Below are 60985 nucleotides of genomic sequence, written 5' to 3'. Positions count from 1 at the left end.
TTTGTTTTTTGGTTTGTCCCTTTTTTGAAGTACCACAGTTACGGCTGTGCTCTTGTGAAATCCTTACGTGTTTCCAAAGTACGTACAGACATATGATCAGCCGCTGAATATGTCAAATGTGTAGAAGCACAGCGTTAGCGTGTTAATAAGTAACTTGATTGATTAAAGACTAAGATGTTTCCTCTTCTCCTATGTGCTACCCCTCTTGGAATGTCACCCCCCCCCACTAAGCTACCTGAATGCTTGTCAGTGTGCTGGTAATATTCAGCTCTATAATGTGTCACTTGGCTTAGCCCTGGTGTAACCCTAGCTTTGCCCCCCTCATCCCCCACCCCCCACCTCTACCCCCCCCCCCCCCCCCCGAGTACCCCTTTTACCTCATGTTTGCCCTTGAACCCCATATTGCTACACTCCTCTGTACGTTTGCTTATATGATTTTCCCTCCAAAAAGTTCCCATGATGCACGGTGCTACGCCAGCCACTGTGTCCGCAGCAACCTCGTCTGCCACAAGTGTTCCCTTCGCAACCGCCACAGCCAATCAGGTTTGCTCCTTCACTGCTTTGACTATTCGTAGCAACCTTTGGGCCAATCGGTGCTGCTTTCTTACTGCTGGTGGGCGGGGCCAAGCGGGGCAGGGTAGGGTTGGGTGGGAGGAGAACTCCCTCTTGTCGGCCTACTCTGATATCATTGTATGACAGCGTTAGCATGGAAACCAGCACATCAAAGTCAGGTGCGGGAAGCGATTGGTTACCTGAGGACAGGTGTCCATTGTCCTCACATACAGTAATGTGGGCAGGGATGGAACCAACCCCCCTAGTCAGGAAACCCCCAATCAGTGATCTGGTCATTCGTAGGTGCTTCACTTTTTAAATATTTAACATGGTCTTCTTACCACTGTTAGAAGTGACATAGAAAGAGTACATTTCGCGCTCTGCTTTTTCTGGTCATGTGAAACTGCCGGATAGGTAATATGGACTTAAAAACAGTTTTTAAGAATCCGTTCAAATCTTTAAACTGTAAGGCATAACTGCTGTGTGCAATTCATTATATTAATCTTGATTTTTTTGTCCTTTCTCATTTTGAGGACTCTCCCTTATCAAAGTTGGCTACCCACGAATACATGCACTTGGTATGTATGCGGTAGCTGTGTTTTTTTTCCCGTTTGAAAGCGATAATGTATGTGCTAAACCTGTCCAGTTCCTCCGCACGGCTTTCCCTTTTCCTTCGTCCGCTGTGAGTGAGACTTACGAGCGTTACTTTGGGCCCTAACACCCCCCAGTCCCCTCCCCCCCCCCATCCATTGGTCCACTGCTTTTGGTTGAAAGGGGGGTCGTGCGAAACACCCTTTCACCAAGCTGCGAAGTCTCAAGCGTGCCTTCGTTCCTGCTCTGATTTCGGGCAGTCGATGGCAGTTTTGTTCTGTGTCTTCAGTAGAGAGATGAGGCGGTAATTTCCGGAGGCTTGTATAATCCACTCTGCAAGGTGACCGTGCTGACTTTTTTTTTTTTATTTTTTTTTTAAATGACCACGCCTGAAAAACACTTCGCACAAGCTGAGGAAATGGCGGCCTTAGGCGGCCATTTTCTGTGCGTTGCTCACGATCGCTGCGAGTTTGTTCCAGACGTACGTGTCTGCGTAGCTTGTGAGGCTCCAAGCGCTTGCGAGCGGGTCAACGAGGAGGACCGGGGCGAGCATGGCGCTCTGCCAGTCTTCATCCTTCCTCTTCCTCGCACAGTCAGATTTTTAGGGTTATTCGCCATTAAGCTTACTGGCACTGTGGCTTTAACCTCTCCTGTACATTTTGAGTTCTCATTTACTGTATACGTTTACATATACAGTATAAATCTACTATTCGCGGAAATTCAGCAGTTTGCAGATATGCTTTCTGAAGTGCCGCAACTGTTTTCCCTTCAATCAGTACCCCCCCCCCCCCCACCACCCTGCAAAAAATAACATAAAAATACTTGAAGATGTCTTTCTAAACTGTATAATCTCATTATCTTATTTATGTTTATTTTCAAATTTCAGATTCCAATAATATCTGCCGATCATCTGAATAGTCATAAGTACCTGACTCAGATGTAGGAGTTCTGTCAGAACAGTAAGTTTCTCCTGACGTCCGTCCGCCTTTCAGTTTTTCTCTCTTGAACTTTTCGAAACATGTTTGTGACCACATTCTCTTTCTCCTCCAAATTTGGAACGTCCAATCCTATTGCTGCAATATCCTCCATAGGTTCTGTGTTGGAAAACCTAGTGCTTGATCACTTTCTGTTAAACTGAATACTTACTGAATATTTTTGATTTACTTAAAGCATACATAGGCCTGCTTATACAACATATTTGTGTGCACGTGGACCTTGATACCAATATATGGTATAAATTATTATTATTATTATTATTATTATTATTAATAATAGTACTTTTCTCTGACAGATCACTTGACAATGTATGGTTGCCTGATGGGGAAGATGGATTGAACGTGGAGAACATTGTGGGATTGGACACGAATAAAGTAAAAAAAGAAAAAAGCAAGTCGAACCCCCCCCCCCAACTCCCCGCACCTCGTCAGCTGGTGTCCCATCCCACCTCATACATGCAAACACATGCAAACATCGGGGGGGGGGGGTGGATGGCAGGCGGAGGGAGTTTGTAGGCCACACACGCCACCTTTACATGATCTGTACAAGCCACCCATACACGTGTCGTCTCCAGGCCAACCCTATGGCTGAAAAAAAGCATGTTGTTTACATGGTGGTCAGCCTTTCTGTTAGCTGTGGGTGGCACACGTGCACACACACACACACACATGCACACACATGTGCTCACACATACACACGTGCACACACACACATGTGCGCACACACACACACACACACACAGGCACACACACACACACACACACATGTGCACACACACACACACACACACACATACGTACACACGTGCACACACACTCACACACACACACAGGCACACACATGTGCACACACACACACACACAAGAAAAATGTACTTAAAAGTCCTCTGCCGTGCCGTATGCAGCGTGCCAGGCTTGGCTGTGGTGTTGCTGCACCTACATGTACACAGTGTTGGTACGTCATTAGACTGAGAGCTACTTCTCTCTCTCTCTCTTTTCTTTTTTTTCGTTTTAATTTGTTGAGTTTTAATGGTTTACAAAATAACACAGATGCACCTTGTGTTTAGATTAAAAAAAATAAAAAAAAAACCTGACAAAGTATAAAAAAAATAAAATAAAGAAAAAATAATACAAAAAAAAAACAAAAAAAAAACCTAGAGCCATATTAGATAAAAACCATCACACAGGCACAGTATTCTAAACTAGATCTGGTGTGCTAGATTGTAAACAGAGGCAAAAAGACAGATGAATGTTCTTTTTTTAATTTTTTTTTTTAACTTTTTTGGTCACACACACACACACACACACGATTTTTAAAAAGCACATCTGAGTTTTTACTGACCACGCTGTTGGCTTCACACATCGAAGTGCCATAGACTATACATCCAAGAGAAATATATCGTGATATGTATCGTGATAAGTCAGAGAGTGTTATTCCTGCAGTGTTATTTCGTTTACCCTCAACCGACAGGTTTCTCACTTTTTGTTTTGTCATTTTTGTACATTTCTCTCTCTCTCTCTCTCTCTATTTTGTGTTAGTTCCATTATGATTATTATTATTATTTTTATTATCATTTTTCTCTTTCCGCGCCTGTGATTTTTTTTTGGCGGGATCCCTGTCACGTTGTCACACAGAATTTTCTCTTCAGTTTGAGGTCAGAAAAGCAGCACGTCCTTTTTTCCCGCCTTTTTTCCCCCACTGTTCTTTCGGTTTTCCCTCACCCCCATACACCCCCCACCCATTTTTTCTTTTTTTTTTTGGCGTGCTGGGCGTGGCTTTGCCCTTTTGTCAGTCCTGTGCGAAGGAGAAGTCCCCGGACTCTAAACGTTGTGCTTGAAAAACTCCCTGGAGCTCGAAGCTCCACTTCATTGCAGTCCTGCTGCAGCCAGTGGGACTCTAAAAAGCTAAAAAACAGAAATAAATAAATAAAAAAAGACGCTCTTTCCAAAAAAATTAATAAATAAAAACCATAAACCAAAACAGAGTCAGGGGCAAGGTGCAAAGGATGGGATGTGTATCTCTTTAAAAAAAAAATTTAATATGTGATTTTATTTTGGTGATTATATTAGTATTGTTTTATTGTTGTTATTTTTTAAGGAGTACATGTGTAAAAAAAGGCCTGAGACGGCCTTTTCAAAATGAATACAGGAAAAAAAAAAAAAAAAAAAAGTATACTTTTTTAAAAATAGATGTGTGTTCTGTAATTATAAGTTCTGCCAAAGGTGTTTTTTTTTTTGTCTTTTTTTGTAAGGATTGTTTGATTGACAGGCTGGGGTTGGATAGCGGAGCTGTTGTTGGTTGGTCTGCTGATGAATGGCCAAATTCCAGAGGGTTTCGTGTAAGGAAGTGGGAGAGATTCTGTTCTAGAACCCTCTGCACTTCCCCAAATGCACTATGGGTAGCTCAGTTTGACTCTGATGCTTGCCCTACAAAAGAAGTCATATAGGTTCAAATATAAAATCCAAAATGTAACTCGCCTTTTTAATTGTGTCAAAATAGACAGCACATATTTAGTGATATGTTATTGCCACAAGCCTACATTTATACATATATATATTTTTTATTTTATGCATGTATTGCACAAATATAGAATAAAATCAAATATACGGTGATTGCACAGTGTATGCATACGATTGTGAATATCAAAGTGGCAAATCGTTTTGCGTGCCATGTTTTGACACGCATTAAAAAAAAGATATTCCTTATATTTTGGATTTCATGTTTTGTTATCTATTGCCATATTTTACTTTTTTCTTAGGGTGTTTGTGGTGCAGGGATGAGGTGTACATTTACAGATTTTGTTCTGTACCACTGTTAAAGCCTTAGATTTCAACATGGGTTCAGTCCATGTCATTTCAATCATGACGTGAGTGTGGGTGACAAAATGTCTGAACGTTTTATCACAGGTCTTACTCAGAAATGTGTCTTTTATTTTCCTTGTCATCGCATTTATTGTTTTTTTTTCTGTTTTACCTGTCTCTCTCATTTCATTTGAAAATATTTTATGTATCGCCATGGTTGGTTGTAATATCTAGTGGTTTTTAGTCTTACTGTGTTTTACTTAATATGATCGTATGACATTTATAGATTACAAAGTATATAGACCCCCCCCCCCCATATTCATAGTTCTGGATTTATTTCTAGTGTGGGTTTAAGTATTCCTCTTGTTACTGTTCATTAAGGGTTTTATTTGTAGTGAAATGTATGTTTGTCTCACATTGTTCCTGTCTGTTGAAATTCTTAGAACAAAAGCTCATTTATATTGATATATCTTACAACTAGGAAAGAGAGAGGTCTAATTGTTGCTGTAGCAACAAGTCTGGCTGACAATTGAATATTTCAACTTTTTTTAAAAACTTGTCACTATTATGGGATAAAATATAGATAACACTGTTAAAAAAATCAAAGTTATCAGAGTATAAAAGTTATTTTCTACTGTATCCATTAAAGAAATAATCTATTGCTTACATATTTCTGAAATCCCTGGATGCAGGCTTGTTAAAAAGAAAATTTAAAAACGGCGTCATCGGCGACTCTGGGGCTTTTAAAGTAAACCTACGCTGAACGGAGGCGACCGAGCGCCGGTTGTGCTGCGAACGAGTCAGACGAAGGGACGAAGGTTGACTTTTTGCACTTCTGTATATAGTGAAAAAGAGAGATTAAAAGTGTATAATATTGAGATCTTATTTTGAATAAAAAAAAGTCTATATATGGAATTTTGCTAGGTTAATTTAAAAATAAATTAAAATTAAAAGTCCTGCTCAAACAGAATTGCTTGCAGACGCGTCGCAGGGTTGATCTGCTCCTTTCAGAAAAGGCGAACACGTTCCTCTTGCTTTTGTGACAGTGGCTTATTATTCGCCAGGAATCCTCCAGCATATTAGAAACTGCACTCGTAAATTTTGACCCAACAGGGTTCCCTTACCTGGAGTAGCCAGAACGCCGCAAACGTTTCGCGAATTGGCTGGTGGGAGACTGAGTCCGGTACTGGTCGAACGCTTTTTTAATGTTTCACGCCGTTGACTTGACCTCCCTTTATGCGCTCCGTCACCCACTTTGTGATGTTGTTTCATTTGAATGCATCCCTGCTATAGCACAGCTGTTGCGGTGCTACACTCTGATGGGCCCAGCCGTAGCATACAAGTTTTTTTTCTCTCCATCATTTATTGCATAGCCTGCATACAGACATTTATTTGCATGTTATAAAACAAAAAACAACACATTAAATGAAATACCACGTGTTATACCACAGTAAATATTTAAGGTAAACATCATAATATCAGTATAATGGGCTTAGAAATAGGTTTAAAATAAAATAAACATTGGTTTTTTATCATCCCTTAGGGGAAATGAAGTCTATTTTTCGTGTTTCAAGGCACTCTCAATGCGATCGACTCTGATTTGCCAAACACCTGCATGTGACGCGTCAGAGCCGATCCGATTAAACTGTGTTGGTGTCGCTTTAAAACCACGACCACAACGAAAAACAACAGAAAATCCCGAACGCTCCATTACCCGTAGACTAATAGGCTAGTAAAGACAGATATAGGTGCATTATAGGTGCCGAAGTAAAGTAACAATGTGCCCGTTATCTGGCTACTGTACTTTCAGCAGATGAGATTAGAAAAAAAATAACAGTGCGTAGTTTCTGCGAAGAATACATTACTTGTATCCTAACGTGTTTCTCGAAATCCGACATGCCAAAGCATCGTTCCCCTCCCCCGACAGAATCGGCAAAATTTTTCGGTGGTTTGCTCGGGCCGAAAAAGTTTTCTAGACAAAACCCGAATTATCTCCTTTCATCTGCTGGAAGTACACAACGCCAAGGGGTTTTAATTCTGTGCAATCAGAGACTTACATTTTCGCTTGTAGTTGCTATAAAATAATGTATTCTGTCTTCAGCTGCAATTTGTTTTGTGCTAATTTTATGATTACTGCTATATTTGATTCTTGCTGTTATAAAAAAAACCAAATAAAACAAAATAAAAGCGGATCTGCTCAAAAAATGTTTAATTTATTTCTCTGCTGTGTAATTATTTGCTTTATTCATGTAAAATATGAATGTGAAGGTGAGTCTCAACAGATTTCATTTTGGTTCATGTTTGTCATTAAATTGTTAGCTGAGAAAAATATTCATGGTGGTGAATATACTGTGAATAGGATGAATATGTATCTCAAGCGACTGTTTGGTCTTTGCCATGGAAGATTTATTTGACAATTAAATACTCAGTTCAGGCTTCTACCCTACACTTCTATTGAGAGGCAGGTGTTAACAATAGTATTTCCATTACTTGTACTTTTATAATTTTTTTTACACCTCCAACAACACAAGTAAACTATAGAACAATATTCACTTCTCTCAATAAAACTTGGAACAAATTTTGCGCCCTGTATGAATCATCCAACTGGTCATATACTACCATCTAGTGGACAACTATGGTAAGACAGAGTTTCGCCGTTTGTTTTTTTTTTTTTCTTGATTCCGACTTTTTCTTGGGGGTGTGTTAAAAGATCCAGAGAAGGATCGCTCACCCAATAACCTTTTTTTTTTTTTTTTGCAGTTTCGTACCAACAGGAAGATGACAAATTGGACTATCTGTGGACCAGTCACATGCACTATTAATTTCAATTTTGGACAAACCTATCCAGAGAAAATTACAATTATAGCTGAATATTTACTGAAGGTTAGAAATCGAACTAATACCATCGCCCATCGTGATAATCAGATTGGCTGCTGAACAACAAGGACTCCTCATTCCGGTTTTTTTTTTCACTTTGATTGCTTCACTGTCCTCTGCAAATGTGATAACATGTCTAACTCCCAGATACAATTTGTCCTGGTTGTGAAGTTTTACTTACTGACATTTTTTTAAATGTGATCTTATTTAAATGCTGCTCCAAGGCCTTAAGTACATATGACAATGTTTGAGTCTTCTAGCTTACCATTTTTAATATGCTCATTTATCCACAGCTTCAAGGGAAGAAGATTATAAGAATTATTCACATGTAGTTAATATTTCTTTAATAAGGTGGCCTTATTTCCATCGCCATTTACTTTTACACTCTTGTACTGTACGACAGTTCCCTCTAGTGGCTAACGGGGAAACAAGCATTCGATCCTAGTGGATATTTTTGTGGGCTGTAAATTATCCTGCAGCTGTTGCTTTTGCCGATACAAACAGCGTCCATGACGCTAATGTGAACAAACAGCACAGATACTGGCTTGTTAAAAAAAAAAAAAAGTAGAACAATGCTAATAAAAAGTGTGATAAAACTTGGATAACATAATTTTGCCCCCCCCATTGGCTTTTGAGAAGAAGAGGAAGTTTTGTAGGATCTCTCGTGAGCAGAGCAGGAAGCTGTATGCTCTGTTGATTCATGGCCCGCTGAACCGCCAGAGCCCAGGGCCCCTCTGCCTTCTCCTGGGGCCAGTGAGTTACGTTCTAAATCCTGGTAATGCAGGGCGCTTGTGAATGCCCTCGTGTGCTCGCGGTGTTGTGTGCTCCTAACTGCAAGGAACCACCGGCCAACCGGAAAGCCTCCATTTTACTGTGGAAAGGAGCACAGAAAAAAAAAACTGCCTAAGAGCAGCACTAGCCCCCCGCAGTGCTAAGATACAGTAAAAAAGCGAAACGAAACAAAACAAAAAAATAACCGTGCACACAACCGTATAAACACACACACACACAAAAACCCACGTGTGTATGCGTGTATGAGTGCATGTGTATGTGCATGAATGTGTGTGCATGTGTGTGTGTGTGCGTTTGTGTGTGCGTGTATGTGTGCGTGTGTGTGCAAGTGTGAGTGTGTATGTGTGTTTTTGTGTGCGTGCGTGTATGTGCATGTATATGTGAGTGTGTGTGTGTGTATGTGTGCATGTGTATGTGAGTGTGTGTGTGTGTGTGCATGTGTGCATGTGTGCATGTGTATGTGAGTGTGTGTGTGTGTGTGTATCATCAGTATTCCCACACAGCTAACTGATAAAGGCCACAGCAGTGAAAGCCTGCAGCAGTGGGGTTAGACATATGCTACCGCGGGGGTGCAAAACCCCTCCCTGTGGCATTAAAGCGAGGCTCGGGGGGTCGGGGGGGGGCGGGGGGGGGGAGGGGTGCTTTCGTGTGAAAACACACACAGGAGGCGACAGGTCAGAAGGGGCTGGACTTCGCTCACGAAGGTGTGACATTCCTTTTGCAATAAAACACCCAGAGTTGTCCTTGATTGCCCTCCTGACTGACCAATCAACAGCTGCTAATTCAATTTGTGTGTGTGTGTGTGTGTGTGTGTGTGTGTACTGGAAGATGTCAAAGCAAAATTTGCACAGATACTGCTTTGTCTGCACATATGGTCATGAATGATTGCTTGACCATGTCTGTTATCACCCAGCATCCACTTCAGTTTCATTGATTTTTTTACACTCAGACATTCTGTTTAAAAAACCAGCTGAGAACATACAGTATACTATTTTATCCACTGTGGGGCTGATTTCCTTTTTCGTCAGACTTCCAGTTCCATTTGCTTGTTTACATACCAGGGGTGTCCAATTTTATCCAAAAAAGGGCATGTGTGTGCAGGTTTTTGTTTTAGTCCAGCACTACGACACCTTATTCAGCTAATTAACTAATCGTGGTCTTCAACCAAGATTTCATAAGTCGAATCAGGTGTCTTCGTGCTGGACTAAAACAAAAGCCTGCACCAACGTACTGGCATTTTCTAATAAGATTGGACACCACTGTTATAGACCGTAAGTGTTGACTGTTTATTCCCACGTATCAGTGATCAATTGGCATAAATGTCAATACTATGTTTTGACATGTTTTGTCATTTCACTATTTTGTGGCGGAAGTAATACTCTTTTTTATAAAAAATGGTCATAAATCAAATAGGTCAATCTCAAGGAACGTTCACAAATGAGCTCGTTGAATTTCCTCTAGCACGATTCGTGATGATCGACTCCCACGTAGTCCCCAGTGAAGCCTCATTAAACAACACTAGGATACTTCAGTTAAAATATGTTTCACTGGAGAAGGAATACCACCATGAACACTTTCTTGTACTAATGCGATTGGCCCACAATGACAAACACACCTTAAATCTGCTATGTACGCTATTCGTATTTAACGTGAACTTCGATGAAACCCTGCTACAACCAGAACACGATAACAGGAGATTTTACAACTGTCAGATGCGCTCGTGACTGCTCCTTTAAGAAACGGAACTGAGCCGTCGCTCCGTGACGTGAAGACGCAGCTTGCGCCGTGGATCTGTGGGCAGGAAGCGCGTGCGAGAGAGCGAGCGCATTGATCAGGCTCCCTGCGTGTGGAACGGCAGGGCTGAAACATGTCACATTTCTGATGCCTGGGCACGCTGGAGAACCCCCAAATTCTTGCCCAAAACACAGGTCCTGCGAACACGCCCCGCTGAACCCGGAAAGGGGGGCCCGAGAACGGAGTTCCGAGCGGCTGAGCGGCTTGGCATTTGAAAACATCGGGGCGGCCACGGGGCTGGGAAGCGCAATCCAGAAAACGACAAGGGGGAACAGTGACTGTTTTCCGAAGCCATGAGAGAATACAAAGTAGTCGTGCTGGGATCCGGCGGAGTCGGGAAATCGGCTTTGACCGTACAGTTCGTAACCGGATCATTCATAGAAAAATATGACCCCACTATCGAAGATTTCTACAGAAAAGAGATCGAGGTGGATTCGTCGCCCTCGGTGCTGGAGATCTTGGACACGGCGGGGACCGAGCAGTTCGCTTCCATGAGGGATTTGTATATCAAAAACGGGCAGGGCTTTATATTAGTCTATAGTCTGGTGAACCAACAGAGCTTCCAGGACATAAAACCAATGAGAGATCAAATCATCCGAGTGAAAAGGTACGAGCGGGTACCCATGATTTTGGTGGGGAACAAGGTGGACTTGGAAGGCGAGAGAGAGGTCTCCTCCGTGGAAGGCAAAGCGCTGGCGGAAGAGTGGAACTGTCCGTTTATGGAAACTTCAGCCAAAAATAAAAGCTCCGTGGACGAACTGTTTGCAGAAATTGTTAGGCAAATGAACTATGCTTCGGCGCCGAATGGGGAAGACCAATGCTGTTCCTGTGCTATTCTTTGAAAACAGGTTTTATTTTCTGTAGGCTACGGGTGGGTGACAAACGCGTCAGGATCGGAAACGAAAAGTTTGCTTGAAAACCAACAAAACTTTGTAGTGTAAAAAGGTTGACTGTCATCAGTATTTGAAAGTGTCCTGCTGTCTTGCACACTCCTATTACAAAAAAGACAATTCTATAAAAAAATAAGTGTTTACATAGCAGAATACTTGAATGTCCTGGGGAGTTTACATATATACAACTTTATGGCGAATATTTTACTATTTTATGTGAGGTGCCTATTTGGGGATATTTAATTTAAAGCGTAAACACGTTTTAGTCCTTTTTGTTGTGGAAATGAGGCGCGGATTATCCGCTCGTGTTGGATACGGGGCGTCTACTTGAGAGAGTACGGAGCGCTGTTGTGATGGAGCCTTCCTTTGGAAAACCCCGGATATGGATTGCTCCTCGGGAATTCGGCGTGGTTGGAGTTTTTTTGTTGCGGCACTTAAACTGTGGGCCTACCCCCCCCCCCCCCAACTGCCGTCAGGAAGTCCGGAGGGGCGGACCGTGAACTTCAGGCTCGTCGTGCACTCTCAACCCCGAAACTAGCCCAACTGCGGAGGTCGACGTGAACGCGGAGAGGAAACGCGATTAAAGCATTTAAGGAAATATATATTTCTACCTATGGCATTCGTTTAGGACACGAGTCAATCCATGACACTTTTGGATCGTAATAATTTTGTTGTCGTTTGAGTTTGTACCGCTGAAGTTATAACTTCCGCTACCAGCGCCACCATCCCCCTCCAGCGAGGACCTTGCTTTCCTATGAAGACCTGGGGCTTCGACAACCCCAACACCCCACCCCCTCCCCATGTCAAGTGCCTTCCCTCAGTGACCTTTTAAACTTTAGTGCCAACCCGAGAGAGTATCCGTATTAATCACATTAAATGACAATCACAGTACAGTGAACTGACTCACTTTGGGGCGGGAGCAGGGGGTAATGTTTTTGGATTTTTTTTTTCCTTCATTGTTGAAATATCTACCTTTCAGTTTGGCCATTGCAATGTAAGCTGTGTGCCTGGTCAAAGTTAAAGTTTGGTCTTTATTCAGTTGAAATTCCCGGGTTCTGTACTGCCCTGGACTTACCAGTATACCAAACCAGTTTTCTTGCTCGACCAGCTGGGATTTTTATTTTAAACCTTTTGTTTTTTTTTAGTTCTGTTTTAACTAAATGTGTTGTATCATAGAAATTCTAACCTGATTGTAATTTTGATTTCCGGACCAGCTTTTTAAACAGCTGTCTTGTCTCTCTGGTTTAAAAGGACTTTTAATACAAATTGCATTTTTTTTATAAATATAAAAAAAGAGAGAAAAAAAAAAAGCAGATTTTGTGTTTTGTCTTGGTATGGGGTCCGTTGTCCGTGTTGTGGATGCTATGCTATGTGCGCTGAAGGAGGACGATGGGTATTCCAGGCCATTCCTTCAGAAAGCGGTAGGGGGCGCTCTTCTGTTTTGGCCCTGGTAAGACTGAGCTGCTGCAGCCTTGGGAGCGTGTTCCAGGGTGTTGGTGAGGGCTGCGTTCCGTCCTCGAGCCGGAACGGAACGCTCAGCCCCGCAGCCGGAATGTTCCGGAAGCCTCCGTTTGTCTGTCTGTACCCCTGTGCCAGTTTCAGTCGGCGTGGAACGCCCCCCTTCAGGGTGTGCTGGTCAGATGCATCCTGGTGTCTCTGTGTAATGTTGCTGTCTGTGTGTGTGTGTGTGTATGTGTGTGTGTGTTTGCGTGTGTGTGTGGCTCCATTTCCACGGAATGTGCACCTCAACGGCAGTTGTTGATGACTCTTGGTACTGAATTGCTTGTGGATAAGATGTCTCAGCATGTTGAAGCACATTGCTTGGCTGCTGCGAATTGTTATAATCAAACTGAGGTATTTTGCACCCCCCCTGGGGGGGGGGGGTGAAATGGAGCAAATGTGAGAGGGAGGCAGTTTATCGGGCTTCAGTGTTGGGCACACAGACCATTGCATGTTCTGTGGAAGGGTTAGGTGTGCATTTAAAGTGTTCCTGCGGTGTGTGTGTGTGGAGGAAGTAGAACTGTTGTTGTTTTCGTATGGTGAACCACACCACTGCAGAGTCCTGTCACCTGCTGCCTGAGTCACTGAAGATGGCTGCACAACCTAGTGACTGCTCTTTTGGAAAGGAAAGAGTTAAAGTCAGCAAAGCTGGCAGGTTCTCCCTCTTTCTTAATTTGCAAGAAAAAAAACTGTCGACAGTGATACAGGAAGTATGGCTCTGTTGCCCAAGCTAACGTGGGTGTTTTTTTTTTCTTTCTTTTTTTTCTGCAATCATTGTAACTACCAGTTAGGTGCTTGGTGGAATTAAAGGGCTCACTCTCTCTCTCTCTCTCTCTCTCTCTCTCTCTCGATCTCTCTCAGGAACGGGTTCGAGTCATTTTCTTAGAGCTGTTTTCCCTGAGGAGTGTCTCCTTGCTCACGCGACTGGTTATGCTGTCTTTAACCAATCCGGTGTCATTTTGACATGGAGCTGTTTGTCTCTTTTCAGTTTGGCCCGTAGTTCAGTCGTTTTGCTTTCTCTCTCTCTCTCTCTCTCTCTCTCTCCCTCTCTCTCTCTCTCTCTCTCTCTCTCTCTCTCTCTCTCCCTCTCTCCCCTCTCTCTCTCTCTCTCCCCCTCTCTCTCTCTCTCTCTCTCTGCTTGTCTCTCGCTCTTGTGCACTTCCTGCTGCCCAGGTGGTGTTATCAGCCTCAGTGCCCGCAGGCATTTCAGGGGGGAAAAAAAAAGTTCTGTTGTCATCCGGGTGGATTCTGTAACGGGGCTTCTGTCAACATAACTGGTTTCAAGAAAAGTGGAGGGGGGAGGGGGGAGGGTGGAGGGGGGGTGTGGTAAGGGCAACATCTTGTGATGTCACTAATTATGACAGTTTTTTTTTTTTTTTTTTTTTGGGCGGGAAGCGGGAAGGTGGGTCTGGCAACCGTTTGGCCGTAGGGTGCCAGACAAAGCCTTAAACCCCCCTACTTTGTGGCTCTCATTTGTTACACTGAGAAAAGGGGGCACTCGAGATGGCCTGAGAGAGAGGGAGGGAGAATGAGGGAAATTGTGGGGGGGGGGGCAGGGGGGGTGCTCCAGGCCCAGATCAGAGTGCAGCCTCAGGCCTGTGACTGTGCTTTCTGGTTATGTCCCAGAGTTCCTCTCATTTTTGTGATTCCTGGCGCTTCGGCGTGGCCCCGTCCAGACGGAGGCTGGGACTCGGGGGGGGGGGGGGAGGCGGAGGAGAACGCCTCGGGCCCAGCGCCGTACGCTGTTGCGCGGGGCAACCGCACCGCCAATGCCGCTTTGCGCGTAATCGCACGGCGCACTTCGACAAGCTGTCACCCACCGAAACGATTTCAACTGACATTTCAGCTGACTTGTATTTTCAACTGGGGAACAAAAAAGGATCGGGCACCTCTCGAATTTTGTCACGCCGCGGACTCCGTACGCTTGTGTCGCGCGGCGTGATTGGACGGTTTACAGATGTAAACAAATGGCCGGGACTCTGACAACTCGTTACCATAGAGACGACGGAACCCTCCCCGCGGGCCTTTGTCGGAAGTAGAAATGCCAAACGTCGTGCGGCGCTTCTGTTCTCGCCGTGTGGCGCTTGTCGGACGTGTCGTGCAACACAGTGTAAGTTAGGCTTGGGCCTCCAATCTGCTGTCCTCGTAGGCATTGAGCAGAGCTGACGTCGCTAGTGTCCCGATCAAATGTGGGTGCTTAGCAACTTAACCCTTCAAGCTGTGAGATCACATGTGATTTAGAATGTCCTTGACTGAACATTCCAATGCTGATGTCACAATCGCTGCTGGTAATGGAAAGAGATGGAGTTCTACAACACTGACATAGACAGAACATTCCAAATAGCCCACTCCTAAGAGGGTTAAACAGGCGTGCGTCCAGTCGGCAGTCTAATGGCGCCTCAGGGCTGCGTAGAGGCCATCCTTTTCGGGGTGCCTGACGGCACCGTGCCGGCCACGACCTCAGTTTGAGACCCAGGGCTCCTCTCCTCAGCTCCTCCATGTTGGCTGGATCGGCAGGTCACACATCGGCCATGTGTGTGCGTTTGAGTGTGTGGTGTGTCTGTTAATGGCAGTGAGTGCTATGTGTGTGAAAGGTACGATGTGGGGGCCTTCGCTGGCAGGGTAAGAGGTATGTGTGTGTGTAAATGTGTGGGAGTGTGTGCGTGCATTTGTGGTGTGTGTGTGTGTGTGTGTGAGAGTGAGTGTGTGTGTGTGTGTGTGCTTGTGGTGAACACGTGGGGGTGCGCAGTACAGACACAGTACAGACGAAGTACAGGCGCAGTACAGACGCAGTACGGGCGCAGTACGGGCGCAGTACAGACGCAGTACAGACGCAGTACAGACGCAGTACAGACGCAGTACAGGCGCAGTACAGGCGCAGTACAGACGCAGAGTGGAATGAGCTGAACTCTGGAGGTGCGGAGCGGTGGCCGTTTGGGACCCCTGCTGCTTCCTGTGGGCCCCGGGAGGACCGGGGGCCCGATGGCGGTGGCCTTGGAGGCGTTTATGAAACCGCACAAGAGCAGCAGCTCTGTGTGTGCGTGTGTGTGCGTGTGTGTGCGTGTGTGTGCGTGTGTGTGGTGTGTGTGTGTGTGTGTGTGTGGTGAGTGTGTTTATATGTGTGCATATTTGTGTGTGTTTGTGTATATGTGTGTATGTATGTGGTGTGTGTGTGTGGTTTGTGATTGTGTATGTGTGTATATTTTGTGTGTGTGTGTGTTTGTGTATATGTGTGTATGTATGTGGTGTGTGGTGTGTATGCATGGGGTTTGTGTGTGTATGTGGTGTGTGTTTGTGTATATGTGTGTATGTATGTGGTGTGTGTGTTTGTGTATATTTGGTGTGTGTGTGTTTGTGTATGTATGTGGTGTGTGTGTGTGTGTGTGTGGTTTGTGATTGTGTATGTGTGTATATTTTGTGTGCGTGCGCTTGTGAGAGAGAGAGAGAGTGAAGCGGTGGAGTGCAGCAGCAGTAGAGGGGAGATGAGGTGCAGGAGAGCAGGAGAGAAACAGGAAGCGGTGTAACAATGTGGCCTCGATCTGGCATCAGGAGCGGTCGTCACCCTCGCAGCCAGGGTCATGTGACTTCCTCCACACGCATCATGCCGTGCAGGTGACACCTCTCTCTGATACACTGAACACTGCCTGCACGCTTTCACTTTGCTGAATGTTGCATTGGTCGACAGGACACACACGTGCATACACACATACATACACACATACACACAAACATACATGCACGCGTGCACACACATGCATACACACATACACACAAACATACATGCACGCGTGCACACACATGCATACACACATACACACAAACATACATGTACGCGTACACACACATGCATACACACATACACACAAACATACATGCACGCGTGCAGACATGCATACATGAACATACACGTTTGCACACACATGCACACACACACAAACCCAAACATGCACGTGTGCACAAACACGCATACACACACACACACCCAAACATGCGCATTTGCACACATGCATACATGAACACACACATATGCACACAAGTACACGTTTAAGTACACCTCTGCTCTGTATAATAGAGTTGTATGTGAGTTTGAATGGCATATTTGAACAGGGCGAGCATTAAATGAGAAGTGAAACATTAAATTAGACGAGCGGGTAAGGCTTGCACTGACTTGCTACCTGATGACATCACGGCAGGGTGAGGGAAGGCCGGTTTCCTGATGTAAACAGATGCACAAACTAGCCAGTGACCTTCAGGTTGAAGAAGGACGCTGCAGCCCGTGTGTGTCAGTTTCATTCCTCCAAAAACGCATCAGGACGTAGATTCTTATCCTTCCGTTCCGCGCCGGATCTGGCCCAGCCCGTCAGTATCTCCCCGTTTAGTCATTTCCTGTGTTGCACGCGTGAGTGAATCTGTGCTTCCTGGCCTTCGGTGACTAGTGCAGCTGATATTTGCTCCCGTTAACTCTGTTTGATTTCTGATCTCATCTTGATCAACAAAAGCACCCTTTGAGTCAGCCTCCCACGTCAGGAGGAAAAAAAAAGAGGAGAAAGATCCGGGGATTTATTTGTCCCCCCCCTGCCACAGATGCTCTGTGTGCTATAATAAGCTGCTTGATCTATGTATGCTCTGGGTGTGTTTAATTGGGTCTAATCCATGTGATTTATGGATAATTTAGCTGCGCTTAATTGGGTCTGACGTTTCAAACTTAAGCCGCATGCATAATGGATGGCTCTGGCTGAGACGGACCCTGTAAGGTTTAAATAGATCTGCGTTGTATTAATAGAGCTAAACTGAAACTACACTGGTTTTTGCGCACATTTAAATATAACCTGCCCTACATCCGAGCCATCAATGTGCGTCAGAGAGTGGTGTGCAGTGGCAGAGGTTACCTGAGAGACAATGCAACTGAGGGGGGCCATTCGACTGTAGAGGGTGAATAGTTCACCAGCAGGAGAGGGAGTCCTCTTTTGTCAAAATGTTTGTGAAATTTTTCTAATTTCCATAAAAAATAAAACACATTTGCAATGTATTACAGTATTTTAAACGTACCTAAGAGGATGGGAGTTGTTACTGTGGGGTGCCTAACGTGTGGGTGTAGGGATTGAAAATTTCAAAGATCTTTGACTCCAGATCTTGGGGAATCAGGAAGTTCCCTGATCGGTTGCCCACGTTGCCCCCGATCCTGCTTTGGAATTCCAAACGGAAAGTTCACCGCTTCCCGGACGCGCGGCGGGCTTCGCGGCTCTGAGGGGAAGCGGCGAACGCGGCGGTGGGCGGCGAGCGGATCGCGGCCTCACCCAGCGCCGGCGGTTTTGTCACTCGAACCGTGCGACAGGAAGCGGAGATGAGCGCCGGGGCCCGGTCGGCTGGCTGCGTAACTGTCACGACGGGCCCCGGGGCGGAGACGGCCAGGTGCGATCTGCGATCTCACCCCCCACCCCCCACTCACACTCACACTTTCCGCAGTCTTTTAAAAAAATTTGTCTTCTTCTTCTTCCTCTTCCTCTTCTCCGGTCTACAGCGGAAACCAGTAACTCACTCCTTCACAACGTCAAACTACACTCACTTCTTTCTGAAAGTGAAAGTGTGGCTGGGTTTTTGTGTGTGTGTGTGTGTGTGTGTGTGTGTGTGTGTTTTTGTCATCGGGGTGCTCAGAAGCATGCATGGACACAGACTGTCCGTTGTAAAGATTTAGAATCTCAGCCCAGCTGGAGGCATGTTATATTAGGTTTGTTCTTTCACACTTTTACAGTGCTAAATTTAAGAGGAGTCGACTTGATCCTGAGCTCTGTGTGACCACCTGTGTTCCCTGTGCATTTTCCTGTGCCACCTTCTGCATGCTCCCTGTGCCTGTGCCTGTGCTGGACCCTGTGCAGTTCTATGTGTGCTCTTCCTATTCTCTATCTCACTCTATCACTATCTCTATCTCCCGTGATGTCTCTCTCACTTGCTCTCTCACACTCACTCACTTTCTCTCTTTCTCTCTCACGTTCTCTCATTCTCTCTCACATTCACTCACTCTCACTCATTCTGTCTCTCTTTTTCTCTCACCCACTCTTGCTCATTGTCTCTCACTCTCATTCAGTCTCACTCATTCTGTCTCTCTTTTTCTCTCACCCACTCTTGCTTATTGTCTCTCACTCTCATTCAGTCTCACTCATTCCATCTCTCTCTCTCACACGCACTCTTGTTCATTGCCTCTCACTCACACCTGTTCCAGGGGAACCCTAGCCATGTGACAGGAAGGAAGGGCGGATCAGTGATGAGGACTTCCTGTCCCCTCTGCGGGTTTGGCACATCGAGGAACATCTCCTCTCTCTGCGTGTGGGTCGGCTGCGGGGCCTGGTAACCGTTGGGCAAGTGCAGGTGGGGGTGGGGGTTTGGGGGGGAGGAGGGGGCTTTGACTGTGTGTAGATATAATTGCATAGATGTGGAATTAAAAACAGCAGAACCAACACCCCCTCCTCCCCACTCAGATTCTTCAGGGTTAATACGGTTTTTTTTTTTTTTGGGGGGGGGGGGGGGTCGGGGAGTACAGTGGAGGTTATTTTCCCAGACAAACACATTCCGTACCGTCACTTATCTCTGAACACAGGGACCGAATGGCATTTTAAATGAGTAAGTGTTATTTGATTGGACGGGAGGGGGGGAAGTGGGGGATGGGGAGATGATGTGAAGTGATTTCATGCAGTCTGAGAAAAGGGTTATCCTTGTAACATCTTATCTTTTGCTTCTTAACATTCGTGTTTTCAGGTTTAAAGAACAGTTTGAAAGAAGGGTATTTATAATCTGGACTAACAGGGTGCAATTGAGAATCAGAGGGGAGTGGTAGAAAAAAGAAGAAAGAGGGAGAGAAAGAGAGGAGGAACTCTCCGGTGTTTGGTTAGGGGCGGGGAGGGCAGGCAGACCATGTGACTCTAACTTCGTTGTCACGGTTATTTATTCATGTGGCACTTAAACCACCAGCCCTGAATGGGTTCTGTTGATTCTCTTTCTGCATGATAACACTGTTCTCTTGTTTCTTTCCCCTCATGATGATAACACTGTTCTCTTGTTTTTCCCCCACAAGATAACACTGTTTTCTTGTTTCTTTTCCCATATGATAACACTTATCTTTTTTCTTTTCACAGATGATAACACTGTTCTCTTGTTTCCCTCCCAGATGATAGCACTTTTCTCTTGTTTTTTCTCCACAAGATAATGCTGTTCTCGTTTCTTTTCCCATATGATAACACTGTTCTGTTTCCTTCCCAGATGATAGCACTGTTCTCTTGTTTCTTTTCCCATATGATGAAACGTATGTTATCCTGGACACTGTGTGTTTGGCCCCAACTCAAAGGCTGGATTCTTCTTATGGACATGGTGGCTTAGCACCCCCCCCCCCCTCTCCAGAGAATGCCAAACTGTCCTCTGGCTTTATGTTGTCAATGTTGATCCTTGAATTTCAGCACGAATAACTGCAGGCGGAGATTAGATCACTCAGATGTGTGATTGGAGTGAGAGTACATACACACACCCACACACACATACCCCCCCCCACACATGCACAAGCACACGCCCACACAAACATGCACACACACGCACACACCCACCCACACACACACACGCACATGCACATGCACACGCACACGCACATGCACACACCCACACACACACACACCCCCACATACCCCCCCACACACCCACACCCACACACACACACAGACACACACAGCCCTTGTTCTGGTCTGTGTTATGCTTGAACAGACACATGTGCAGGGCAGAACTCTGGTCTCTGGTCTCAACAGCCTCTGGCTAAAATAAAAAAAGTAAATAACTGGATGCACATTTCAGCATTCCTGATTGAACCACTTCAGTTCCTTCACATATCTGAGACCATTTACTGATTACAGTCGTTCTAGTACTTCTGTTTCTGTGGCAACAACTGGCACATGTTCACTGCTTCTACCTTGCTGTCAGCCCCCCCCCCCCTTACCTGGATTTCAATGGTTGTTTGATAAGAAATGTATCTCAGTCTGAATCTATACTTTCCTTTAGCTCCTGTTAATCTATGACCTTTACCAGGCATTAATAAAGTGCCACATGAGGTACTGGGCACTGTATGAGGTGTACGGCAGGACAGGGAGGAGAAGAGCGAGAGAGCGGATGAAAACGGGTAGAGAAGGAGAGCGAGGGAAGGATGTGAGTGAGAGAGAGAGAGAGAGAGGGAGGAAGGCAGGTAGGGGAAGAGGAGAGGGAAGGTGTGAGGGAAGGAAGGAAAGAGGAGAGTGAGGGAAAAGGGGATGAGGAAAGAGGGAGAGGGAAGAAAGGAGGAAAGGGAAAAGAAGGGTGAGAGAAAAAAACAGGGAGGAAGAAAGGAGGAAAGGGAAAAGAAGGGTGAGAGAAAAAAACAGGGAGGAAGAGGAAAAAAGAGGCGTTCCGAAAGAGAGCAGGGCTGTGAGCAGAGCAGCAGAGCAGCAGAGCAGCAGCGAGCAGCTCAGGAGCAGTGTTAAACTGTGTGCATCATGAGGTTCATCATGTGGTGCATGCCACTCCCAGTGAATGGAGATCACACCCAGCCAGAGCAACAGGGGTTAACTGGAAGGGGGGGGGGGGGGGGTTAGTGACTCTAACACTGCTCCTACGCAGGGTTACCCCCAATCTAGCTTCAGCCCTGTGTCACTTGAATCTTGATCTAGCACTTTCATGTGGCGTTTGTATCTTCATCTTGATGTTGCAGCTCTTTGCCATCTTTGCCGGTAATCGTGCCTCACTTCCAGTTCATGGCTTGCCATGACTCTACTGTCGTAGCCTGTGCTTACCTTGTGAACTAGACTTGATGTTCATGGCTATGAATAACTGATATTTTATGAGAATTGTACCTCATCAGGCCTGTGTTCCGTGATTGGTCCAATGAACGGTATGCACTTGTTGGAAGTCGCTTTGCATTAAAGTGACTGCCAAGTAAAATGTCATTTTATTTAGCTGTGGGTATCATGATGGGCCTTCTAATAATCCTCAGAGAGACTTTGACCTGAAGTCTTGCCAAATACCTTCAAAACCTGATTAACCACAGGGGGCAGTTTGTCACCACAACGATATCCCTGGGACTGAAGCCAGCTGGTATATTTCCGTTAACCCTTTGAAGAGTAGGTTTTTTTTTTTTTTTTTTTCAAAATTCCAAGTACGTGTTCTAGAACTCTTTTCAGCAGCGATTGTGACATCAGCATTAGAACGTTCACAATTAAGAACATTCCAATCACACGTATGTCACACCTTAAAGGGCCAGTACTCTTTACAGGGCAGTATTGTGCTAAGTTATGGTCTGACCCATGTGACCCCCCTCGGAAGGGAAATAAAATGGTTGTCAGTCATCCCACAACCGTAAAGAATGAAAGCTTTTGCCTGAAGGCCAGTTCTGCTAAGATCTTAACATATACGGAGATGACAGAAAGCAGTGAGACATTCAGTTACTGTTTCCCCAGATGACAGCAAGTGCATCTTACCTCAATACTATGCTTGCAGTGCTTAAAAGCTGAAAGTGTATCCACGTTCTATTAATATGTAACATAGAAAAGAAGGACTTGGTGTCAGTCAGATGAGTAATATACTGAGATATTGCCATGGAGACAGGGTCTCGCTGTAGGAAGCACAACCCCCCCCCCCCAACACACTTCCTGTTTGCACTTTCACAAGCAGGAAGTGGGTAGAAATTGTGCAGTGAAGATCAATTTATTTTTATGTCATTTCAGGCTCATTTTTACTTGGTATGTATGGCAATTAAAGACCAGTCAAGTCGAGGTAAGGCATGCACTATAGAATTGTTAAATCCGAGCGCAAATGCTTGCTTGTCCTCTGCTACAGCTTAATGCACACATGCATACACATGGTGGGTCTGTGTGTAAATCTGTATGTCTGTGTGTGAATGTGTGTTAGGAAGACAGAATATCTCACACATACCGTTATGGCATTCTGTCCAGGTGAATGAAAAGTCCACCCCCTGTTCTGATAGTAGAGGTGTTCTGTTCCCCCTGCACTGATAGTAGAGGTGTTCTGTTCCCCGTGGCCCGGTGCTCTGAAGATCAGCAGCCTTCTGAAATCATTACAGTGGGGTCTCCATCAGGGACACTCAAATCTGCTGGTATTCAGTTCTCCCCTCTAATCTGATTTAAGCCTGATGCACCGGGTTAGCGTAATCTCTGGCCAATCAGTGACGTTATTGGACTGTGGAGTATCGGGCAGAAGAGAACGCCAGCCGCACCGCTCACCCCGGGGGGCAGATTTGAGAATCCCTGCTGTCATCCTGTCCCAGAGCAGTCCTGATAACAGACAACGGATGACACAGAGGAGCGATGCTTAAAATAATCCCATTTAAAAACTGAACGAATGACCCGCCCCCATGTCAGATTCAGCGTTATCAGCACAAATCTGCCCCACCAAATTCCCGGCGGGACACTCTCTGTCCCCCGTGGTCACGCGGGGGTTGGGGGGGTGGGGGGCTTCTTCTACTTTTAAATGTTTCATTTCATTAGTTCCCCCCCCCCTCGATTTTGAGTTCTCCAGTCTTTTTTTTTACGGGCCTCTGCCTCTCCTGCGTCTCTCTCTCTCCGTCGGTTTAGGAAGGTGTGACGCCGGCCTGTTTCCGTCCCATCTGCAGTCCCCCCTGGCCGTCCCGCCGCAGCCGCACCCGCCCCACCCCGTCAGGGGCGTACGGCGGGTTCGCGGGCCGCGCCGGCACCCGCCGAAACCCGCCCCGATCAACCGGGGGGAGCCGCCCGCGCCTGATTGGTCGAGGACAGTCCCGCCAACCGAAACCTCGGCAACGTTTCGGCTGAACGCCTGCGCGGTCAGTGCCTCAGCACAGGGTTGGGGGGCCACCCAGGTTTCCGGATTACCAAAAAAATGTTTTGACAACCCCCCTAACCGCACAAGCTTGACTGATTATCAGGGTTAACAGATGCAGATCTCTGTAGGCTGGGAGGCGCTGAGCATTTCTCCAGGCGGATGCTCTCAATCATCAATCAGCTCAGTCGCGCTGAGATGAGCACAAAAAAAACCCAAAATCTGCCGCTGGCCCCTCAGGATACGCATGAGCCCCTCTCAGTGCAGAGGGCTCTGCCTCGCTGGGCCGGGGCACTATAGCAAGGCGCACATGTGATTGATAAAAGCAGGTCTTGTGAGACGGACGGAGGTTGCGGGTTTGAATCGACTCAGTGCCATGAAATACGACGGGCACGTAAACCCAACCTGAGAGACAGCGCCTCTGCATTGTGGTCTGGGTTGTAAAAGATTCCCGACGCGCTCGATGCATACCTGGTGTTCTCTGGGTTTCTCAGTGCTGCCTTTATCCCCGCACTGAGGAAGAGGAGGAGGAGGAGGAGGAGGAGGGCTAAGAGAGAACCACCTTCTCACTTCATTCAAACACAATTCTTAGACCAGTGTTAGCAAAGCAGAGCTTCAGTCCGGGAGCTTCGTGTTCTTTCAAGGCTTTTGATCGCATTTGGGTTTTTTACTTCCATACAGCAAGAGTTCACTTGCTTCCTTTTTTTTAAAGGAGAGAGAGACTGAGAGAGAGAGTTAAAAACATAAATAAAATAAAATAAAAAAACCACCATGCCTTCCAGCCTGCAGGATTAGTACTGCGTCGAGTCCTCGAGTCACTCCGACGCCGGCCAATCAAAGCCTTCGGTTGGGAAACTGAAATAGATTTGTGCTCGTTGTCTGTGGCGGATAGAACAGTGAGGGGGTGGCAGAGAGGCAGGCGGGCAAAGCTGCCATCAGCCCCCACACGGGAACAACACAGCAGGGTAAATAAGCTGTGCAGAGCGTCAAATGCGTGTATGTTCGTGAGTGTGTGTGTGTGTGTGTGTGTGTGTGTGTGTGCGCGCGTTTGTAAGTGTGTGTGCATGCGTGTGTACGTGTGTGTGTGTGTGTGTGTGTGTGAGAGTGTGTGCATGTGTGTGCATGTGTGTGTATGTGAGTGTGCATGCATGTGTGTGTGTACATGTATGTGTGTGCATGCATGTGTGTGTGTGTGTATGTGTATGTGGTGTGTGCGCACGTGCTTGCATGCATGTGTGTGTGTGTGTGTGTGAGAGAGAGAGAGAGAGTGAGAGAGAGAATGTGCCTGCTGAGGGAGAATTAATTGTGGCCCCAGCGTGGGTGTAGAACTGCGGAGAAGAGACGGTGTGTTCTGGAGCTCAGCGTGAACATCACAACCGACTCTGAAGGACAAATTAATGGCAATCAACAGCTCTCTCTCTCTCTCCCTCTCTCTCTCCATCTAAGATACAATTACTCAGAAATCTCTACACATGAAATCCGTTACTCAGATCACACTTGGGCTCCTCGACTCCTTCTTCCAGTTCCGTGTTCCTGCCAGTTGCACATACACACTGTCATGGTTCTGACGGTCTTTGGTGGTTTATGGAAAATTATGCCGTTCGCATCGTGAAAAGAACACAGGTTTTTTATGTATCCATGCAAACGTGTAACAGTTGCAGTATCATATTTGTTTGCTGGTTCTTGTTGTATGTTGGCGAGCTGAGTTCCCCTTGCATGACCTCTCGCGAAGAGCCTAAAGCCGATTGGCTGGCAGTGGTCACAGTGGAAGTGATGTCACAGAGAAAGACGTCAGTGCCCAGTGTGTTCTATTCTCTCTCCCCTGATTAGCCAGTCTTGAGAGTTAAAAATAAAAAACCTTTTTAAGACTTTTATTACACACACACACACTCACACAGGGCTTGGGCGTGTGATGGCGGTAAAGCAGATGGTGGGTGCTGTGCTTGCCCCCCCCCCCTTTCCCTCTGCGGGAGTCTCTGCCCCCCCCCCCCCCTTGTTTCCCTGACGATCTTGCAGCTGTGCTCATTGCAAAGCAGAGTGGATTGGTTCTCGGTGTGACCGAAGCTCCACAAAGATGGTGGGAACAGTTTGAAGAAATGGGTCTTAAAAAATGAATGTAAGTTACCCTTTTAACACCACAGATTCATGTCCCCAGACAGCTGCCTATCCTGATTGGGTGCCCTGCCCTGCTGACATCATCTGGATCTTTACTCACAGATGGTTTGCATACCTCTGGCTGTAGGTGCCATCACCTTCATACAGGTAAGCTGCTGGAAACTGGCCTGTGTGTGTGTGTGTGTGTGTGTGTGTGTGTGTGTGTGTGTGTGTGTGTGTGTGTGTGTGTGTGTGTGTGTGTGTGTGTGTGTGTGCGCGTGCGCGTGTGCTTGTGCCTTGGCCATGCACATTTGAAATATTGGTCAAAAACAACGGCTCACACAGCCACTGTTGACAGAAGAGGGATGTTAATACAGGAAGTTGGAAATTCCTGAGGTGACTAAGCAAAGAGAGATGAGATCGGAATTCTCACACGGTGGGTTTCCTACCAAAACATCACATGCTGCTCCACTCGCATGGGTCAGAAATACCACAGAATAAGAACTCTGGGAGGAGTATAACGGAGTATAACGCAACTCCATCAGAATTAGGCCTGGTGAAAAGCGAGGGGGTGAAAGAAAATCTGGTTAGCTGGTTTAACGAATGTGAGGCGCCTTCTGCCACGTTCACTGCCTACGAACAGAAACCGATTGGCCTGCTTTCAAGACATGGCGATTCTCAAATTATCAATAGCAAGAATAAGCACAGTTAAACTAAGAACATCAGAAACGCGTTGAAGGGCTGAAAATGGAATTTCTGGCCTACATAGGAAGTTATAGAGTAACTTTCCTAACCTAATCTGACATAGAACAATGTCAATAACTGCTGGTGCACACAAACACAAAAGCAGAAGAAGAAGAAATTCTGAAAACAATCACTGACTGAGTGCACAGACCAGTCACCGAGAGTCTCTGAACCGTATAAAGCAAAAAACTTCACAAGTAAATGTAAAAGGTCTGTCGTAACAAGTGTTTTAGTCTTGTAATGAGACTTAAAGTCATGTTTTTTTTTTCCCTCATGTAGAAGACATTAGCTTGTTTTAAGTAACGTTTCATTTAAGTTTAAGTTACTTTTTTATTTTAAGTGAAATTGTCTCACACCACTGGGAAATCTGAAATTGGGTCAGATTGCCTCACCTCATTGGCAATCTGGCATTGGCAAATTTATATTTTTTGATTTTTGCACATGACAAGTTTTACTGTTTTCACATTCTGACTTCTGCTTGGTATAAAATTACTGACCAGCATTAAGCAGCATAAATGTACGCTTGCAAATTTTCCCGAATAATTTCCCAGACAAAACCGGTTCGGTAGAACTCCCAGGTTGTATTAAAGAGCAGGTTCAGTCAGAGCGAACATCCCAATTTCCTCTCTAATTTGCCTGCTCACTTTGCAAACTCCTTTCTGCATGACGCGTAAAGTCCCGTTTTGACTTTTCAGGGTTTCCTCGCTGGACCCGCTCTGCCCTCGCCGTCCCCCCCCTCAAGCACTGGAACTTCGTTTTTTAACAAGACTCCATTCTCTTACTTTTCTTCTTCCTCTCCCGATTGGCTGTCTTGGTGGACTTAGCCAATGACCGGCCAATGACTGCTTCCCCGTACAAAGCCGAAGAACAGAGGTTAGTTGTCTGAGGGGATAATGGAGGCCGAATGATAAAGTGATTGGATACCTTAGAGTGAATAAGACGAGCCGTGATGGTCATGCAATCACACTGACCCTGTGTCCTCAAACATGAGCTGCCCCCTGGGCTTAAGCCCCGCCCTCTTAATGCCGACAGTGTCCTATTGGCTAAACCCTCAGCCAATAGGAAGTTCCTGATCGGAGCTCAGGCTCCGGGGATACTGAATCAGAGATACGTAGGACCGTTTGGTGGTGTCAAGTCGGAGAGGAGCTTTCCACCAATAACTGCCAACAGTAATGGATGGATAACCTTTGGCTACACTCCCTTCAGCAATACAGGGCTCCTGGCCAAGTATGGCCAGAAAGTATCCACCAATCAATGATGGAATTGTTCTGTTTCTTCTCACCAACACATTCTGTGATTGGTTGGAGAGCTCTTCTCTGGTTTCTGACTGAAAAGTGACATCACCGCCCTCCCGCCCCTATTCCATTGTCCCTGGGCCTGCAAGGTCGAGTCATCAGAAGGTCTTATGTCATGAACCTCTCCCCGTATGAGATTGGACTCAATGACAATGATGTGCTTGTTGCCTTCCTGCTTGCACTGAATCATAAAACTCTTGCCGTCTCCAGCTCAAAAAAAAAAAAAAAAGTCTGTGAAACTCAATGACTAACCGGATTGCGGAAATCCACTATCTGAACTTGGGAACAGTGTTTCTAGAACGTTTGAATAGCGTTCACAGGACATTGTTAGAACAACCGCCAACCCCCCCCACCCCTTTTGCTAGCTCAATTGTTCAATCAACTCAGGCCCAGTCAACTCAATGCTTTCATGATCCGACGCAGTGGAGCAAGCGCGTTTTATATATGCCGGTCACGCTGATTGCTGATCTGATAAGTGAAACCGACGGGCTTTCGCTTCTTTGGCGGAAATGCTTGCTGTGTGGGATGTGAAGACAACAGCAGGCAACGTGTTCCCCTGTCAGGAAGAAAAAAATCAGCTTCTGTCCCAGGAGATAAATCGCTGTTTAAATTAATGAGGAAACTTTGCCTCTCTCTCGCTCTCTCTTTCTCCCTCTCTCTCTTTTTCTCTTGCTCTCTCAAATTCAAATTCAAATTCAAAATGCTTTATTGGCATGAAATCATTGTACTATGCAAGCTACACACACAAACAGAATGTAATACAACGTGAAATCAACTCTCTCTCTCTCTCTCCCCCCCACCCCTCTCTCTCTCTCTTACTCTCTCTCTATCTCTCCCACCCCTCTCTCTCTCCTTCTCCCCCCCCCCCCTCTCTCTCTCTCAAGCGTGCAAGCGTAAAATGTCACAGCTCTTCAACCCCCAACTTTCTGGAAATTGACGCTGCATCGGTCTGCCGATAAACATTGGTGAGGTGAGATAAAAGGAGATAACGATCAGCCGTTCAGACAAGTGCGATGTAGACGGTGGATAATTCTTGTCGCTGGCAAGTCGCGGTAGTCCTGACTTGTTAAACGCTGGTGCACCAATCGGCGATCCAATAGGCGCTTCCCTGCTGGGCTGTACTGCTCTCCCTCTCTCACCTCTGTACATTCCATACAAGGGGCCAGAAAGTGAAAGGACGGGCATGTGTTATTCTACCCATAAACTCAACCAGGCTGATTTCACTAATTAGAGTCCAACCTCCTGGTGAAATTATTTATGCTACTTAGCCAGTCCAGGTGATAGGAACGGGAAATACCGTGGTTGGAAATACTAGGGGGGGGGGGAATTCGTACTTTCTGAACCTGGATTTTTCCCACCTCTGGTGTTGGGTCACGACCCCAGGTCATCGCCAGGCAGGAGTTCTGAACCCGAAATTCTGCAGGATTCCGCGGTGAGTTCTGAATTCCGCAGGAGAAAACCAGTGTCTCCACTTCCCTGGGACCGCTGGTCTGGTAATGTGCACATATCTGATGCCTTACAAAATCAATAACTCTGCCGGATTTGCATAGCAACACACTTAAAATTAGTTTCTCCATTCGTCGTTATAATTAATGTGCTATCAAAATACATTCTGCTGGAGATGCATTGAAGCGTACTGAGGATATGTTACCTGCAACCATTTGCAAGTGAACGCATTTCATTAATATATAGTGTGCTTTTTACTTGGCTTCCTAGTGTGTTCATACATTAGTGAATGACTTTCTACTGTACTGGTGATCCATATGTGATGCATTTTCCTTAGAAATGTGCTTGCAAATGTCCTGGCAAAGCATTGGCAACTTGCGTTAGCGACAGTCTGGCTGTGCATAGCACATTCACAAGGAATGCATTCGGCAGTCTGTTGGAAATGCATTATCAAGCGCATTAGTATGTCTTAAATTGACCTGTAGAAGCTGAATGAACCTGTGAATCTGTGTGTCTGACGCAGGTCGGTTTCACGCCTCTCAGACAGATGAAATGAAACATCTCTCTTGCACAACTTCCTCTGTTCTTTCATTTTTTTTTTGGTTTTGATTTGAGATAAACAGGAAGGGGGTGTGAAGAGAGAGAGAGAGCGAGAGACCTCGTTGTGAAACGAAAGCAGGGGGAAGACGGCATCTGAAAAACTTCACAAAACAAAGGTATGAACGGCAATCGTGTTCCCTTTAATCACCCCGGCACAGAGAAACCCCCAATCACCCCCCCCCCCCCGCATAATGACTGCCATTTCATCCAGGACTGAGAAAGACCTGGTAAATTCACTGAGGCTGAATTCCCAGGCCCGTGACAGTTTGAGATGCCAATGCCTCGCTTGTACTCTCTGATGACGGGACACAGGTGTGGGTCAGATCAATGTGACCACACAGGAAAGGCCTCTCTGAGCTCCTCATCAGGGTAACTAGGGGTGGCTGTGCAGCAGAATGGTTAAGGGCAGATTCCCAGGTAGGACATGCCTGTTGTTCGATTCCCTGGTAGGACATGGCTGTTGTTCGATTCCCTGGTAGGACATGGCTGTTGTTCGATTCCCAGGTAGGACCTGACTGTTGTTCGATTCCCTGGTAGGACATGGCTGTTGTTCGATTCCCAGGTAGGACATGGCTGTTGTTCGATTCCCTGGTAGGACATGGCTGTTGTTCGATTCCCAGGTAGGACATGGCTGTTGTTCGATTCCCAGGTAGGACATGGCTGTTGTTCGATTCCCTGGTAGGACATGGCTGTTGTTCGATTCCCAGGTAGGACATGGCTGTTGTTCGATTCCCAGGTAGGACATGGCTGTTGTTCGATTCCCTGGTAGGACATGGCTGTTGTTCGATTCCCTGGTAGGACATGGCTGTTGCTTGATTCCCTGGTAGGACATGGCTGTTGTTGTGCAAGGAACTTAACCTGAATTGCTGCAATACATATGCAGCTGTATAAATGCATGCTAAAAAGTTGAGGAAATTGATGTGGACAAGAGCATCTGCTAAATGCCCATAGTGTGATGTAACTTCCCTTGAAAGGAATAACCGTAATTGAGCCCCATCTACCCAATACAAGAGGCAGGACCTGCGATTGCAAAGCCACCTTTTGAACCGCAGTTTTGTCTGTGGCCCTCTGTTGCAGAGCACCTCCCTTCTTTGTTTTGTGTTTTGTGTTTCATTTCAGTATCGTAGAACAGTTCAGATATATTGCGATGCGGATCGAGAACTGTAAAACTATGAAAAATTGTGAAACACTTGTTATTACCTTCTTCAATGAACTGCAGTTTGAATTTGATTTTTTTGTGTATTACACAGAACTGAGCATGAGTCATAACAAAATTTTTCATATTCTGGGAACGTAAACGTGAAGAGCCTCAGGCACAGACAGGACTGCCCATAACTGTGGCCTTCGCGCCCCCTGCTGGTGGACAATCAACACTGCCATCAAAACTTCCCAGTGGTACGGCTACTGTATATCTAGAACATCGAAGCTTTAAATGGTAACTTTGAGTCTAAGTTGGTTTGACGGTTTTATTTGAACAGTAGTGCAGCCTAGTTAAAGTAGAGAGCGACCTTATCCATATTCACCGTACGTATCTGCTTAAGCAACAGGTCCACCCCCATGAACATATTACAGCCGAACCTGGTGATTACGAGAGTGTGAGATTGATTCTTTCACAACGCTGTAACATCCTATGATACTGGTGTCCCGAACGGGGTTTTTAAACGTTGCGAAACTGCGCCCACCCCGCCCCTTCTGTGACGGGAGCACGACGCGCATTCTGTCGCAAGCCGAAACAGCGGAGGAGCGCATGCTCCGGTCGCCTAGCAACCGCAGAGTTCCGCAGCTGTTGAAATAACACGCGCTAGGTTTCAGTTTCCTGAAGAAGAGTGTGTACACACACACACACACACACACACACACACACACGGATAATACTGTAGCACTGACCCTTATTGACGGTGGGGGGCGGGGGGGGGCACAGTATTGCATGAGTGAATGTGCTTGCGTGCATTACGCGTACACATACGTATGCACTCACACACAGCTATCTGGGGATGCTCAGTACCTGTCTGACAGTTCCTCCTACGGTCCATATGTGACAACTAGAGGGGTCAAAGGTCAAATATACGCCTTTGGATATGGATCCTGAGTCTCCAATCTCCACGTGACTGCAAGAGGGACAGGAGCAAGAGAGCTACTGTCAAACACAAGAAAAGCTCTTTTTAAAAAAAATGGTAATTCCGTAAAAGAAATATAGTGTAGTGTAGGGTGGAATGCGTATCCCGGCCTTTTAATATCAGTAGCCTCTCTCGCTGTTAATACTCACAGCTATAAGGCTGTTTGTGTGGAAAGATGTAATTGCGACAAGCGACAAATGAAGACTCACCTCTTCAGGCTGCACCTCTCCCCATCCCTCCCTACCTCCCTGTAATCTCTAAATTGACTGTAAGCTTAGGGTTGTAACTGGGTAGCTGTTTCGCAGGTGACTTAGTTAATGCGCTCGTCTTAACTACCGCTTGTATTTCTGCATAGACTGCGTTGTTGCTGTTCTCGTTCGTGTTAACGTTAATCAGTTTAACCTTCAAGGTCCAAGCTGAACTATGCGGTTGTTCCCTGCACTTTGAACGGTACTTCTCTCTAGGGTTTTCGACACACTTGTTCCTGGTTACGGTTACACACTTTGTTGTACGTCACTCTGGATAAGAGCGCCTGCCAAATGCCTGTAATGTGATGTAATGGATTCCAGTAGTACCTTATTGCACTTTACAACGATCACTCGTTTGTGGCACCAAGACGATGAATCCACTGAGCTGGGTTTCAATCTAGCTGGGTTCCATCTCCATGCCAAAAAATGGCTGAAGCACCCAGAGTCCTCTGTGCGCTGGTTTGAAAGGGAAAGAAAGTGGAGGCGAGTCCTTAGGAATCAGCAAATGGGCGTGTGCCAAATGCCTGTAATGTGACGTAACTGAGGCGGGGTTAACCCCCCCCCCCCCCGTGAGGGGGCAGGCCGCTCCTCGGGCCCTGGAAGCGTTCACACGCTCACGGTTTGTTTTCACGCTCTGTTTCTCCATCGCGGCTCCGCTGCGCAAGACGAGTTCGCAGACGCGCGCGTGCCCCGGCCCGTTTTCTGCTGTGCGAAATGTCCTCAGCCCTCCTGCACCCCCCCCGTTTTTTCCCCTGATGGGCAGGTTCGGTAATCCGACCCCCCCCCGGGGTGTCTGTGGTGAAAGGGTCCATCCCGTCGCCCGTTTGACGAAGCCGTCTTTCGAGCCGGGCCACAGCTCCCACGCGTTTGCGTCTCCCTTCTCCCCCTTCCCCCTCCCCCCCCCCCCGCCCCCCCTTCAGCTAAACACAGCAGCTTATCCGTAATTGCCGGGGCCAGGCCTAGACATGATTTAGCGCCTTTTTTTTTTTTTTTTTTTTAATTCCCGGGGATCAGAGACGAGGTGAAACCTCAGCATATTCGCCAGCAGGACGAGGGCCCCTCTGACACCTGCTCTCTGCAGGAGAGGAGAGCAGCGCTATCAGCGCCTATAGCTACAAACCTTTAGTGTGTGTCTCTCTCTCTCTCTCTCTCTGTCCCTCCCTCCCATTTCATATGGGAGTGGCCAGTTTGGCCTGTCTGTTCACCCGTGTCCCCAGCACCAGTACAGCGGGGAGCAGGGCTGAACGCGCTTCTCCTGCCAGCGACCTCCTGTCCGCGCAGCAGGCCGCACAGCACTACAGGAGATGCAGCACAGAGATGTAGCTCTTGCTGAAGTTACCACAGGCAGCCCACAGGCACCAGATGCACTATTGGCGAGAACTAAGATGGCGCTAACTCACGGCTAACCGTGTTCAACACTCACAGCTGCATTGTGCAATCACGTAGCGCAGACTTCAGACCTGCCAACTTTGGTCGTCTGGCTGGCGCGAGATCACTGTAGTGCTTACGCACCATGCTTACCACGGATCCATAATTTGCTTAATTTAGGGAGCGACTTTTTTTTTGTTCTCGTTGCGGTTTTCTTATTTGGCGCGAGATCGTGAGACACAGTCTGAGAGCACGTGTCTCACGCCAAGTGTGTGACAGTTGGCAACTCTGATGCTTGGACCTGCATGCAACTGAGTCCAAATCCTTCACAGGCTGAGCGACTTAATTAATTCACCATTCACTGACTACATTGCCTCCACTGTGTATGGATGGGCTGATAATAGCATGCTCAGCGATACATTACTTCCATCCTGGTGATTTATAGATCAGTGAATCTACACATCAGCAAAAGGTTAATAAAACAAGTAGCCCCCTCTCTCCCCTTGTTATCAAAGGAAATCCTTTAACCAGAAGGCCTACTTAAGTTTACACGGTGCTATTCAGACAGTCTCTTCAGCTGAACGGATTTGCTTTACTCAAGTTACAGCAAAACAATTTGCCTGAGAACCCGTTAGGGCACTTAAATCTTCAACCATTGTCTATTAACAAGACAAAAAAAAAAACCAGCAGTTTCAAATAAATGCAACAACGTGAACAGGAGAGCATAATTGCTGTGATTATAGACATGATAACGTCAGCGAGTGACAATAGCCCTCTATAATGCACAAAGCATGACAAGACACTTTCCAAGATTCTACCACAAATCAGTTATTTTCTGATATGAAGACTCCTTATGAATTTTTAAACTGTGTAAAGGTCAGCTGCCCTGTAGCACTCCCTTCATTTGGACTAAATGTTAGTGTTTCTCATATTTCAGAACCACACAGTTTATACTCAATTTCGCAAATACACAGATATTTACACACAGTAAACATATAAAGAAGATGAATATATTTATTTCATTCATTAAATACAGTCCAAGGATTAGATAGTTTTTTTGCTGTACATCTTTGAAAATAGCATGAAGTTCTTCGGAGCTGGTTCATAATATATAACGATATACGGAACATGTACAGATTAGTCGCGGTACTGTTGCCCTGGTAACGGCTGCCGTTTACGCCGCAGGGAAAGCAAATCTGGCCGCGCTTCCCTAGCGCCCTGCACCCGGCAGGTTTCGACATTTCAAATCGGTCTTAACCGAGCCACGGAAACGCGATCTCAGGAGCAGTGAGTGACTCATGCGGCGCGAATGGCACACAGACAGGGCCAACGGTGTTGTCCTTAAAGAAAAATGCAAAAATGTAAACTTCCGCCCACGATAGGCTACTAGACTAAGCTTCTTTAGAGTCAAAAACAGGGGGTAGGGGAGAGCGGGGCATAATCTAGAACGGTCTTTTAGCGACTAACAGATCACATAGTTTTGATATAGCATACTATTTTGCTGGGATTGCTAGCCAGGGAAAAGTGCAGACATCCCCCCCCTCGCGGGGGTTAAACTGAACGGGGTTGTTAGCCTGTTGTCAGTAGTTATTAATTTACCAATTGATTGACCGGATCTTCTTAAATATATTCAACTCAACTGTAAATTAAGGCTGCGTGGTGACAAGATATACAGATACAGCTGTTTGGATCAAACCAGAACCAGAGAATGTCCTACAGCTACAGTCTTGTGATAGATTTTCACCGATAAAGGCAGGCCACAAAAACATATAAATGTAATCCAAAAAATAAATTAGGCTTTAGGCTATCATACAACATGGAATTGTGTACCCTGTGCCATGTTTTACCTAAATCTTGGGTTTAAATGTAACGTTTCACACTCAATATTTTCAGTCATATTTCTAGTGAATGGTGTGTCCCAGAAATTTAATTGCGGTGTGTACTCATATCCAAGGGATGTAGGTTGTTTGTATTAAAAAATTATGAGTTTCAGAATACAATACGAAAACCGTTAGTCATTTCCCCGCTCTCCCCTACTCAAATCTGGTCCTGGACAGAGGTGGAAAATCCAGGTTCAGAAAGCAGAAGTCATCCGCAGTATTTTGTTCCAATCACCTGGATTTGCTTATTGACACAATTCCTCAGCCAGGAGGTAGAAGAAATACATTTACTTTTATGACCCCTAGACTGTCCACCTTAGGTCTTGGAGAGCTAGAGGGTATGCTGGCTTAGCCACGTCAGACCCAGTAGACCGTACTGTGGAACCAGCTGCCAGAATAGATCAGTTAACTGCCGAATTTGCAGTGAAAAACAGGACATCCTGTGGCCCTTCAGACCCCCCTGGTTCACGACGTATGGTGGAAACAAAGTGTAAAAAGTACTGTAGGTTAGGCTCAGGATGGCTTAGATGTGAAAACAACCCTTTGAACTGTATGAAAGTGCGCATCTCTATCGGGTCCCCCTGACCACCATGCCACACTTTACTTCAGTTCCTTCATCATGTCCCACCAACATAAGAACCACGGGTGACAAATAAGGCCAGAACACTTTGGGATTTAAATCGCTGGTTTTCAGATATTCTTATTTCTATACATAGCAGGTGTGTGGATTCCAGTGCAGCGAGGACAGTGTGCATACAGAACCGGTCTTTGCGCAATCTGTCAATCCCTTAGCTGAGCGCCTCCCTGTTTTCTACATTCTTGCGATGGGAAAACAGCGGTTTCGCTTCCCGTTTGCACTCCAAAGTTTTGCTCTAGTGAATTATGCAAACGCATATAAGCGATTCCGTACAAGTGGGAAGAAAACGAACATGCGCATGGATGTCCTGTAGTTTGACGCCCCTGCTTCAAATGGATTTGAATTAAAAATTATTCAAATAATAGCAACAGATACGTTTTTCTGAATCACAGAATTAGAATAAAATTAAACAATGGACAAAATTGACAGAAATGAGACAAACAATCAAAAGCTGCTTTTGTAGAAGACTGTCGGCCGCTTAAGACAGCGGTTCCCTTTCGGCCCTTATATTCAAAAAGCAGAGACGTACACTTCACAAAATTAATTTTAAAAAACCTACAAATCAAACTGAAACGAGGCTTAAAATCGGCCCCACAAAAGTACAGCGACTAAAAATCGAAATGGAAAATGTAAAACCTTAAGGCCGTGGAAAACATTAGCCAATCAAAAACACAAAGCTCGTTTACGGTTCCTTTGGAATGGCCAGGAGAACCCGATTAACCCGCTATTTTTATTTTCCTGGAATGCCCCATTTTGATACAGGACAGACGGTAGCCATCTTTAGACGGGTTTCCATTCCATCCCTTAAAACGCAGTGACATGACATCCACAGAATAAAAGTCCTCTCAAACATGACTGTCTTCTAGGACCCACACAAAACAAAGATGTGGGTTATCAAGTTTATCCAGGGCATCCTTCAGCTTCCAGCATAATTCATTTTGCTTATGATTAATAAGCAATACTGCAAATACCCACACAACAGCATGATTTTCATAAATTACACAACACGGTAACAGTTACGATTAGACTTTCTGCAGGACTACTGATCGACTGTAAACCATGGCAGCTATTTTGGTGAATCATTTGAAAAGGTTTTAGGAGTCGCAGTACTGACAGCACGTTGATTACGTTCCCAAGAGGCGAACATGTAACACTGATTAATGCGTCTGTACTGTGTCAGTGATTTTGGATATTACTCATCTGTGACATAGGGGCAATGCGGTCCACTCAAGAAAAGAAATAAAGAGTGAGAGAAAAGAGCGTGTGCTTAGAGGAGAGCGTATGTGCTATGAGAGTCAGTACTGAGCGTCTGTACTGAGTGGAAACGGCGTACTGAGAGTTCATGCTGAAATTGACTGTCCAGAGTACCTTTGCGGGGTGGAAACTGTTCTGAGGAAAAACGGTCTGTGCTGAATGTCGGAACCGAGAGTATCTGTACTGAGGGTCGGTTTTGAGTGTCAGTACTGAGAAGAGGCAGCCTGTTCTGAAAGTGTCAGTACTGACGGAAATGGTGCAGTGTGGAGAGCCTGTACTGTAGAAAGTGTCTGTACTGAGAATATGTACCGAGTGGTGAGTGGACAGAGTCTGTTCTGAGAAAAGACGGTTTGTGCTGAATGTGTCTGTACTGAGAGTGTCTGTACTGAGAGGAGACGAGTCCGCTCTGGGGGTATCTACTGCGAGGAGAGTCAGTACAGACTCTCAGTATCAGTACTGAGTGGACAGTCTGTGGTGAGAAACTGTCAGTACTGAAAGGATATTTCTGCCGGGTGGACCACTGTGAATGGTGACGGAAACAGTGAGGGATGGCGGTAAAGGACCTGCCAATCGCAGTTTAGCAGGTTTAAAACCAGTCCTGTTTCTGAGACGCGGCCAGTATGCACTCCGCACAGCAGCACCGCTACAACCTCACAGAGGGAAGGAGGGGGGAAGAGGGGGAGAGGGAGAGGGAAGAGAGAGAGAGGGAGAGGGAAGAGAGAAAAAGGAGAGTGAGAGAGAGAGAGAGGGAGAGGGAATTGAGAGAAAAAGGAGAGAGAGAGAGAGAGAGAGAGAGAGGAGAGGAAGGAAGAGAGAAAGAGAGAGAGAGAGGGGAGGGAGGGAGAGGGAATTGAGAGAAAAAGGAGAGGGAGAGAGGGAAGGGAGAGACAGAGAGAAGAACATGGAGGAAAACAGAGATAGGGAGAAGTAAGCGAAGCCTTTTAAGAACCGTGGGGAAGGAGGAGGTGAAGAGGGGGGCGGTACGAGGGCGCGGCAGGTCACTGGGGTCAGAGGTCACTGGGTCTTTCGGCACTTCCAGGCTGCGGGGCTCTGGTCCTGTAGGCTCCTCATCCTCTTCCCCAGCCAGAGCCACCAGCACAGCCCCAGCACCACACACACCACCGACTCCACGTAGTATCCGTCCAGCGCGGTCACACACACACCCCCCTCCTGAGCGCACAGCTGGGGGGGGAGAGAGAGGAGTCCGTTTATATATACACACACACACACACACCCCTCCTGAGCGCACAGCTGGGGGGGGGAGAGAAGAGCCCGTTTATACTCACACACACACACACACACACACACACCCCTCCTGAGCGCACAGCTGGGGGGGGGAGAGAAGAGCCCGTTTATACTCACACACACACACACACACACACACACACGCGGGCACACATACAGATTTTCTCTTTCTCTCTCACATTTGCTGTCGCTCGCTCGCTCACACGCGCACGCAAGCAAGCACACACGCACATTCTCTCTCTCTCACTCACACCCATACTCTGATACTCTCTCTCTCTCTGTCTCTCTCACACACACACACACACACAAACACATTGATTCTCTCTCACTCGCTCTTTCTCTCACTCTCACACACACACACTTACACACATTTTCTCTCTCTCACACCCACACTCTGATTCTCTCTCACTCTCTCACTCACACACACACACACACACACACACACACTTACACACATTCTCTCTCTCTGTCTCACACACACACATTCTCTCTCTCTCACTCACACACACACACACACACACACACACACGCACGCACCTCTGCCTCCGCTGGGGACCCACAGCTCGGTGAGCCTGGCCCCTGGCACTCCTTGGTAGTGAGGGGGTCCACCAGCCACAGTGCCAGGGTGGAGGGCCAGTTCCCCCCCAGGTTGGTGACCGTGTTCAGCAGGGTCATGTAGGTGCCCCCGATCATGGGGTCACTGACCTTGGCATGGAAGGCCATCGTGGCCACATACATACTGTAGAGCGCCACCTGTTGGAAAATATTAGCAAGTAACAATCTGTCGGCAAAGTTTGACCCCCAACATTTTTATTGGAAGTTGAAGTTAAAAGAAAGAAAAGTTTTGGTGTATTACCTTCATCAAAACTACGCCACCTGATAAGAACATAAGACATAACGACGGCCATTCAGCCCATCTAGGCTCGCAATTTACCGACAAACTACAGTACCCAGCACTGCGGGAAGCCTAGATTTAAACACAAAGGCCTGCACCTCTATGACTCCGCCCGCTTAGCTGTTCCAGGCATTCAACAAAAATATTTTTTAAAGAAAATTCATGTCATTTGCGCAGAATTGAACTGCCTATGCCCGGTAGTTGAGGACAAGGAGGAGGCGGAGGTGTTGGCGGAGGAGGAGGACGTGGTGCAGGAGGAGAATGAGGAGGTGAAGAAGTTGTAGGTTCGAGGGGGTGCTCACCTGGTGGATGGCATAGATGAGCAGCACCACGGCGTAATAGTAGACGGGGAATCCGCCCCCCTGTTTCACGGTGGGGGTCCACCACACCAGCAGAGCGTACACCAGCCCCATCAGCAGCCTGTGGGGGGGGGGGCAGCATTACACAGCTGTAACCTAGAGTCCTCTTCCTCCCTCTCTCTCTCCCCCCCCTCCCCTTAGCCCTTACCCACCTTCACCCTCTCTCCCTGTCTCTCCCCATTACCTTCTCTCCCTCCCTCAGTCTCTCGCTCTCACCTCTCCTCCTCCCTCTTTCATTCCTTTTCTTCTTCCCCTCCATCTGATTGTTTTCTTTCTCCAGTCTGCTTACCCTCATTCCTTCCCTACATTTCCCCTTCCTCCTTCCTTCTCTCATCTTCTACCTTCTTTTTGCCTTCCTCTCTCCCTGTCCTTCATTCTCTCCTTCCTCTCTCCCTGTCCTTCCCACAGCAAAAACCAAAAAAAGTTCACCTCAACAAGTATTTGTGTCTTATATTTAGACTTAAAATCTTATTTCTATTACTTTTTCCGCTAAATAAGACAAAGATATTGCCAATGAGGTGGTATAGTTTGGCTCGGTTCAATATTTGCCAAAGGGCTAAAAAAAAAAAAATTAACTCGTCAAGCAAACAGCCACTTCAAACAAGCTAATATTTTCTACTTGAGAGAAAAACAATACGTTTTTAAGTCTCAGTGCAAGACTAAAACTCTTGTTAAGACAGACTTTCTTTTTTTTTTCTTTCTTTTTTTTACAGGTGCACTCTCTCCGTCCCCTCCCTCTCCCTCCACACCTGAACGGGAAGGCCCTGTAGAAGATGTCCAGGGGGCGGGGCCCGGCGGTGTACTTGCTGATGATGAGCGGCAGCAGGATCTGGAGGGGCACCATGGGCACCGCCAGCAGAGCCAGCTGCTCCTTGGGCACGCCCGCCTCCACCAGCTTCAGCCCCGTCACCGCGTCCGCCGCGGAGAAGCCCACCTGCGCGCGAGACCGCGAGGGCACACGCGTGCGTGCGCACCACACACGGGCATGCACACGCGGGCACACGCGGGCATGCGGACAGACATGCACACCACAGAAAATTAGCCCAAAAACAAATGCTGTTTAAACACCTAAATACGTTAAACAGGCCGGCCTTGGCAGTCAGCAAGGGATTATGGGAGCTGGTTATGGTGTCATTAACCCTTTGAAGAGTAGGTTTTTTTTTGGAATGTTTTTTTTTTCTCTTTCCAAAATTCTAGGTCAGCGTTCTAGAACTCCGTTGCTTTCAGTTACCAGCCGTTATTGTGACATCAGCGTTAGAATGTTCAGCTGAGAACATTCCGATCGCATATTTGTGACCTCACACCTTAAAGGGTTTTAAAGGGGCAGGCGGATCTTTCCTCAGCTGTGAGCGGGAGTGTTTATTAATTCTTAGAAAGAGCAGGCAGCTCTTATTATGGCAGAGATCAGACAATTATGGAAGGCGCTTGCTGTACTGTTAAAGGGGCGGGCAGGTCTCCTTTGGTAATGAGCAGAGAGTTAAGCGACATGTTTTTTTATTTCATTAAAGGGGCGGGCAGATCTTACTTTGCCAATGAGCAGTGAATGGTTAGCTCACTGCCAAAGTACGACCTGCCCGCCCCTTTAACGAATTAACAAACACGCCCCTCGTTCTCTGCTCATTGCCAGACCGTACCACCTGCCCGTCCCTTTAATGAATAAACAGAGAATTGTGGGCGTGTCTGTTAGTTCGTTAAAGGGGCGGGTGGCTCTCACCTTGGCCGTGAGTAGCAGGCAGCAGAAGGTGAAAACGGTCGGCATCCTGACGATGGAGAGGAGCAGCCTGTAGGTCTCCCGAACTCCCTGCGTCTCCTCCCGACTCCTCCCCCCCTGCGCCTCCTCCAGACTCCTCCCGTCCCGCGGTCGCGCGTCCTCCCGCTTCAGCACGGCCACCAGCGTGGTCGTCACCATGAACACCGCCGCCCAGAAGAACAGGAAGTCTGCCAGCACCATGGAGGGAGCAAGGGCGAGAGAGAGCGAGATGTCAATTCTTACTCTTAAAGCACCTTCATTATGCGTGATATAACGGTTTTTCAGTAATTAGTACAGAAAGTTAAAAGGAACTAATGTTATTCAGGGGGGGGGGATTACCAGTATTTTATACCAATAATGTAAGTTGACATTTACATATCACTGTTTTTCTCATTTTCCAGGAACGACTCAGTAATTGGACAGGCTCGTTATGCCAGGTGTGGGGTGGGGGTGCCAACTGCCACATCTCTGACTCAATACCCCTCCCCCCCCACACACACACTCTCACACACACACACACACACACACACACACACACAGGTGCCGGCTGGACGCCCGTACCTGAGAGCGTGACTATGCCGGTGTCCCTGGGCTCCTGCCGCAGGTACTTGTTGCAGAAGTCGGCCGACTCCAGCGCCAGGAACAGCACGTTGCCCAGGAAGTAGCCGGCCGTCTGGCCCACCGAGTTGCAGGTGGAGGCGTAGCCCACGTTCGCTCGGGAGAGCATGGTGAGCGCCCAGCCGTCCACCGCGATGTCCTGCGTGGCCGCCAGGAAGGACAGTGTGAAGAAGAGCGCCGTGATGGCGAAGACGTCCGGCCCGTGGCGACCGTCGCCCTCCAGCAGCGACTCCGCCGTGACGGACAGGTAGAGCATGAACAGTCCCAGCAGGTACTGGGTCGGGACCAGCCAGGACTTCCTGCGGCCGAACCTCTGGACGTACATGGCGTCCACTAGGGGCGCCCACAGCAGCTTCAGGCTGAATGGCCAGAAGACCAGGCTGAAGTAGGCCTGGTCTTTGTAGCTGACCTTCTTACTCTGCATGATTAAAGGTATGCTCCCGGCCAGACCCAAGGGTATCCCTTGCAATACGTACAGGAACAACAGCAGTAGCACGTTTCCGAGCTCCCCCTTGAGGCTCGGAGGTACAGTGGGGAGGCCATCCTCCCCCGCGTCTGAGCCAGAGCGCGAGTCCGAATCCTGCAGCAAGGTCGTCTCCTCCGTTTCCGAGTTCGACCGCGCGACGCCCCCGCGGTCCGCCGAACCGACCAGTTTCCGCTGCCTTCCGTTGTGCCTCACAGTGTCGGATGTGTCCATGTCGATTTGCTGGACATCAACCCGACAGCGATTTCAGGACCCCTAAAAATAAACACACGGCTCTAACTGTATGCCTACAAAGGATACAACAGTTACCATAGTTACGAAATAAACTGTTGACATTAGCATCAATATCTTAGTCAGTATACTCCTGCATTGCAATTTGTAGACTATGACCTCAAAGTTGTCTCAACTATAACAGATTAATTCAGCACGAGTCGCTGTGTGTCACTTATCACATCACACAGGTGCATCCCACTCCTCCGCATAATACCTGCAAAGCTGGCCACTGTTGCTAATTAGCGAATTCACGAAAATAATCTATTTGGTTCCGCTTTACCACAGGCTAATATCACACTTTGCGTTTAGCTACACTACAGCAGAAATAAAATCTAATTTGGACGTCGACGTTCTGACACAAACGCTTGACCGGCAACAAGGCGCCGGGTGCAAGGTGGATTATCAAACATCAACAGCACAACTCAACCAGAGACAAGCCATGATCAAAATAATAGTGAAACACCCACCGATAACGAAATCGAGGATATATTAGACATACGCGAAGCCTACTGACATGTTGTTAGTGCTAACCACAATTTGTGGCTCTCAGGTTAGGTAGCTGAAATAGCTAAGGTAAGCCAGAAAAACAGAAAGATGATATTTGTGTCGTAAAGTACTAACGTCTCTAAAATACGATTACAGCGATTTGCCAAGATAAATACAGTATTAAACACGTGTTCATTATCTAGCTAACCTCGTCTTGTTAGTGCTGAGATATTCTCGGATGTAAGCCAAATTTCCGTGCTGGTGTTACACTAAAATACTTCCGCGGGTGCACGTCGACGTGTCAGAAATGGACAATTCTGTTCCACTTTACACGTCGACTTAAAATATGATATTACATAGTCGTCTAATGACTATGTGGACGGTTCACGTACAAAGTGAATATGGGCTGGGTGCAGCTATGTTATGTAAGCTTGTATTTGCATGTACAGTTTGCACGCATAGAATGAATTACTAATTGTTTCGAGTCAATGTACAAGGTGAGCCCAATAATAAACGTCGTAAATACTCTTCTAAGAGCCACTCGTAGCGTTTATTGTCTTTTTTATAGTACACACACAGACACACAGTGTTGTTGGACTCCTTTGGTACAGTGAACTGCTAACTGACCGGATCAAGCGTAATTAGCCAACTTTTGTATAATCTTATTTCATATCGTTTGTCTTGTCAAATGCGAAAAGCTATAAAATAATTCCAAATGACACCTCACGCATACAATTATGATTTTTTTCCCGACTTCTGCTATATTCGCTCACATTATGTACATACTTGGACAATCGCCATTGTTTAACTGGACAGGCAGAGAAACTTTTCGCATAATAAAGCACCCTCTCTAATAATGTGAGTTTTAATTCCACTGGGTACAACAGGGCACGCGATTACTGTATTGCTTATAGCTTCGGAAAAGCATACCTGTCTCAAAATTGAGCAGCGTGGTTTGCCGTTTGACGCCATTTGGCAATTTTAATTATGCCTTTCCTCTCTTTTCCAACCATGGCAAACGTTGAAAACACTGACTGAAAATGACATTGGTCTTCAACATCTAGCATTACTGCTGAGCTGTGAGACGTCCTCATTGTCACGCTCTCAGAAATGTGTCCTCGACTGGCGGTTAAAGCTAAATATGATTTTAGTTTGTTATGCAATTATAAACTTCTATAAAATAGCTACCTTCAATGAGCGTAAAAGCGATTTATTCCTTAGACGCAGGAGACAAGCAGATACAGCGTAGCCTATTGTTGGGTGAAGCATTCGCATAATTAACAGATACAGTAGCCTAAAGAAGAATAAGCACAACAGCCCTAGCTCGATTTTTGAAGATAATGTTTTGCGAGCTCATTTCCTAGTTGCCACGCTTCACTTTTAGATACTTTTCCTGGCAGGTGAGTCGGTGCCTCACGAGAATCCTGCAACACTGTACTTGACGTTGCATCAGATCATCAAGTTGTTTAATAACGTCTATTAAAAGAAAACACAATAGCCTAACGGATCTGTCGTTTACCGAATCATATAAGTAACGTCAAAAAACGCAGGTAAAAGTATTCGCAGATGTAGCCTACAAATGTACTATTTGTCTATTTGTTGTGTGCTGTTCATGTACGCTAATCACCTTTTCATAAACCCCAAAGATGATCTATGATGGTGGTGGAAATGATTTTGAGGGAAGGGGCTTAATTGAAGATTTTAAAAAATCCCTAAAATGTCCGAGCAGTTCGGGGGTATTTACAGATCTCAGAGACAATGCAACACTGACACCACTGTGGAGATCAAGTGCCCGATTACAACTGAGCACGCTGTCTTGGATAGGTGGTCGGCGCGCGAAACCCCGCACACCACCGCTACTTGCCGGGAAACCAGAAGACAGATTTGCACATCAGCGCAGCAGCACCAGCAGTCACACATGGCACTAAGCAACGGACACACCAAGGTTAGCATGCTGTACGAGTCTTTAAAGCCTAACTGCATTAATCCACCGATTCTTTTATTGCTGGTTCGCGAGGTAGCTAACAGAACCGAGGCTCCACAGCCAGTGCCGCATATGGATATATTCTCACTGGACGAAAAGCGTCCCATGTGGGTTTTTGATAGCTTGAAGAGCTCATCATTACGGCCTATCGCTTTTGTTTGGGTAATCTGTAGCTTGTGTCTGTATTTGAATCCTACACGTTGCTCGAAATGTATTCATGTCCGCTTAAAGTCATGAGCTATGAAAAAGAAGGTAACTTTTTTTTTTGCTAGCACTCAGACTATATACGTGTGAGCAAGCTACGCCGGTGCCTAGTTAGCCTGCTAGCTCGGTTATAGTCCACCTCTGCTGTCTAGTTAGCCACCGCCACTGCTAGCTAGCTGTCTCGTTACACGCTGCTCACGGCTTGTGGACTTTGGAGCCCTTGTACACTGTGGTGGTCAAAATTGATATACGCAGACGCGCTAAGTAACAGGTATGCAGCATGTTTCATTAAGCCGATAAACTTTCAGTTTAAACTGGTAGCGAGGCAGCAGGCTAACAAGGAAGTTTCCTTACGCCCCATTGCTAAGTTTGGAGCCCGTGGTTTGTGGAGCATATACACTACACCTGTTATTTGGGTCTTTTTTGACCGAAGGTCAGCTAGTTTTGCATTCAACTTATCGCGTACTGTTAACGTGTATTTATCGAGTTGCAACAACAACAAAAAAACTGTTACAATTGCGAATGACCAGCTTTGTGTTGGTCAGTGTGACTCGCTTTAGCACGTGGGTAGACGTGGCCGCGTCATGCATTGGCGTCGGACAGGACAGCTGACGCGTGCAGAGGGAGGGGGGGCTGCTGTTTGGTCAATGTCTGGCCTGGACAAACAACAGACTGCTCAACAGGCACTTTTTAAGAGATGGGTCGATGCGTCCTGCACTGATTGCATCATCATGCTCCACTTCACAGGAATAAGAAGCCCCCCCACCCTTAGAGTCCAACTCTCTCTTCTCTGCTTGAAATGGTTTGTTTGCCTCCTTCATATTTTCCAGCAAAGTAATGGAATTTTAACAGCTGTTTAAAAACATGCAGTTGAAGATCCCGGGTGGTGCGCTGCTGTTGAATTGTTGAACACGCTGCTTAACCTGATTTGCTTCATTAAATGTCCAGCTATAAAAATTGATTGTTTATATGAAATAAAAAATAAAAAACCCAAGTTTCGCTGGATACAGATAAATCAACCAATCACACTTTATTTGTATAGCACCTTTCATACAAATAAAGGCAGTTAAAAGTGCTTTCCATACAAGTGCTGATGTGACTGACAAGAAATGATGTACAACAAGAATTAAAAAAAAAAAAGTCAAACAATAAAACAGTGGAGACTAGTGCACACCAAATTTGACCTCCGCTAGACAAATGCAGTTTGGACGATTCCTGTTTGCCGAATGACTTTTTTTTTTGGATGCGCGTGGAGCGGAGCCGGCCGGCGGGGAGGCGGAGAACGGCCTGAGCGCCCGCGAGGACGCGGTGGTCATCCTGGACGCCGGCGCGCAGTACGGGAAGGTGATCGACCGGCGCGTGCGCGAGATGCTCGTGCAGTCGGAGATCCTGCCCCTGGAGACGCCCGCGTTCGCCATCAAGGAGCAGGGCTTCAGGTGAGATCAGAGCAGTAGGCCACAAAGAGCAGGGCTTCAGGTGAGGATCAAGCAGCTCAGGTGAGATCAAGAGCAGGGCTTCAGGTGAGACACATCAGGAGCAGGGCTTCAGGTGAGACACACCAAGGAGCAGGGCTTCAGGTGAGACATCAAGAGCAGGGCTCAGGGAGCAAGAGCAGGGCTTCAGGTGAGACACATCAAGGAGCAGGGCTTCAGGTGAGACATCAAGGAGCAGGGCTTCAGGTGAGACACATCAAGGAGCAGGGCTTCAGGTGAGACACACCAAGGAGCAGGGCTTCAGGTGAGACATCAAAGAGCAGGGCTTCAGGTGAGACATCAAAGAGCAGGGCTTCAGGTGAGACACGCCATCAAGGAGCAGGGCTTCAGGTGAGACACATCAAGGAGCAGGGCTTCAGGTGAGACACATCAAGGAGCAGGGCTTCAGGTGAGACACATCAAAGAGCAGGGCTTCAGGTGGAAAAAAAAGGATTTGTTTATAGATTGAGAGACGTCACCAATGAGCCCGTGAGAGTGAGCGCTTGGCGCTGGGCCGTTAAAGACTAAATTTCCGTTGTAAGAAGTGCGGAGGATCTCAGAGGCTGCGCATTGGTGTGCTTGCGTAAGGAGTTAACCAGCTACACCCGCAGCCCCAGCGAAAGCGTTGAAAACGCACGAGATGGGAGTTACGGTGTGAATGTGGTCCCTTGGGCCTGCTGACGCGCCTCCTTCCTCCCTCCCTCCAGGGCCATCATCATCTCCGGGGGGCCGAGCTCGGTGTACGCCGAGGATGCGCCGTCCTTTGACCCCGCCATTTTCACCATGGGCAAGCCCGTTTTGGGGATCTGCTACGGGATGCAGGTGAGGGGACGGGGGGGGGGGGGTTTAGCGGCAGCAGCTTGTGATCTTTTTGAACCGTATCCTGTAAGAGCCTGGCCTCTGCCATGTGTCCCGTAAGTCTGCTTGTGTAGCCAAGTTCCGAGTCACATGATGAAGGAGCTGATTTGGGATTTTAACCTATGGCCGTGTGTTCCAGATCTGGCGTGGCCCCCACCCGCCTCTGTTGGCTCGCTGTATGTTTCACGTGTGTGCTTTGTGTCTGCCCTGCAGATGATGAATAAAGTTTTTGGAGGGAGCGTTCACAGGAAGAGCGTGAGAGAAGACGGGGTGTTCAAAATCGAACTGGACACTTCCTGCTCCCTTTTTCGGTAGGTAGGAGAACAGGCACGGGCTCACAAATTTGTTTATCAGCAAAGCTTTGTGTCTCTAGTTTTTTGGAGAGCGGCAGGATACTAGTCTTCTCTTCCCGCACATGTTGACTTCCTGTATCTCACAAGTTGACTTCCTGGACCTGCACATGTTGACTTCCTGTCCTGGACATGTTGACTTCTTGGACCTGGACAGGTTGCCTTCCTGTCCTGCTCATATTACTTCCTACTCCTGCACCTGCCGTTGACCTTTTCCGAACACCCCTACCATCCTTATTGTTGACGTCCTGCTGTTCTCTACTTCCTGTGTGTGTCGCGCAGTGGTCTGCAGAAGGAGGAGCATGTCCTGCTGACTCACGGCGACAGCGTAGACAAGATGGCCGACGGGTTCAAGGCGGTGGCCCACTCCGGGAGTATCATCGCAGGTGAGGGGGCGATCGAGAGGCTGTAAGAAGGCCAATCCCAAATCTTTATCCTCATTTCATAAGTGTCATCGTTTGGGACACGTGGTCTAGTCCTTCAGGATCTACTGTCAACTTCCCCTTGATAATCTGATAAAGCAGGTTATGCTTGGCAGTTTGAACTCTTTTTGTAATTGTAATTTGTAATTTGTGTCTTCTTACTTGCCCAAACCGAGGTAAGGATGCCCCTCATAGGTATGGTGGCGATGTTCCGTTGGGTGTCAGTGTTCTAATGCCCCCCCCAACCCCCTTCCTCCCCCCCCCCCAGCGATCGCGAACGAGCAGAAGAAGCTGTACGGGACGCAGTTCCACCCCGAGGTGGACCTGACGGAGCGGGGCACAGACATGCTGAGGAACTTCCTGTTCGACGTGGCGGGCTGCGCCAGCGGCTTCACCATGCAGAGCCGCCAGCAGTCCTGCATCCGCGAGATCCGCCAGCGGGTGGACAAGTCCAAAGTGCTGGTGAGAGGAGCGCGCGGCCAACCCCCCGCCGCCCCGCCCCGCCCGGTCGCCTGACTGACTGGCGTCTCTCTGACCCCTGTCCCTGTCCCTGTCCGTCCGTCTGCTCCCCTGCCTGACTGACTGGCGTCTCTCTGACCCCTGTCCCTGTCCCTGTCCGTCCGTCTGCTCCTGCTGACTGACTGGCGTCTCCTGACCCCTGTCCTGTCCTGTCGTCCGTCTGCTCCCTGCCTGACTGACTGGCGTCTCTCTGACCCCTGTCCTGTCCTGTCCGTCTGTCTGCTCCCTGCCTGACTGACTGGTCTCCTGACCCCTGTCCCTGTCCGTCCAGTCTGTCTGCTCCCCTGCCTGATGACTGGCGTTCTCTGACCCCTGTCCCTGTCCTGTCCCTGTCCGTCGTCGGTGGCTCCCGTGCCTGACTGGGACTGGCGCTCTCCTGGACCTCCTGTCCTGTCCCATCGCACGCTCACCTGCTGAGCGTACTGGCGTAGCTCTGACCCCATGTCCTGTGCCCTGTCCCACGCCGCTCCCTGCCTGACTGACTGGCGTCCTCTGACCCTGTCCTGTCCCGTCCGTCCGTCTGCTCCCTCCACTGACTGGTCTGTCTTCTGACTCTGTTCACTGTCCCTGTCACTTGTTGCTCCCCTGCCTGACTGACTGGCGTCTCTCTGACCCCTGTCCCTGTCCCTGTCCGTCCGTCTGCTCCCCTGCCTGACTGACTGGCGTCTCTCTGACCCCTGTCCCTGTCCCTGTCCGTCCGTCTGCTCCCCTGCCTGACTGACTGGCGTCTCTCTGACCCCTGTCCCTGTCCCTGTCCGTCCGTCTGCTCCCCTGCCTGACTGACTGGCGTCTCTCTGACCCCTGTCCCTGTCCCTGTCCGTCCGTCTGCTCCCCTGCCTGACTGACTGGCGTCTCTCTGACCCCTGTCCCTGTTCCGTCTGTCTGTCCGTCTGTCCGCTCCCCTGCCTGACTAACTGGCGTCTCTCTGACCCCTGTCCCTGTCCGTCTGTCCGTCCGTCCGCCCGCTCCCCTGCCTGACTAACTGGCGTCTCTCTGACCCCTGTCCCTGTCCCTGTCCGTCCGTCTGCTCCCCTGCCTGACTGACTGGCGTCTCTCTGACCCCCGTCCCGTCCCGTTCCATCTGACCGTCCGTCTGTCCGTCCAGGTGCTCCTGAGCGGCGGGGTGGACTCCACGGTGTGCACGGCGCTGCTGAACAAGGCGCTGCCGGAGGACCAGGTCATCGCCGTCCACATCGACAACGGCTTCATGCGGAAGGGCGAGAGCCAGGCCGTGGAGGAGGCTCTGACCAAGCTGGGCATCAAGCTCCAGGGTACGAGTGCAGACCACACCCACACGCCCGCCCGTCTGTCCGTCTGTCCGTCTCTCTTCACCCGCCTGTCCCCGTCTGTCTGTCTGTCTGTCTGTCTGTGTCTCTTTACCACCTTATTTGCGTGTCCTTGTCTGTCTGTCTGTCTCTCTGTCTGTGTGTCTTACCTTACAAGGGTCTGTCCAAATTTGGTGTCTGTTTTGCATTCTGTCTCTTTTCATGTTCACATTCTTTCCCTTTCTCCCCCCCCCCCCCCCCCGCCCCCCTTCAGTGGTGAAGGCGGCGCACACGTTCTACAACGGCACGACCACGCTGCCCATCTCCGAGGAGGACACCACGCCCAGGAAACGCATCAGCAAGACGCTCAACACCACCGCCAGCCCCGAGGAGAAGAGGAAGATCATCGGGGACACCTTCGTCAAGGTGCGGAGGCGTGCCCCCCCCCCCCGTTTACAGACGCGTCTCCCCGTCGCAGAACGCCTGCTGGACCAGGGGCGTCCGGTCTTGTCCGAAAAAGAGCCGGTCTGTGGGTGCAGGTTTCTGTCACAACGACTCCTGATTCTTCTTATCAAGGACTTGAGTGAGGACCGTGATTGGTTCTTCCGTTGATCCTGGTGTCATAGTGCTGGGCTAAAACAAGAACCCACATCCACACCGGACCTTTTCAAATGCTAATTTGTGTGAGTCGCTCTGTATAAGAGCGTCTGCTAAATGGCCATAGTGCAATGTAATGTAGTGTAATGTAATGGTGAAGCTGGATGAGTGGAGGTAATAATGTAATGTAATGGGGAAGAGCTGGATGAGTGGAGGTAATTAAGTAATGATGTAATGTAGTGGTGAAGAGTTGGGTGAATGGATGCAATTATGTAATGTAATGGTGAAGCTGGATGAGTGGATGTAATTATGTACTGTGGTGGTGAAGAGCTGGGTGAATGGATGTAATGTAATGTAATGGAAGCTGGCTGAGTGGATGTAATTAAGTAATGTAATGTAGTGATGAAGAGCTGGGTGAATGGATGTAATGTAATGGAAGCTGGCTGAGTGGAGGTAATTATGTAATGATGTAATGTAATGTAGTGGTGAATGGATGTAATGTAATGTAATGGAAGCTGGCTGAGTGGATGTAATTAAGTAATGTAATGTAGTGATGAAGAGCTGGGTGAATGGATGTAATGTAATGTAATGGAAGCTGGCTGAGTGGATGTAATTAAGTAATGTAATGTAGTGATGAAGAGCTGGGTGAATGGATGTAATGTAATGGAAGCTGGCTGAGTGGAGGTAATTATGTAATGATGTAATGTAATGTAGTGGTGAATGGATGTAATGTAATGTAATGGAAGCTGGCTGAGTGGAGGTAATTTCAGGTGCGTTCTCTCTGGTTGTGCTCGGCACTGCAGGTGGCGAACGAGGTGATGGAGGAGATGGACCTGAAGCCGGAGGAGGTGTTCCTGGCGCAGGGCACGCTGCGGCCGGACCTGATCGAGAGCGCCTCCCACATCGCCAGCGGCAAGGCGGAGCTCATCAAGACGCACCACAACGACACCGAGCTGGTCCGCAGCCTGAGAGACCAGGTACGGGTGTGTGTGTGTGTGTGTGTGTGTGTGTGTGTGTGTGTGTGAGTGTGTGAGTGTGTGCGTGTGAGTGAGAGAGAATGTGTGTGTGTGTGCGAGCATTCATGGTTGTGTGTGTGTGTGTGTGTGTGTGTGTGTGAGGTGTGTGTGTGTGAGTGAGAGAGAATCTGCGTGTGAGAGAGTGTATGCGTGCGTGAGTGTGTGAGTGAGAGAGAATGTGTGTGTGTGTGCGTGCGAGTGTGTGTGTGTGTGTGTGTGTGCGTGTGTGAGAAAGTGTGTTTGTGCGTGCGTGAGTGAGAGAGAATGTGCGTGAGTGTGTGAGAGAGAGAATGTGTGTGTGTGTGTATATGTGTGCGTGCGTGAGTGTGTGTGCGTGAGTGTGTGAGAGAGAGAATGTGTGTGTGTGTGTATATGTGTGCGTGCGTGAGTGTGTGTGCGTGAGTGTGAGTGAGAGAGAATGTGTGTGTGTGTGTGTGTGTGTGTGTGTGTGTGTGTGTGAGTGAGAGAGTATGTGTGTGTGTGTGTGAGCATTCGTGGTTGAGTGTGTGTGTGTGTGTGTGAGGTGTATGTGTGAGTGAGAGAGTATGTGTGTGTGTGTGAGAGCATTCATGGTTGGGTGTGTGTGTGTGAGTGAGAGAGAATGTGTGTGTGTGTGCGAGCATTCATGGTTGAGTGTGTGTGTATGTGTATGTGTGTGTGTGTGTATGTGTGTGTGTGAGTGAGAGAGTATGTGTGTGTGTGTGCGAGCATTCATGGTTGAGTGTGTGTGTATGTGTATGTGTGTGTGTGTGTATGTGTGTGTGTGAGTGAGAGAGAATGTGTGTGTGCGCATGCGTGAGTGTGAGTGAGAGAGAATGTGTGTGTGTGTGTGTATGCACATATGCACGCTTGCGAGGGTACACGTGTTCCCCGTGCTGTGGATGTGCTTGCAGAGACAGTCTGCCTAATCCCGCCTCTGGCTTGCGTCTCCAGGGGAGAGTAATCGAGCCGCTGAGGGACTTCCACAAGGATGAGGTGCGGGCCCTGGGGCGGGAGCTGGGCCTGCCGGAGGAGATCGTCTCTCGACACCCCTTCCCTGGTGAGGCCCTGGCCCCTCGCTGCCTTGCCTTATCGGTGCAGTGCCCCCGTATGCGTGCTACATTTTAGCATGGTGACACGTTCATGGCGTGCCTTTTAGGTTAAGGTCTGTACAGCTGTACAGCTGACCCAGCACGCAAACCTCACATGAATATTTAGAGCGACTACGCTGGGAATGTCTTTGTTTGTCTTTAATGTATTGGTCTCTCTTATTTTTAGAATAATTGATTATTTTACCTTTTTTTGTGTGTGTGTTTTTTTTTGAGCGTTTTTGTGTTTTTGTTTTCTGGTGTGTGCCAATATTAGGGATTTGTGGGAGTCTTCCTATTTCAAATTAATGAAGGGAAATTCAAAAATGTCAAGTCTCTCTCCCTCTCCCTCCCTCCCCATCTCTCTCTCTCTCCTCTCCCTCCCCCCTACGTTTCTCTCTCCTCTCACCCTCCCTCCCTCCGTCTCTCCCCAGGCCCAGGTCTTGCCATCCGGGTGCTCTGTACCGACCAGCCCTACGTCTGCAAGGACTTCGCCGAGACCAACAACATGCTGAAGATCATCGCCGACTTCGCCGCCAGCGTCAGAAAGGTGAGAGGCCAGTGCGTCTGACTCCTCCCTTCCTGTCTCGAGCGCTTCCTGTCTCGAGCACTTCCTGCCTCGAGCGCTTCCTGGTGTGGTAAAGCTCCAGGTGGAGGTGTGTTAAAGCTCAGGTGGAGGTGTGTTAGTGGTCCAGTTTGGAGGTGTGGTAAGGGCTCAGGTGTAGGTGTGTTAAAGCTCAGGTGGAGGTGTGTCAGTGGTCCAGTTTGGAGGTGTGGTAAAGGCTCAGGTGCAGGTGTGTTGAAGCTCCAGGTGGAGGTATGTTAGGGTCAGGTGGAGGTGTGTAAAGGCTCCAGGGGGCAGGTGTGTTAAAGCTCAGGTGGAGGTGTGTTAAAGCTCAGGTGGAGGTGTGTTAGTGGTCCAGGTGCAGGTGTGTTAAAGCTCAGGTGGAGGTGTGTCAGTGGTCCAGGTGCAGGTGTGTTAAAGCTCAGGTGGAGGTGTGTCAGTGGTCCAGTTTGGAGGTGTGGTAAAGGCTCAGGTGCAGGTGTGTTGAAGCTCCAGGTGGAGGTATGTTAAAGGCTCAGGTGGAGGTGTGTTAGTGGTCCAGTTTGGAGGTGTGGTAAAGGCTCAGGTGCAGGTGTGGTAAAGCTCCAGGTGGAGGTGTGTTAAAGCTCAGGTGGAGGTGTGTTAGTGGTCCAGGTGCAGGTGTGTTGAAGCTCCAGGTGCAGGTGTGTTAAAGCTCAGGTGCAGGTGTGTTAGTGGTCCAGGTGCAGGTGTGTTAAAGCTCAGGTGCAGGTGTGTTAGTGGTCCAGGTGCAGGTGTGTTGAAGCTCCAGGTGGAGGTGTGTTAAAGCTCAGGTGGAGGTGTGTTAGTGGTCCAGTTTGGAGGTGTGTTAAAGCTCAGGTGGAGGTGTGTTAGTGGTCCAGGTGCAGGTGTGTTAAAGCTTTGACTCTGACGTGTTGCAGCCCCACACCCTGCTGCAGCGGGTGAAGTCCTGCCTGTCTGAGGAAGAGGAGGAGACTCTGCTCCAGATCACCAGCCTGCACTCGCTCTCCGCCTTCCTGCTGCCAATCAGAACCGTGGGGGTGCAGGTGAGGCGGGGTCTCGTTCTCTCCCTGTGTCTTCAGTGACGCTCATCCTGATGTTCTTTTTTTCCACCAGCAGGGGGCAGCAAAGTAAAGCGAAAGCAGCCTTTTCTCTGCCAGCTGGGCAACTCTTGCTGTGTTTGTATGAGCGTGTACTCATGATAAATAAGTTCACTAATGATAAATATGTTTAAAATACAGATGTCGAGATATTGGATCGTAGTGAAAACTTAACGATGAAAACGGGGTACTGTCAGAGAAATTGATACTGTATAGTTTCATAACTATGTTATATATTTAGTTGTATCTTGCTTTTGGAACTGCTGTGGCTGTGTGATGTCATGCAGCTAATATTAGGTGCACAGTATCTTTATATACCATGTGACTGGGTTTTCTTCTCTGAATCCCTCCCTCCCTCGCGCCCCCTACAGGGTGACTGCCGCTCCTACAGCTACGTGTGCGGGGTGTCCAGCCAGGAGGCGCCGCACTGGGACTCTCTCCTCTTCCTGGCCAGGCTCATCCCCCGCATGTGCCACTCTGTCAACAGGTACGCACCCGCCCCTCCGCTTAGCCTTTCAGCACAGGGCCACTAGGGCCCGGTTCAGGCTAATGCTAACGCTAACACTAAACATGGTAAATGGACTGCATTTATAAATGGCGCTTTTATCCAAAGCGCTTTACGATTGATGCCTCGCATTCGCCAGAGCAGTTAGAGGTTAGGTGTCATGCTCAGGGACACTTCGACACGCCCAGTGCGGGGGATCGAACCGGCCAGACAACCGCTCTTACCTCCTGAGCTATGTGGCATGGGAAGGGTGTGACGAGGGTACTAGTCGGTCCTGCTCGAAGCCGGTAGACAAATGAGCCTGGCTGTGCGTATCTGAGCCAGAAGATTTAGTTTGAAAAGTATTACATTGTGCTTTGGGAGCCAACTGTCTGCCATTTTGTTTCTTTTTCTGCCTCGTGAATGGCTGTCCTTCTCCCAGGGTGGTGTACGTGTTCGGGCCGCAGGTGAGGGAGCCGCCCGCGGACATCACGCCCACCTTCCTGACGACGGGCGTACTGAGCACGCTCAGACAGGCCGACTTCGTGGCGCACGCTGCCCTGCGGGAGTCTGGTGAGGTCCAGCTTTCGGTCCTATCTGTGGTTAATCCTTTAAGGTGTGAGGTCACAAATATGCGATTAGAATGTATTAACTGAACGATTATGTGATTAACTGAACATTCCAATGCTGATGTCACAATCTCTACTGGTAACTGAAAGTAATGGAATTCTAGAACACTGAATTTTTTTTTAAAACATTCCAAAAAGATAGCTCTTGAAAGGGTTAATCTGTGGCAGGTAGTACTGCTGGTAAAATAAAATATATATACCCGTGTGGTAATTTGCGTCATTCTCTCCTCCCCCCCCGCAGGGTACTCTGGGAAGGTGAGCCAGATGCCGGTCATCCTGACCCCGCTGCACTTCGACCGTGACCCCCTGCAGAAGCAGCCCTCCTGCCAGCGCTCGGTGGTCATCCGCACCTTCATCACCAGCGACTTCATGACCGGCATTCCCGCCACACCTGGCAACCACATCCCGGAGGAGGTGGGTGGGTCGGGGGGGTCGGGGGGTGTCGGGGGAACCTGGCAACCACATCCCGGAGGAGGTGGGTGGGTCGGGGGTCGGGGGTCGGGGGTCGGGGGTCGGGGTCGGGGGGCCACATGAAGATGAGCAGTATGGGAATGTTCAGAGAGAGTGACGCGTGCCACCGCTTTCTGTGTGCCTTGTGTTTCTGTTTTAATCCCGTTTCCCGTTGTTGAGTTTGGCCGTGTAAATGGCACGTTGCTCAGCGATGGGGTAGTTCTGGTGGGGTGGGGGGGGGGGCGCATTTGTTGGGGGTTGAGGGGGGATTTGTTTGGAGGTTTTGCGCCTCTTAAATCCGTCTCTGCCGTCCTCCCTCCCAGGTGGTGATGAAGATGGTGGCTGAGATCCGGAAAGTTCCGGGCATCTCCCGCGTGATGTACGACCTGACCTCCAAACCCCCCGGGACCACCGAGTGGGAGTAAGCCGTTGGGGGGGGGGGGGGTTTGGGAGAAAGAGTCCCTAACTCTGTCTTTTTTTATCCCCTTTACCCCTCCCTCACAGTCCCTCCCCCCGATGATGTCATTCCTGTTATCCGCAGGTGGCACTGTGACTCCGCTCCGACTTACAGCTGCTGCTTTCCGCCACCTTTTTATTATCTGTGGCTGTTTTGATACATGTACTTATTCTTTTTGCCTTTTGGTGACCGTACGCCTAGGATGACTGGCCACGGCTGCCCTCACTGTGAGGTCAGAGGTCAGAGGTCATAGGTCCTGTCAGGGGTGCAGAGCATCCACGTGCACAAACTAGCACCACCAAACAGAGCTTTTCTACAGAAATCTGAAACTAAACAAGCATCAGTTTTTTGTTGTTGTTTTTTTTTTTTTCATCCTGTTACCCGACCACCTGCCTGGTTTCCTCCTGAGCTCACACGGAGCTTGGAGGACCAGACGCGCTTCTGCTTTCTCATCCTTATAAAACCGGTGCCGTGGCGACAGTGAGTACGAGCTTTAAGAGTTTCAGGAAGTAAATCGACGGATCTGAACGAACCAAGTTTTAAAAAAATGACGTCATTTGAAATGCTCACTCCGTCTCTTGGTGTGTGATTAAGGGGGTTTGGACCCCACCCGTGTGTCTTCCCTCTCTTTGACTCTCTTTGAAAGTTATTTTGTGTGTTTTTTTTTTTTTTTCTCTCCCCGCCCCCCCAAGTTGCTAAAAGCGGTTTCTTTTGTCGCGTTACTCGCCCGTACACAATCACGCGTTTGTGTGGAGTACATTTCCACGCTCTTTCCCTTTCCTGTTTCGTGCGCTCACTCAACAGGATCTCCAATCTATTCTATTCAACATTCTAACCAAAGACTAACAAGTGTTTCGTTTTTTTTTGTTTGTTTTTTTTAAAATTTCCTTATCAGCGCTGATGTTTTTCGTACACAGGGGTGTGGGATTTCCCTCCTGATATCGGGGACTAATAAAAATGTGCGGCAGACGCCTTTAAAATGACACCACTTTCGTGTTCACTTTTGAGATCAAATCGTAAAAGATTCACAAACATAAAACGAAGCGGGGAGCATAGCATAAATTGCAAAAACGGATAAGTACTCTCGCCACTTTCAAAGCAAAAAAACCCCAATAATTTAGGCAGATTCAAAGCGGATGCGAAAGTTTGCTCTTGAGGTTATCTCACCTGCAGCGATTCTGTTTGCGCCAGAATTGGAGACGGGAGCGTTGGGGCGGGCCCGCGCGGACGCAACCTCCCCGCGGCGGAGAGAGCCTCAGTTTGACTCGACTCACGCGGTGGAGCAGTGTAACTCATCTCGGTGCTTTTTTTTTTTCTGCGCCCGTGCTTCTCCGCATGCCATGCCGTCGTGAACATTCCACACACGCGCTCTGCTCCGACCAAACTTCTGTTCAGTCTCGCAGCCCAGTTCAGACCAGAGGTTCGCAACGCGACGAGCTGCACCTGGCGACTCTGCTAAGTTCTTTAAAAAACCCGCCAGCCGCGACGGCAGGCGCCAGCATAAAGACGTTCTGAGATGGGAGTTCACGCTGGTGCGAACATTCTAGAACAGTTTCGTCATGTCGCGAATCTTTGGTCTGAACCGTTTTTTTTAACATAACATAAATGCGTTCCTCAATATTTCTCCCTCTGTGAGTGTTTCACAATATTTCATCCTTGGGAAGCGGGGGCTGATATCTTGGAATAGTGATCTATTTTGGGGGATGGGTTTCATTGCCTTGTGAAGTTTTTGTATTTGAATTAATCCGATGCAATCTTTTCATTTGATTATGATTATTATTTTTCCGTCTGTAATGTGCCTCAGTCTTAACGCATGCTTTTTTTCAACATGGAGATTTGTATAACGGTAAATGGTTTGTAATAAAAACTGAATGAAAAGTAATTGAGCCCTTGGGAAAAATTCCTTCTTTTGTGCACCCTGCTGCCACTTCCAGTTTTCCATCATTGCAATCAACTGTTCGGACCATTAGCCTTCAAGAGTGACTCTTACATTCAAACAAACATCAATCCAAACACACCTTAGCTGCTTTAACGATTTCTTTGTTGTGCTTCTAAAATGGCCGAGGGAGCTGTTTCTGATGAGATTTGATATAATTCAACTGTACAAGGCAGGTGATAGTCAAAGGAAAATAAATGAAAAAAACTAGCCAGCAGGCTGTCTCTAATTCTGGATGTTGTTCCCATGCAGTAACTACTATCAAACACTAGGGGGCAGAAAAGGCATCCTGCAATGTTTATTCTTTTGCTTTAAGCATTGTTTCATTTGAAATCTTTAAGTAAAAAAAAGTGGACTGTGAAGTGTAATCTACCGTTAATTATTGAACTTTTATTGAGTATTTTTTAATCCACTGAAATGTGAGCATTAGAATATATTTTTGTGAAGGTGGCTGCAGCATGTGATTCAGTGAAGTACTAACACGTTCGTTGCATTGTCATGGTTTTTTTTTTAAAACCATGTATTCCGTAAATTCTTTACAGTGTATTCTGCACTTCCTGTGCACCATGTCCTGTCTGAAACAGGGCCTGCACCCTAAAGCGGGATAGCTCTCCTGTCCTGCGCCTCTGTCAAAAACCCCGTTTGCAAAGGCTCTCGTTTGACTGACAGCATCGCCTGTGGTGACATCATGCCCCCCCCCCGTGCCCCCCCCCCGTGTCCGTCGACCGCAGACTACCCCCCCGGGCATCAGAACTTGCTGGGCCACCAAAAACAAAACGTTGCCGTGACGGCATTTTTTATTAGTATCCACCGCTGGCATGACTGGCGCTATGTGGCGTTGTCAAGTTCAGTGTGTTTCGGAGGGCTTAACTTGATGTCTTCACAGCTGATTAACAGTTCCCGCCCGCCCGCCCCCAAAAGAAATCCGAAATAGCTGCGCCTGTTGTCTCCAGAGCCGCGGTCGCGTGCCCACGCTGGCAGGAAGCCCGTTCAGGCTTCCTTCTGATCCCACGTTAGCACGTTAGCGCTGTGGCGCTCCTCGCGTCGGCCCCGCCTCCCACAGCTGGCTGTTCACAGGAGCCAGAGTTTGATCTGCCTCTGAGTTCGCTGCCGGGCTAATACGCTGCACGTACCTCGCACAAAAAGAAAGAAAAAGAGAGACTACGTGTTGTGTGTCTGAAAGACCCTGTCAACATTTGTTTTCGTTTGACCTTTTGAGTGGGGGTTCACTGCGACCTCAATTTATCTCTATTGTGCAAACGGTCACATAAAAAAAAGAAAAGTATCGTTTTATTCCTTAATGGAATGCATTGAATGCTGAATCTAATTTTCCAGGTCTGAGAGCTAATGCGGAGGACGGATGTGTGTGTGTGTGTGTGTGCGTACGTGTGCGTGTGCGTGCACGCGTGTGTGTGTGTGTGTGTGTGTGTGTGTGTGTGTGTGTGTGTATCTGACAGCGGGACGGGGGGACGTGGGGTTATGTCGGTTCGCAGTGGTCGGAGCACAGCTGTCTGCGGGGAGCAGCTGTTGGGCATGGAGTCCGCAGCGTCCCGTTGGTGAGCGTGTCCCAGAAGAGTGTTCTCAGGTCAGCACCTCCAGAGAAAAATAGGTGTATCCCCCCCCCCCCCCCAAAAAAATGGAAGCAGGACAGGGGGACGGGGCGGCACGCGCCCCCTTCCTGATCCCGGGGTATTTCTGGTCATGACTCACGCTGGAACTGGCGCTAGCACGGCGAGCGTTAGCGTCGCGGCGAGCGTTGCTAAGTTTCTCCGAGAGCTCAGACTGATCCTGAGCCCTTCCGCTGGGTTTAGCTTCAGAGTCACGCGCAGCCCTCTTGACGGCGGCGTGGATTCCGCTCTCTGTCGACTCCGCAGGCGCGCGAAGCGAGCAGCTTCCCCGCGTTAGCGGCATTATCCGGCTTAACCGCGACACGCGCTACCATTCCCATTCGCCCCCCCCCCCCCCACTGGTGCCTGGTGAACCCCGGTGAGAGCGCAGCCGCGGCAGTCACTCATCTGGAATTATACCTCTGAAGAGTGCCTCTGCTCGGCACAGCTTCGGGGGCTGATATCCGTGCGATGACGCTTTTTTTCCCCGTACCCTGAAGGCCAAAAAACAAAACAAAAAAAAAGAACAGCTGTTTGTCAGCTTTTGTTTCATATACATCACCATGACCTCCCCCCCCCCGCGCTCACTCACACTTCCACCCCTTTCTCTTTTTCAT

At 48.0% G+C, this 60985-nt stretch overlaps 4 protein-coding genes across 30 annotated transcripts in view; 3 read left to right on the top strand and 1 right to left on the bottom strand.

Moving 5' to 3' along the window:
* The window catches only part of LOC135258220 (muscleblind-like protein 1), a 55666-nt gene extending 48514 nt beyond the window's left edge, over window positions 1-7152 (top strand). For 12 of the 24 annotated variants that reach the window (XM_064341552.1, XM_064341549.1, XM_064341546.1 and 9 more), the window contains 4 exons: window positions 452-543; window positions 1086-1130; window positions 2030-2102; window positions 2435-7152. In XM_064341552.1, coding sequence (XP_064197622.1) covers window positions 452-543; window positions 1086-1130; window positions 2030-2086 — 194 coding nt within the window. In that variant the 3' untranslated portion in view covers window positions 2087-2102; window positions 2435-7152. Of the gene's footprint in view, window positions 1-451; window positions 544-1085; window positions 1131-2029; window positions 2103-2434 lie in introns of those variants that run through there. The other 12 variants (XM_064341553.1, XM_064341548.1, XM_064341543.1 and 9 more) reach the window with 6 other exon arrangements.
* Window positions 7153-9902: 2750 nt separating this feature from the next.
* LOC135258222 (ras-related protein Rap-2b-like) lies at window positions 9903-12170 on the top strand. Its single transcript, XM_064341558.1, has one exon. The coding sequence runs from the start codon at window positions 10697-10699 to the stop codon at window positions 11243-11245; it is 549 nt and encodes a 182-aa protein (XP_064197628.1). The 5' UTR covers window positions 9903-10696; the 3' UTR covers window positions 11246-12170.
* Window positions 12171-38120: 25950 nt separating this feature from the next.
* Window positions 38121-44721, bottom strand: LOC135258206 (acetyl-coenzyme A transporter 1-like). Of its 4 annotated transcripts, none has more exons than XM_064341510.1 (7): window positions 44338-44721; window positions 42108-42903; window positions 41511-41734; window positions 40546-40730; window positions 39740-39857; window positions 39080-39295; window positions 38121-38479 (listed from the first exon to the last, which is right to left on the bottom strand). In XM_064341510.1, exons 2-7 carry the CDS (start codon window positions 42859-42861, stop codon window positions 38312-38314), a joined length of 1665 nt encoding a protein of 554 aa, XP_064197580.1. In that variant the 5' UTR covers window positions 42862-42903; window positions 44338-44721; the 3' UTR covers window positions 38121-38311. The 4 variants fall into 4 exon arrangements, with proteins under 4 accessions (XP_064197580.1, XP_064197579.1, XP_064197578.1 ...); XM_064341509.1 differs by lacking the exon at window positions 44338-44721 and adding an exon at window positions 43616-43710; XM_064341508.1 differs by lacking the exon at window positions 44338-44721 and adding an exon at window positions 43389-43690 and having other exon boundaries at window positions 42108-42935.
* Window positions 44722-46843: 2122 nt separating this feature from the next.
* LOC135258205 (GMP synthase [glutamine-hydrolyzing]-like) lies at window positions 46844-58707 on the top strand. The gene is made up of 15 exons (XM_064341506.1): window positions 46844-47031; window positions 47775-47889; window positions 48139-48236; window positions 48558-48661; window positions 48966-49159; window positions 50322-50487; window positions 50756-50907; window positions 51882-52055; window positions 53028-53133; window positions 53596-53711; window positions 54626-54751; window positions 55177-55292; window positions 55732-55862; window positions 56160-56332; window positions 56692-58707. The coding sequence occupies exons 1-15, from the start codon at window positions 46964-46966 to the stop codon at window positions 56791-56793; spliced, it is 1941 nt and encodes a 646-aa protein (XP_064197576.1). The 5' UTR covers window positions 46844-46963; the 3' UTR covers window positions 56794-58707.
* Window positions 58708-60985: the final 2278 nt, after the last annotated feature.

This window comes from Anguilla rostrata, chromosome 6 (assembly GCF_018555375.3).
Source record: "Anguilla rostrata isolate EN2019 chromosome 6, ASM1855537v3, whole genome shotgun sequence".
Lineage (NCBI taxonomy): Eukaryota > Metazoa > Chordata > Actinopteri > Anguilliformes > Anguillidae > Anguilla > Anguilla rostrata.
Note: the sequence above shows the minus strand (reverse complement) of the source record. Positions and strands in the feature narration are given on the sequence as shown.

Coding starts and splice junctions, on each gene's coding strand:
- LOC135258222 (XM_064341558.1), top strand. CDS start 10,697: ATGAGAGAATACAAAGTAGTCGTGCTGGGATCCGGCGGAGTCGGGAAA.
- LOC135258205 (XM_064341506.1), top strand. CDS start 46,964: ATGCTCGTGCAGTCGGAGATCCTGCCCCTGGAGACGCCCGCGTTCGCC. Junction 53,134..53,595: donor CTCTCGACACCCCTTCCCTG/GTGAGGCCCTGG, acceptor GTCTCTCCCCAG/GCCCAGGTCTTGCCATCCGG. Junction 54,752..55,176: donor TCAGAACCGTGGGGGTGCAG/GTGAGGCGGGGT, acceptor CGCCCCCTACAG/GGTGACTGCCGCTCCTACAG.
- LOC135258206 (XM_064341510.1), bottom strand. CDS start 42,861: ATGGACACATCCGACACTGTGAGGCACAACGGAAGGCAGCGGAAACTG. Junction 40,731..41,510: donor GCCTGCTACTCACGGCCAAG/GTGAGAGCCACC, acceptor TCTCGCGCGCAG/GTGGGCTTCTCCGCGGCGGA. Junction 39,296..39,739: donor TCATCTATGCCATCCACCAG/GTGAGCACCCCC, acceptor ATTTTCCAACAG/GTGGCGCTCTACAGTATGTA.